At 40.8% G+C, this 72,089-nt stretch overlaps 1 long non-coding RNA gene across 1 annotated transcript; it reads left to right on the top strand.

Annotated features, from left to right (window-relative positions):
* Positions 1-12,874: 12,874 nt before the first annotated feature.
* On the top strand, positions 12,875-56,483 carry LOC114808239. The gene is made up of 3 exons (XR_003756085.2): positions 12,875-12,967; positions 51,566-51,920; positions 56,420-56,483. It is a non-coding gene; the product is annotated as an uncharacterized LOC114808239 (long non-coding RNA).
* The last annotated feature ends 15,606 nt before the right edge of the window (positions 56,484-72,089 follow it).

Raw genomic sequence — 72,089 nt, 5'->3', positions numbered from 1 at the left:
TTGAAGGTTTTTGAGAAGAGAGAGATATGGACTGAACTTTTTTTAGGAAAAGGAGATATGGGCAGCAGAATGAAGTATTGACCTGAGAGGGGAGAGACTGGAGGTGTGTGAGGAGGTTGATGAAGTAGTCAAGACCTGGTATAAGTGCTTGGATCAGTGTGGTAGCAGCTTGAGAGGAAGGGGTGGATTCTAGAGATGTTGTGAAGATAGAAGTGACAGGGTTTGGTGACAGATTGAATATGTGGATTAAAAGAGATAGATGAGTCAAGGATAAAACCGAGGTTATGGGCTTCTGAGTGGGAAAATGCCAGTGTTATCTACAGTGATGGGAAAGTCAAGGGGAGAGAACAGGGTTTGGGTGGGAATATGTGGAGTTATGTTTTGGACTCATTCAATTTGAGATGTTGGTGGGACATAGAAGTGGTTATGTCCTGAAGCTGGAGAAAATGCAAGATTTCAAAGAGGGAGAGAGATTGGGGCTGTAGAGGTAGAGTTGGGAATCATCTGGGTAGAAATGGTAGTTGAAGCTGTGGAAGTCATTGAGTTATCCAAGGCAGTGGATGTAGATGAAGAATAAAAGGGGACCCAGAACTGAGCCTTCAATCAGTCAATTGTAATTATTGAAGGTTTACTGTATGCAGAAAACTGCACTGTTTGGGAGAGTACAATATAACAGAGCTGGGAGACGTTCTCTGCCCACAATGAGCTCACAATCTTCTAGAGGGGGATGCAGACATTAATATGAATAAATAAATTACAAATATGTACATAAGTGCTGTGAGGCTGAGGGAGGGGTGGACACTAAGTGGTAATAAGGTGGTACAAGATCAGCATAGGGATGGGGGAGTGAGGGAGTTGAGTTCAGTGGAGAGGGTGGAGTTGAGGACATGGATTTGTGGGTCAAGAGAAGGTAGGTAGGCATTTCCCAAGTGTCCAGTATAGAGCACCACATCAAGAGAGTGCTCAAAAAAATGCTGCTACCACCCTATTGGTCAGCATTGGGTTTATTGGATTGTCAGTGAACATCTTTCTTTCTGTGTAGGGCTTCCCTTGAGCAGGCTAATATATTATCTGGGTCATAATCGTTCTGGGAAGCAGCGTGGCCTAGTGGATAGAGCACAGGGTCTGGGGGTCAGAAGAACCTGGGTTCTAATCCCTGTTCCACTACTTATCTGCTGTGTGACCTTGGGCGAGTCACTTAATTTCTCTGTGCTTCAGTTACCTCATCTTTAAATTGGGAATTAGACTGTGAGCCCCATGTGGGACAGGGACTGTGTCCAACCTGATTAGCTTGTATCTACCCCAGCACTAAGAACATTGCTTAACACATAGTAAGCACATCACAAATGTCATTATTATTATTATTATTATTATTATTATTATTATTATTAATTGTCAACTACATTTTTCCATCAGGTTGGCTATTGAGACATATTCGCAACCAGGAGAAACATACCACATTAAGCTTTGTACTGTCACTGTTGTATGTCTCTGAGTAAGGTGAAGAACATTTTTCACTATAACAGTCACTTCTTTGCTTTCTCAGTTGCTTTACTCCCTTTTAAATTACTTGAGAAGTATTGAAAATTTTTCAAGGGAATAGATATAATCCAGGAATTCAGAAGGGATTTTGTTGCATGAATGTAGAAGCTATGCTAAAATACATCCTTTGCATCTCTGCCAAGAGAGTAAATGTTCGCTTTTGCTTGAACAACAGGCATTGAGAAAACTGTGCACACTGATAAATCTATTACAAGCTACATTGGTGTAATATAATGTAGGTGTAGTTTATTTATGTAATCAATCAATCAGTCAATACTATAACCGAATGCCTCTTGTGTGCAGAACATTTTACTAAATGCTTGGGAGAGACTCAAAGATGTAAGAGAAATGATCCCTGCTCAGAAGGAGCTTACAGTCTTCAAGGGAGACAATAATTTAGAGATAGGAAGAAATGCTTATAGCAAAACATTTAAGTCAATATATACACCAATGCAACAGTCGGTTGTGCATGTCAAATGTCAAATGCCAAATGTGATATTTGGGAGACTATATCCTGGGGAGGAGAAAAATCAAGTAGGGAAAGCCTCCTGGAGGAGGTGGGATTTCAGATGGGTTTGGAAGATAGGGAGAAATGAGGTCTGATAGATATGAAGGGGGAGAGAGCACCAGACAGGAAGAAGGGTGTGATCTTAGGGGATGGAGGTGACAGACTTGGGAATGAGGCACCGTGAGAAGGTTATCTTGGGAGGAACAGAGAGGGCAAGCTGGAGTGTAGTAGTAGAAGAGAGGCAAGAGGGAGTGAGCTGATGGAGTGAGTGCCTTAAAGCCAATGGTCCGGAATGTACATTTTGACATGGAGAGGGATGATGGTCACCCGCTGAAGGTTTTTCAGGAGTGGAGAGACACATGCAGAATGAAGTTTTAGAAAGTTTATTTGAGCAAAAGAGTGAAGTATTGACCAGAGAGAGGAGAGACTGGAAATGAGGACACTAGTGAAGAGGCCAAACCAGTAGTATAGCCGGGATATGATGAGTGTCTGGACCAAGATAATAGTTATATGGATGGAAAGGAAGGAGAGGATATGGGTGGGCTTTTTCTGGAGGAAAGCCCAACAGGATTTAGCAACAGATTGATTGTGAAATTGAAAGGGAATGGGAAGTCAAGGAGAATTCCAAGATTGGGGGATTTTGGAGCCAGGGAGGATGGTGGTGTTGTCAACTGTGATGGCACAGTTAGGTAGAAGAGTTAGATTTAGGAGGGAAGATGAGTTAAAGGTGCCAGTGAGACTTCCATGTAGAGATCTCTTGGATGTGGATGGGGTGAAAGGTAGGAAAATCCTGAGGATAGGGGTGGTAGCTGAAACCATGGGAGTGAGTTATAAAGTGAGAAATAGGAGGAAAATCAAGAGAGAACTGAATTGGTGAAACCAAGATTACATCGTGGTTCCAAGATGAGAAAGTGTTCTACAAGGTCAAAGGAGGCTTAGTGACCGAGGGGGATAAATAGAGAGGAGACAATTAGATTTCACAAGGGGGAGGTTATCAGTGATATTGGAGGGTGCATTCTCGGTGGAGTGATGGAGGTGGAAACTAGATTGTAATAGATCAGGTTGTGTACACACAGCTTTAATAATTCCCGAGTCAGAGAATTCTGCTTCAAAAGACTCCTTTCTCTTTGGATGTAAGAAGTCAGGGAGCAGACTAACTACAATTCCAACTGTAGCTTTTCAAATCCCAAGATCCTGAGGAATCCATGATCCTTTTGTTCTTTTATTCTTTTGATCTTTTCTATTTTTCACTATCTTTGACATTTGAGAACATTTTTATTACACTATTCTATTGTCATTGCAAGTGAAATGATACCTCAGGCCATTGAACAGATGGAATAAAATGCCTGAAAAATGGAAAGCAAAGCAGCCTCATAGAGTTCATCGGACTGCAATTTTCTTTCCAAAAGGAATGCCTTAGGTTGACCAACATTTTTATAACATACACATTAATAATTTATTTCATCCTGTTTCTTAAATGAGCCCAGTGCATCCCGTGACAAGGTGGTCTGTCACATATACAAGATATACAGCTTGAAGTATTCAAAACAGAATTCATCTTCCCACCCAAGCCCTGTCCTCTTCTTGACTATCCTATTGCTGTAGAAAGCACCACCATCCTTCCTGTTTCACAAGCCTATAACCTTGGCATTATCTCAACTCATCTCTCTCACTCAACCCACATGCTCAATATCACCAAATCCTTTTAGTTCAACCTTCACAACATCACTAGATTTGCCTTTTCCTCTTCATCCAAACCACTACCACGTTAATCCAAGCACTTATCCTATCCCGTCTTGATTACTGAATTAGCCTCCTTGCTGACCTCCATGCCTCCTGTCTCTCTCCACTCCAGTCCATACTTCACTCTGCTGCCAGACCATGTTTTCTACATAGCCATTCAGCCTGTTTTCCCACTCTTCAAGAACATCCAGTGGTTGCCCATCCACCTTTGCATGAAACTGAAACTTCTTACCATTGGTTTTAAAGCACTCGATCACCTTGCCTCTTCCTACCTTACCTTTCCGATTTCCTACCACAACTCAACCCACACACCTAGCTCCTTGAATGCCAACCTGCTCGCCCTACCTTGATCTCATCTATCTCGCCACCAACACCTTGCCCACATTCTACCTTTGGCCTGATGCTCCCTTCCCATTCATATCCAACAGACGATCATTCTCCCCTTCTACAAAGCCTTATTAAAATCACATCTCCAAGAGGTCTTCCCTGACTATGCCCTCGTCACTTCTTCTCCCACTCTCTTCTGCATCACCCTTGCACTTCAATTTTCACAATTTATTCACACCACCCTTATCCCCACAGCACTTATGTACTTATCCATAATTTATGTATATTAGTGTCTGTCTCCCCCTCTAGACTGTAAGGTTGTTGTAGGCAGGGAATGTGTCTACCAACTCTATTGTATTGTACTCTTCCAAACACTTAGTTCAGTGCTCTGTACACAGTAAGCACTAAAGAAATACCATTGATTGACTGATATGCAATGCCTCAATTTTCCAAAAGACAGCTTAGTTGTAGCAACTTCAATGTCAGAGTTGGGAATGTGGTAAGAGAAGTTCTTTAAGGTGTAACTTTACACAAGAACTGGAGAAGCAGCGTGGCCTAGTGGAAAGAACACAGGCTTGGGAGTAGAGAGACCTGGGTTCTAATCCTGGCTCTGCCACCTGTGACCTTGGGCAAGTCACTTCACTATGCCTCAATTACCTCATCTGTAATAAAATGGGGATTAAGATTGTGAGCGCTGTGTGGGACAGGGACTGTGTCCAACCTGATGATCTTTTATCTACCCCAGTGCATAGAACAGTGCCTGGCACATAGTAGAAGCTTAACAAATACCATAAAAAAAAACCAAACTGTGCTGAATCTTGGTTAATTATGGCTGTTATCGCAAGCACCTTCACTGTGAGTCACCCTTTACAATTATAGATCAATCCTTAGCACTTTTGTACAGATTAATATTTAGATCAAAGATATACTTTGTGTCTACATACCTCCCTTCATAGATGTAAGATACTTGAGAGAAGAGATGCTGGTTTTTTGCTTCTCTTTTACTCTTCCAAGCACTTAGTGAAGTGTTCTGCACATAGTAGATGCTCAATAAATACTATCAACTAAACCCACTTTCCAGAGTGAAAATGCTTGTCTAAGGCAGGAGAAGGCATTGGCTCTCTACGCCCTTCAACATGTACCTGGCTGGTGATTTGCAAAAAAAAGCTGGTTGGGAGGGAGGAAATATGTAGGGGGCTTGGTGACAAGAGTTCACTGCAATTCTTCCCCCACAACCTCCCTCCTGGGAATATTACTATTATTATTATCACAATATTAAGCACTTACTATATTCCAAACACTGTAATAAGCAAGGCAGTACATAGAATCAGATCCCTGTCCCATATGAAGCTCAGTCTGAGAGAGGGAGAACAGTTATTTAATCCCCATTTTAGGAGATAAGAAAACTGAGGCACAGCTAAATTAAATGACTTCTCCAAGATGACACAGCAGACAAGTGACAGAGCCAGTATTACAACCCAGGTCTCCTGATCCCCAGGCATGTGCTCTTTCAACTAGACCACGCTGAAAACTTGGGTGTTTCACAGCTGTGGGGAGGGTAAAGAGCAGGCTATAGTTGGGTGGAAAAGAAGGAGATTGAGAGATGGACATTGTCACCTATGTCAGTCTTCTTCCCTCCCCTCTATTCCCATCAGTTGCTGTCATTGGAAAGTGATGATAAGGAAAAAAGGTTGAAGTGGAGATGTAAGATAGGGATTGTTCCTTCAGTGAAAAATAATCACCCAACACAGCTCTGTTCTCGAAAAATGGTCTTATACATTGCTAATAGGGAAATTATAAAATTCAGTTTCATTCTTTCCATTGAAACCCAAATTCTTCAAGATCTTAAAACTTTTTGGTACTTTAAATCCAAAGGTGCAATTACGGAGCTCTGTACTTGTGCAAGTGACTTCAGATGAAGTCTAGTGCTCATTAGCAAAGCTACTACATCCAAGGTTGGGCTATAGGTTCCCAAAAGAATGAAAGAGAAGTAAATGAAGGAGAAATCACTTTGAAGTAATATATGTGAAACAAATTAACTGGGATACGTGGTGCTTGATATAAATGTACCTGATTAAGGTATAAAGAACTAATACAAATAACAGAAGGAAAATTAATGAGAAGATGCATGCTGCCATTTCATGAAGAAATAATTGAGACAGATCAGTCATGAGGACAAATCGTACATCTAAGTTCACTCTATGAAAACAAAGTAAAGTTTTATAGCCCCAGGATATTAATATGCATAAAACCACTTAAGCTTGATAGATTGCAATGAGAGAAATCCCAGTATTTTAATTAGAGCTTCAGTGATTTCAAACATAAAAATAAGTTTAATATGCAAGAACATTTGTTTTTCTCCTTTTCAAAAGCCATAAAGAAAATCTGAATGGGATCATTTCTGAAATTTTAACTAGTGATGTTTCCCAGGGAAGCAGGGCTGACGTGAAAATGATCTGCAGTGGGAGGATGGGGGATATGATTCCTTTTCTAAACTGATAGGTAAGAGACAGAAAGTTGATAGAGCACCTTAAAACCAAGGGTCAGAAGTTTCTGTTTGATGCAGAGAGGAATGAGCAACTGTTGGAGAGTGTTTAGGGAGAGAAGAGATAGGTGAATAATGGCATTTTAGAAAGATGATCCAAGCCACATAGTGAAGAAAGCCACCTGGAGAAGAAAGAAGCTGGAGTCAGGGATGACAAGTGAGGAAACTGATGCATGCTAGGATATGCTGAGCATCTGGTCCAGGGTAGTGGCCATTCTGATGGAGAGGAAGGGGAAACAATGTGGAGGACAAACTCACAGAGTTTAGCAATAACAGCCTTTGGAAGGATTGATGAAGACATTACCTGAGTTCTCATCTCGTTCCTCCCTATCTCAGCACATTATATCATCCTTGATGTGCTCCAAATGAGAGAGGGTAGTAATCTCTTTTTTCTCACAATAATAATACTGATAGTAATAATTGTGTTACTGGTTAAAGGCTTGCAATATTGCCAAGCACCTTACTAACCATTGGGGTACAATATCATGAACCTAAACTGACTTGATAGATAGCAATCCTTCTATTTGGTAGATTTTTCAAAGATTTGCCATTTTTGAGGAGCAGTCAATCAATGGTATTTATTGAGCATTTACGGTCTGCAGAGCACTGTACTAAGCAATACAACAGAGTTGGTAGACATGTTCCCTGCCCACAAGAAGCTTACCATCTAGAGTGGGAGACATACAATATAAATAAATAGTTATCAAAGTGACAGTTCCCTTTCTCAATTCTACTAAGGTTTGATTTTGGTGGTCCTAATGAAGAGGGAGCAGGGTGTGTTGCGGGTGGGTGGGGGGGCGCAAGAGGGGCATGGATCAGGACCCTGTCCTGGTTTTTAACGAAGATATGAAGGGAAGAAGAAGAAAAGACTATTTTCTGCTTTCCCTCCCACCCTTCTGCAGTTTATCTGCTCACCTTCCACCCTTCCCTCCCCTTCTTTTCTCAACCCTGCTCCCTGCAAGGAAAAGAGCAATGGCTTTTTTGTGGCGATCAGCAGAGGAAAACATATTTTCTCCTTTCCATCCCACTTGCTTGCAGTTTATCACCGGCTTTCAAAAGGTACTGAAACTACACCAGATTTGAAAAGGGAGGAAAACACCTCTCTCCTTTCCATCCCAAACTCCAGAGATCACACCTTGGTAGTCAGGAGACCTGGGGAACATAGAGTTTATCATGGCTCAGGCATTCTACTAATTGCATCTAGACTGCCTCCCCTACCCTCTCTGCCCCCTTTTCCTTTGAAATTACAGAGATTCTGCTTATGCTGCAAAAGAGCTTGGACCAAGCAAGACACAGTGGATGCCCACCAGATCCATCCTTCCAAGTTCAGAACCAAAGGGCATTGTGCTGAATGCTCACTGGGACAAGGGACTAAAACGAGTAGATTTGCCCACCACTCATATGCAGCCTGGGGGAACCAAGCAGAGGAGGGGACGGGAGGGCTGGATCATAAACCAATGTTTTAAATGGAAGAATTTAAACTGCAAAAGTTTCCCAGAAACCTTTCGTTTCTTGTGGGAGTCGTAGGTTAGAAAGCAGTACTCCTTTTTGTGTTTCTGTCATCTAGATCACATGAGTCTATTCAATACTTGCAAGGGGCCTCAAATTTGGACCCCCAAGCAAGAATCTCACCTTGTAGGACTATGTCTGGTGGCTATCTTCCACACAGCAGAGAGCTGCTGAACACCATCACCTTCTGCTTCTTTCTGACATTGTCTTTCCTTGCTCTTCTAGTAGCTGGGGCTATCTCTGTGAGCCTGAGATATAAACCTGATTAGACAACTCAATTTACATGTTTCCACTGTGGTCATCCTGAAATATGGTCCCATATCCTCCTCATCTTGATGAACCTCAGTGACCTTAGAGATCTTCTATAGTATTCAATTACATCTGGGGTGGAATATGCCCACTAGGCAGTGTAGGCGTAATTTAGGTCCTACAGCATCTGGCACTTGCAGTGCAGACATGGAACTTTGACCATGCACTTTTCTACTACTTCCCACTCTCATGGTTGCTGAGAGAGAGAGACATAATAATAATGATGGTATTTGTTAAGTGCTTACAATGTGCCAAGTACTCTTCTAAGTGCTGGGATAGATAGAAGGTTATCAGGTTGTCCCACGTGGGCTCACAGTCTTAATCCCCATTTTACAGATGAGGTAAGTGAGGCACAAAGAAGTTAAGTGACTTGCCCAAAGTCACACAGTTGACAAGTGGCGGAACCGGGATTAGAGCTCATGACCTCTGACTCCCAAGCCTGTGCTCTTTCCACTAAGCCACGCTTATACATATATAAATATATATATTTCCCTTGCACTTTTCAAGTGTTTAGTAGAGTGCATGACATTCACAATTGCTACTAGTGGGGTTATAATGAAAATGGGTCTGAAAAATGTTTCACATTTATCACACACTGAAAATGTAAAATGAAACATCTTTTTACATGCACCCCTTTTTCTGAGGAGCTAATAAATGGTGGTTTAATGCTGTCTCTCTCTTTTTTTGGTATTAATTAAGCACTTACTATGTGCCAGGTACTGTTCTAAGCACTGGGGTAGATACAAGGTAATCAGGTTGGACACAGTCCTTCTCCCACATGGGGTTCATAGTCTTAATCCACATTTTACAGCTGAGGTAACAGAGGCCCAGAGAAGTTAGTGACTTGGCCAAGGTCACACAGCAGACAAGTGGTGGAGCTGGGACTAAACCCAGGTCCTTCTGACTCCAAGGTCTGTGCTCTAACCACTAGGAATGTCCTTTGAGGATGAAGAAGAAAAAATAGAAGGAGTGGATACAGACTGAGTTGGGAGAAGTCAGATCAAGAAGCTGCTCATTTCCTTTCACATGTCCAAAATTTAGCATTTTTAGACTCTCACAAAAAAAAAGTCCGTGTTCTCCCTTGTAGTCTATGGCATGCATTTGTAAGACAATTAATGACATTTTGTGCAATCAAGAAGGTCTTCCTCATCAGTTAGTTTTTGAATCTCTTGCAATTGATACATTTCCAATTTTTACTTTATTTCATAGCTGGTAAAGAAGACTTAACAAAGCTGATAAAGAGCATCATTTCAGACCACCACTGTACTAAATCTATTTAGTATAGTATACATAAGTAGATGAGTAGTTCTTACGAAAGTCATAATCTGGGCCTTCAATGTAATTCATACCCTAGGATGAAACTGGGCAGCAGAAAACCAAATGATTTTGAAACTGGAAATAATGTGGCATTTCACCAAATGAAATATCAGAGGTGGCATTTACTTGCAAAACCAGTAAAATGCAAAGGAACAAATTCATTTTATATTGACCTATTTTAGGAAATAGTATTGTCTGCTTGTAAAATCAAATCTTCCTTTGAGTGTTCAAGATTTTTAGAAAATATTTTCTGACCTTTAAGCCCAATCCAATGCCCTGGAAAGAGTTTTCTAAAATGCAGGGTATGTCTTCAATTGGAATGTGAAGCATAACAGTGGTTATTCTACAAGGAGCAAACCCACACCCGTTTCCCAAAGTTCATGTATTCTCATGGCACAAACGTAAGGTTTCCAGAAGTGCAACTACATTGAGCAGGACGGTGTGGATGTAAAAGAGGGGTGGGGCTAGAGACAGTGTGGGGGACAGGAGAAAAGGAGGGGTTAGGATAAGAGAAGGGGAAAACATGAGAGATAAAAAGATGTGAGCTAAAGGGAGAAGGACATAAAGGAAGAGAAGGGAACAAGGGCTAGGGTCAGTGCTCAGTTGTTTGCTCCTCCACTATCCCCTTCACCTCTTCTGCTCAGTGACCTTCTAGACTGTGAGTCCATTGTGGGCAGGGATTGTTTCTATTTGTTGCTGAATTGTACTTTCCAAGCACCTAGTACAGTGCCCTGCACACCATAAGCACTCCATAAATTTGATTGAATGAATGAATGAATGAGATACAGCCTGGGATAGGCCATTTCAACCCAGACCACTGTCACTGCTACGGTCCTGTGTAAAAAGGTTTAGCTCCAAGACTTTTTCTCTGATCAAGATAAAAGGAAAAAAAAGCCTCAAATAAAAACAAAGATAAATGAGCTCAATGTTTTGTAGTATTTTAAACCCAGAGGCAATATGAGCTCCCTCTTCTGATCAAGAATCCAAATGAAGTTGATACTAGTGTCTGTGTTTTCACTTTCTCGCCCTGAGAAGTTTAACATCTCATTTTGTTTTATCCTCCTTTCCCCATCTTTTCCCTTTACTGTCACAAAAAGAAGAAGATGAAAATATCCCAAATCCAAAACCACCCAACTATATCAGCAAACCTTCTCTACACTGTAACATTTCTGTAGGCAGGGAATGTGCCTTAATACAGTGTTCTGCACACAGTAAGTGTTCAATAAATACTATTGATTGATTGAGCACAATTTGTATATATATACAAAGGCAGAGAAAAAATTAACTCTAAGAATAGTAATCACAGTCTATCAATTAGAAATTGTGATGATGACCTCAGGATTTTCAGGCCAGAGTCTCAGATAGGCCTAGCGGTTTGTGGCTACAGAAGTGTTGATCCTGTCTGCCCACCAAGCAGTGGATTGGCAGCAAGAATGATCTTTGCCCCAGGCATACAGCAGTCATTAGAGGAACATCGCACTAGAAAAATCCACATAAAATCATTCACATCTGTTCTGTGCAGACAAAGCCAAAAGGTACTCAGCATCCAGTTAACCCCAAAGGGAGGTGTTGGGCTTGTGCAAAAGGAAGAATTTAGACTCAGCACTTAATGTATAATGAAAGAGGCTCTGTGATCTTAATAACTAGCACCACTCTGATTGCCAGTCCTACTCCCGATTGTTCACTTTGAGAATGGGGAAAGAGAGGGTGGGGAGGGGAGGAAATGAGGGAAACAGAAGGACCTTTCCGACCGCCCACTGCAGTTCCTAATTGGCTATGAGGTCCCGGTGGTGGTTAGTGTCCCATAGAGTTCTCCTCCAATAAGTGGCAAATGGTGCCAGGGCTTTGAGATTTTGGGACTCAGCCCATGGATCTTGGGGCTGGGCCCAGGGATGCTGGTGAGGTGAGGAAAAGATCAGTGGAGAGAGGATGTTTTTGTAGAGGGCTGCCTTGCCCGTGCCACCCAATGGATGTTCAGAGTTGTCCACTGTGTTCTCCACAATATTGCTGAAGAATAATACTACCCTCATGCTTATGGATTTTTTATGGCATTTGTTAAGTGTTTAATATGGGCCAGACACTGTATCAGCACTGGGGCAGATGCAAGATGCAAGAAGCAGCATGACATAGTGGATAAAGCACTGGCCTGGGAGTCAGAAGGTCACAGTTCTAATTCCTGCTCCACTGCTTGTCTGCTGTATAGCCTTGGACAAGTCACTTGACTTAAAAATAATAATTATTAGGGTTAAGTGCTTACAATGTGCTAAGCACTGTACTAAGCTCTGGAGTGGGTACAAGCAAATCAGGCCAGACACAGTACCTGTCCCACATGGGTTTCACAGTCTCAATCCCCATTTTACAGATGAGGTAAATGAGGAACAGAGAAATGAAGTGATTTGCCCAAGGTCACACAACAGACAAGTGGCGGAGCTGGGATTAGAACCCACAACCTTTTGACTCCCAGGCCCATGCTCTATCCACTACACCATGCTGCTTCTCCATGCCTCAGTTACCTCAACTGTAAAATGGGGATTGAGACTGGGGATGTTGTGGTTGATGAGTTGATTTTGGCAAACAAGGAAGGAAGTAAAGGGCAGTAAAGGCCAAACTCTCCCAGCAAGCTAGTGACAGAGCCAGACACGAAACTGTAACCTTGACATTCTTATTGCTTATGGCTAAGATTGCTGAATCAGGTAGCCTTTTAATGTGATGGTTGTTGCACATACAACAACTGCAGCCCAAATTCAAAGTTGGCTCAGAACAACACATTTTAGACCTTGTTCAGAAGAGGTGGAGTTTTTGTTCCGAACAAAAAGGGAAATGAAAAAATGTACAGCAGGAACATCAGCAAAAGTAAGAACAGATTGGTTCTGAAAATTGTTTTTGTCAGGACTATCCTAGACAATCAGAGTTCAGTTTGTCGCAATTCGCGAATCAGCAACATCATCACTACTCTGCTTGTTTTATGTTCCAGAAATTGAGGTCGTTGAGCTGTGGGAGTAGGGCTGAAAGCTAAGACTGGACCATTAACTTTGTCTTTTGTATGTTTTTGCTTCTCATTATACCAGATTCTCATGTGAGTCATTTTCCAGACTATTATCCTGTATCAGTTCATGGAGGAGAGGAAATACAATGGAGAGAAACGTGCACACACACTGAGCAAGGAGGTAAGAGAAAAAAGAAGCCCAGGTGGGTGTCTTCTAACCTGGTGCAGATCTATGGCCAGGAATAAACGTTTTCAGTTACCTGGTCATTGCCAGTGACCAAAAAGCCCTGCTGAAAGCCAGCTGGAGTTGAAGCAAGACATGCTTTATCATTTGCAATAGGCTCTCAGCTCTGACCCATTCAGCACTCATCCTAGGGGCTCTCTGAGACAGGTGCCAAAGAGGTTCTGAGCTAGTCAGAAATTCACCTATCCACCAACCTACCTGGAGAAAAGTGCATTGCTAGATCCGGAGGTGGGGAGTTTCAGAGAGAAACCTCTCCTTTTTCCAGCCCCACCAATTTCCACCATTAGTATCATTATTGTCATGGTAATTTGGGGAGCTTACTGAGTGCTGGAGCAATCAGGGTGAACACAGTCCCTGTTGGTCATGGGGCCTGCAGTCCAAGTAAGAGGGAGAACAGGTATTGAATACCCATTTTACAATCAATCAACTGCATTTATTCATTCATTCAATCGTATTTATTCATTTATTCATTCATTCATCCATCCATTCAATAGTATTTATTGAGTGCTTACTATGTGCAGAGCACTGTACTAAGCACTGGGAATGAACAATTTGGCAACAGATAGAGACAATCCCTGCCCAACAACGGGCTCACAGACTAAACGGGGGAGACAGACAACAAAACCAAACCAGTAGTCATCAAGATAAATAGAATCATAGATATATACACATCATTAACAAAATAGAATAATAAATAATATATACAAATATGCACAAGTGCTGTGGGGAGGAGAAGGGGGAAGAGCAGAGGGAGGAAAAAGGTGGAATGGGGAGGGGAGGAGGAGCAGAGGGAAAGGGGGGGCTCAGTCTGGGAAGGCCTCCGGGAGGAGGTGAGCTCTCAGCACTTACTGTGTCTAGAGAACCATACTAAGATCTTGGGAGAGTACAATATAACAGAGTTGGTAGACACATTTCCTGCTCACAACAAGCTTACAGTTTAGAGGGGGAGGCAGGCATTAATATAAATAAATAAATTAAGGACTTTTTTAATGCTATTTGTTAAGTGCTTATTATGTGCCAGGCACCATAATAAGTGCTGGGGTAGTTATAAGCTAATCAGGTTGGACACAGTCCATGTCCCATACAGGGCTCACAAGTCTTATCCCCATTTTACAGATGAGGTAACTGAGGCATTGAAAAGTTAACTGACTTGACCAAGGTCACATAGCAGAAGAGTGGTGGAGTCAGGATTAGAACTCACATCCTTCTTGCTCCCTGGCCCGTTCCTTATCCACTAGGCCATGATGCTTCCCTAGAAGTACATAAGTGCAGTGGACCTGAGGGAGGGGTGAATAAAGGGTGCAAATCCTAATGCAAAGGCAATGCAAAAGGAAGCAGGAGAAGAAGAAATGAGGGCTTAGTTGAGGGCTTGGAGCAGATGTTTTTAATAAGGCTTTGGAAGTGGGGGGAGTGAATGTCTGTCAGATCTGAAGAGGGAGGGAGTTCCAGGCCAAAGACCGGACACGGGCAAGGGGTCAGTGGTGAGATAGATGAAATCGAGGTTCAGTCAGTAAGTTGGCATTAGAGAAGTGAAATGTGAAGGCAGGGTTGTAGTAGGAAATCAGGGAAGTAAGATAGGAGAGACAAAATGATTGAGTGCTTTAAAGCCTATGGTAAGGAGTTTCTGTTTGATGCAGAGGTGGATGGGCAACCACCGGAGGTTCTTGAAGAGTGGGGATATGTGGACTGAAAAGTTTTGCAAAAAAAAAATGATCTGGACAACAGGGTGAAGTTTGGACTGGAGTGGGGAGAGACAGGAGGCAGGGAGGTCAGCACAGAGGCTGATGCAGTAATCCTACAGTAAACTCATTGTGGGCAGGGAAATTGTCTACTAATTCTGCGATATTATACTTTCCCAAGCACTTAGTAGAGTGCAGTGCACACAGTAAGGGCTCAAAAAATGCAACTGATTGGTTAATAAAGGTGGGATAGGATAAGTGCTTGGATTGACGTGATAGCAGTTTGGATGGAAAGACAAGGGTGGAGTTTAGTGATGTTGTGAAGGTCGAGCTGACAGGAGTTGGTGACATTGAATATGTGGGTTGAATGAGAGAGATAAGTCATGGATAATGCCAAGGTTAGGGGCTTGTGAGACAGGGAGTATGATGGTGCTGTCTACAGTGATAGGAAAGTCGGGGGAGGAAGGTTTGGGTGGGAATATGTGGAGTTCTGTTTTGGACATGTTAAATTTAAGGTGTCGGTAGGACATCCAAGTAGAGATGTCCTGAAGGCAGGAGGAAACATGAGACTACAGAGAAGGAGAGAGATCAGGGCTGGAGATGGAGATTTGGGAATCATCCACATAGAGATGGTAGTTGCATCGATAGGTGCAAATGAGTTCTCCAATGGAGTGGGTTTAGATGGAGAATAGAAGGGAAGGAAACAGGAATACACATCGCAAGGCACTTTCACTGAGCATGATATGTGATGATATTAGTATACTGAAATAGGTACTCTGTGAAGAGCTGAGATTAGATAAGCACAAAAGGGATGAACAGAAGAAACTCCTTAAAGACAATGTGAAGCAAAATTTCATACAATGTGGCATGGCAGCTGGCAGTTGAATGCATAAGAACACAGGTCATCTTGTTGTGCAATAATCAAAAAGGGTGTAATTGTCTTGGAGCAGAAGCTACGGGAGCTCAAGAAGCAGAAGTAAAACCAACATCGAGCACTATGGGCCACAAATTCAATAAAGCAGCAAGGGATCATCTTTACAGGCACAAAACCCAGATAGGTAACAGGCATGCATTGGGCTTGTCCACATCTGCTTGGGAGAATATAATAATATTAAAAGACATAGTCCCTGTTTTCAAGGAACTTACAATCTAAAACACAAAGGCACATAGAAGTTAAGTGAGTTCCCCAGGGTCACACAACAGACAAGTGGCAGAGCCAGGATTAGAACTCAGGTCCTTCTGACTACCAGGCCCGTGCTCTAGTCACTAGTCCATGCTGTCATGTGTAATTGACAGATGATAAAATAGGGACATATTTCAATTTCCTGTCATTTGGGAACTGCTAATGAAATGAGAGGGGTAGAACTGGAATGAATTGGCATAAGTGGAAAAAACGAATTTTGAAAGTTTTAAATTGCTAGAAAAAATTAAATTCAGAGGTTCTCATTTGTGAATTCTACAATTAACTGTAGGTAGAAAAATGAGTTGACAGCTTTTGGCAAACTCTGGCTAAATTGGGATAGGTGGGAATCTGCAGAGGGAACAATATCATTTTTCATCCATCAATTCACTGAGTTGGGATTGTTTGCTGTCAACTTCCCATCCATTCTGACATGAAGGTTGTGCAATAGAAAGACCCAAAAAGAGGACCTAGAACTCCTGATTCTTAGTACTTCTTTCATCTCTTAGTCCACAATGATGCGTAACTAAAGTTCATCAACTATGCAGGGAGATATCTGAGCTACTTCAGATATTTAACATAAATACTTGCTAACCATTATCATGTAAAACAATCCCTCTTTCTTAAGTGGCGAAGCACATTTTGTTGCTGCAATGTGCTCATCTATCCTTTTTTCCCCCAAATTAAAATGCTATTCCTTTTCTAATGAATAATGGAGAAAGTTATAAACAATGAAAGTGAGCCACCTAAAAAAGGGCAAGCCCAGAGAAAAAAATAACATACACGTAAAAGTTTCGAAGTGTTGAAGTTTCAGTGTAATGGGTTTCATTCTTTCACCTGTCAAAAAGCAGTGGGGGCTCAGCTTTGAAAAGGACATGATACTGCACAGAGGCATTCTCTTAGAGAGATTTGTTAAATATTTAACAGCATATGAAACCTGTGGCTGTAGTGGGGATTCAAGCAGTGAGATTAATGTGAGGTGAAGGTACAATATGTTTTAGGATAGATTATTCAATAGTGAAAAATTACATTTGAATTCCTATCAGGAAATTAATCTTACAGCTCTAAATTTACAGTTCAGAAGTCAATAGGTATGGATGTTTTGTTGAACAATATAGTTGTTCTTTGCATTTTTAGTTTCAACCTTATGCTTCTATTTAATTTCATATTCTAAATATAATATATTGATAGGGTATGTGGCCCAATATGAGCTGGCCAAACCACTCCTCAAACCATCACCTCCTCCTTTTTTTTATGGTATTTGTTAAGCACTTACTCTGTGCCAGGCACTGTACTATGCACTGCGGTAGGTACAAGTTCATCAGGTCTCTATTCTTCCTGGGGCTCACAGTCTTAATCCCCATTTTACAGATGAGATCACTGAGGAATAGAGAAGTTAAGTGACTTACCTAAGGTCACACACAGCAGGCAACTGGCAGAGTCAGAATTAAAACCCAGGATCCCTTACTCCCAAACCCATGCTCTTTCCACTAGGCAAGGCTGCTTCTCAGTTTATGGTTATTGTCAACCTTATCTCAAAGTTGGAAGCCCTCCCACAATTAAACTACATTGACTGCATTAATTAATTAATTCATTCAATAATATTTATTGAGCGCTTACTATGTGCAGAGCACTGTACTAAGCGCTTGGAATATACAATTCGGCAACAGATAGAGACAATCCCTAACCACTGACGGGCTTACAGTCTAATCGGGGGAGATAGATGGACAAAACCATGACAACTTAATCGGAATAATTAGAATCAAGGGGATGTACACCTCATTAACAAAATAAATAGGGTAATAAAAATATATACAAATGAGCACAGTGCTGAGGGGAGGGGAAGGGAGGGGGGAGGAGCAGAGGGAAAGGGTGGAAAAGGGGGCTTAGCTGAGGGGAGATGAAGGTGGGGCAGAGAGGGAGCAGAGGGAGCAGAGGGAAAAGGGGAAGTTCAGTCTGGGAAGGCCTCTTGGAGGAGGTGAGCTCTCAACAAAGTTAATACTTTGTATTAACAAAGTGAGAGGAGAGGAAAAATGGGGCGAGAGGAAATGGAAAAAGATATCAGCCGCTCTTTTCCTTGTCTTCTTGTGGGCATCAGGTGTCCAAAGAAGGGGAGGAGAGTGCTTGGATTATCTGAGTGAAGCAACATGCCCCTGGACTGAGTTGAGCTAGCCAGAGGGAATCTGATGAGATGGGGGTAGGTCCAGCCATCCATCCTGGACCTGGATCATTCCTACTTTGGAAGACTCCTAAGAGTTGTGGTATTTGTTGAGCACTTACTCTGTGTCAAGCACTGTACTTAGTGCTGGGTTAGATACAAGATAATCTAGTCAGACCCAGTCCTTATCCCACATAATGCTCACAGTCTAAGAGAGAGAACAGGTGTTGAATATCCATTTTACAGATGAGGAAACTGAGGCACAGAGAGGGTAGGTGACTTGCCCAAGGTCACACAGCAGGCAAGTGGCAGAGCCGTTATTAGAATCAGGGTCCCCTGATTTCCAGGCCCCTCCTCATTCCACTAGGCCATGTTGCTGCCTTCTTGGGAGGATAGTTGGTTTCTTGGATTAATTTTAGGATTCAGTTTGGCATAAGGGAACACCTCAGATTTATGTTTGATCTGATGACTGCCCCCCTCCCCCATATTATCCTTAGATTGCCCTATAATGGACTCAATCTCTCAGTTGGCTTTAGATCTCTTCATCTTTCCATGGGATCCTTGGGAAGAGGGATAACCTCATAGTTGGCAAAACCCAACCTTGCCACCCTGGATCAGGGCCAAAATGCCCTACAGTACAATGAAGCCAGTCCGATTTTATGAAAGTGATCCTCCTATTTGGCAAATTCCCCAAAGATTGATCATTTTAGACATGGCTTTACAAAACTATTCCCTTTCTCAGATCTATTAAGGCTCAATTTTGGTGTTGGTAGCAAAGAGAGGGGCAGAACAGGGAGAGGAGAGAAGATAGTGTCCTGCCCGAACATATCTTGGAAATTAACGGGGAAGCAGGAGAAAATGGTATTTTCTGCTTTCCCTCCCATCTGTTTGCACTTTATTATCTGCTTACTTCTATCCCCTCACTCTGCTCCCTACAAGAGAAAGAGGTCTGTGTTTTCATGGAGACTGGAGAGGAAAATAATATTTTCTGCTTTCCCTCCCACTTGGTTGCAGTTTATTATCAGATTTCAAAAGGTACTGAAACTCTTCCTGGCTAGTAAGGGGAGAAAATCCTAGTATCGTCCAATCAATTAATTGTTTGAGGTATCTATCAAGCACTTACTGAGTGCAGAGCACTGTACTAAGTGCTTGGGAGAATATAATACAATAGAGTTGGTAGACATGATCTCTGCCCACAAGTAGTCTACAATCTAGTGGGGGAGAAATACATTAAAATGATTACAGATAGGGAAGAAGCAAGAATATAATGATACCTACTCAAGTACTGCAGGGGTGGAGGTTGGGTGAATATCAAAATGCTTAAGGGGTACAGACCCAAGTGTATACGTAACACAGAAGGGAGGGAGATTAAGGGGGGGGAAATGTGAGGTTAATCAGTGAAGGCTTCCTCTAGGAGATGTGATTTTAGTAGGGCATTGAAGGTGATGAGTGGGCCGGTGTGTCGGATAGGAAAGGAGAGGAAATTTCAGGCCAGAAGGTAGACAAGAGCAAAGGGTTGACAGCAAGAGAGAGAAGAGTGAGATACAATAAATAGGTTGGAGTTAGTGGAATGAATTGCTCCTCTACCTATTGCTCTTGTTCATATTTATCATTATCTTTGTCTGATATCGTTTTTATGTTTCTCTTGCTTCATCTTTCCTTACATGTCTGTCAGAAACCTCTTCCCCCAATTTATCATTAGATTGTGAGTCCTGTGGGGGCCAGGGACTGTGTCTAATTCTAAGAGGCATATTTTTACCAGCGTTTCCCAGTGCTTTGCACACAGTAGGTGCTTAATAAATGCTATTACTATTATAATGACATATAATCATATCAAAAGGTAGATATACACCCCATAAAAATATAGTGCATCATCCCTACCCACAAAAAAGTCTAAAAAGTATAGAAAAAATGTAAACCTTTCATTAGTTTAACCAAAAATAGGCTCCAAGAGTGAGTCTGATTGTGTGAGCTTTCCAGGGAGTTTGGGGATGATTTGGAAGGGTTATTTGAAGCATCCTTGGCTGGAGTCTTCTCAGAAGTGTCAGCTGTTTTTCTGGACTTTTGGAATCAAAGGGGTCTTTCTCTCTGAATCAACCACCAACTAGGTCATGTAATGAAGTCAGGAGGCACAGCGAAAAATTGCAGGAGAGGAAAAGGAAGAAGAGGTGGTGATTATTAGCTGTGCAGAAATGCAAGTGACAAGATAATGTTGGTATTTGTTAAGCACTTACTATGTGCAGAGCACTGTTTTAAGCGCTGGGGTAGATACAGGGTAATCAAGTTGTCCCATGTGAGGCTCACAGTTAATCCCCATTTTACAGATGAGGTAACTGAGGCACCGAGAAGTTGAGTGACTTGCCCACAGTCACACAGCTGAAAAGGGGCAGAGTTGGAATTCGAACCCATGACCTCTGACTCCGAAGCTCAGGCTCTTTCCACTGAGCCACGCTGCTTCTCTAAGATGACTGACCTGATGCAAAGGCAGAGAGAGAAAGTGCAGACAATAACAAAAACATGTCATTTTTAATCAAATGTTTGTTCAAGGATTCTTCTTTCTGTTGTGACAATTTAATACCATTATTTAACATGTATTGAACCCAAGGGGCAGGCTAAGAAACAGAGGAATTTTGCGAATGCAAGCAGTGTTAGATAAGTTATTACAGATATGTTATTAATAGAAGTGACAGACCATTCATTGTTAATGAACCCTCTACTGGAGCTGCTGAAGATCACCCACCTTCCCAGGGTGTGTCTGATACTTTAAGACAAGCAAACAAGCAGGTGGGTAAAGGGGTGAAACAGCTGTAGAGTGATGCTGAGTATCTGCTTTGTGAAATCCCCTTGGACCCAGGCCAGCTGAGTCTGAAGGAGAACATGGGGAAAAGTCAGAAAATGGAGTGGGGTGGCAGATATGGGGGAGGAAGGAGTGTGAGGAGAGGGACCTAGCATCAACTGGAGAAACAGCGTGGTCTAGTGGAAAGAGCATGGGCCTGGTGATCAGAGAACTGTCTAATACTGGCTCCACCACTTGACTGCTGTGTGACCTTGGATAAGTCACTTCACTGTGCCTCAGTTTCCTCAACTGTAAAATGGGCATTCAATACCTTTTCTCCCTTCCTACACTTAGACTGTGAGCCCCCTGTGGGACAGGGACTGTGTCTGACCTGATTATCCTGTATCTATCAATCAATTGATGGTATTTATTGAACACTAAGCATAGAACACTATACTAAGCACTTGGGAGAGTCCAATACAGTAAGTGTTAGCAGAGACATTCCCTGCCCACAAAGAGCTTACAGTCTAGAGGGTGAGGCAGACATTAATGTGAATAAATAATTTATAATATGTAATTAAAATATATATAATATCTATCCTTATATTTAGAACCGTGCTTGACATAGTCAGTTCATTGTGTACAGGGAATGTGTCTATTATATTGTACTCTCCCAAGCTCTTAGTACAGTGCTCTGCATACAGTAAGTGCTCAATCAATACAATTGAATGAATGCTTAACAAATACCACAGTTAGTATTATTATAAGCTGGGACTTGCTGTGGGGATGACACCTTGGCATCATTACAACAAGCAGTTCTGGTTTGGGGCTCCTATTAGGAAAGACCCTGGGCTGGGCTAAGGTTGGAGTGTTCTGTAGAATTGCACTAAGGCTGGAGGAGGTCCTAAGATCTGCCAGCTGCAGCAGCTATGGCCATCTTCCACTAGCCTCTGGTCCTCGAGCAGTCCTTCCAGGTTACAGCAGCCTCCCTAAATCCTCCCTCGAGCCCCCTCCTCCACTAGCACCAAGCTGGCACTGGAATCCGATCAGCCCAGTCCACTAAGGAGTATATGATGGAAATCAGGATGGTGAGGAATGGAGCCTCTGTCTTGGTCTCACTATAATGTGCCATACAGTACTCTCATTCAACAGTCTTTATTAAATGCCTATTGAGTCCTAATAGGAGCTACCCAAAATATCCCTAGTGGGATTGCTGACTGCTGAGAATGATTTTGGCAAACAGACTGAAAAACAATATTGACTGTCTAAATATTGTAATCATAATGCCTAATATCAGATAATTAGGCATCAATTGGGTTATCTATTTGGCCTATAACTAAGTGATGCCAGGTGCTCAGCAAACAGGGGTACAGCTCCTGCAAAACTTGTAAAACAAGGCCCAGGGAAAGGGAAGGATAGGGGAACCAACTAGGAATTCTCTGGAAACTACAGCTCCATCTTCCCTTTCTCTGTGTTGGGCTGCTTGCCTCCTCTTGTCTCAGAAACAGCACCTCCTGGCCCCTCTCCCTAGGACAGACTGAGTCGAGGTCAGAAGGCAAAGTTTCTAAGGGGGAAGGAGGGAATTATAGGAAATAAGGAGATGGAGTAGATGGAGAGAGGAGGGAAGGAAAAGAGTGAGGGGGGATAAAAAGGGAAGTAGAAAGGAGAGTGAAGGGGAGAAGGAAAGTAAAAAGGAGAAAGGGAGAAAGCAGTAGTTGAGAGATGGTAGATAGAGAAGGAGAGAGTACCTCCCTTTTCCCGGGAACCTAGCAACAGGATAAGTGCATAGCTTCAGGTGTACTATTTGAAAAAGGGGGTGGGGAGGGTAGTTCACAGCTATGACATGAGGAGTACAGGGAGGAAGAGGAGAAGGCAGCCAGTGGCTCACTTGTCCTACATCTGGCTTCTGAAAAAGGTGAGTTGCTCTTTTCCTGGCTGGGGAGAAGAGGGAGCTCATGGCTCCAATTTTGGAGCCGGAGCTGCTGCTACCACTGCTGATTAACCAAAAAGGGCAGAGTTCCCTCCCCAGTCCTTCTGAGGGACCAAGTTCTTAGTTTTCTTCCATTGCTCCAAATGTTGTGGCCACCCAATGCACTCCACGCAGGGAGGCTGCTGGACCCTGATGCAGAGCATGGTAGTGTTTGCCTGTATTTATGGACACTGAGATCATTTTACAGCTGTTATGGATATGACCAATTTTAGATTGGTCAATTAATTTACATACAATTGGCAACCTGGATCTTTCTGTCTCTACAGAAGCACAGCAGTCTGGCAGGATTTCAGAGGGAGACTAGGCAAGAGCATGGAGTATAAAACTTGTGGGATTTGTTAAGCACTTAGTATGTTCCAAGCACTGTCCTAACAGCTGGGGTAGTTATAAGATCATCTGGTCCCACATGGGACTCAGTCTAAGGGGGAGGGAGATCTGGTATTGAATCCCCATTTTATAGATGAGGTAACAGAGAAGTTCAGTGACTTACCCAGCATGGCCTAGTGGATAGAATATGGACCTGGAAGTCAGAAGGACCTGTGTTCTAATCTTGATTCTGCCACTTGTCTGCTGTGTGACTTTGGCAAGTCACTTCACTTCTCTGTGCCTCAGTCACCTCACCTATAAAATGAGGACTAAGACACTGAGCCCCATGTGAGACAGGGACTCTGTCCAACCTGACAGCTTTGTATCTAACCCAGGACTTATCTCTAGACTGTAAGCTCATTGTGGGGAGGGAATGTGTCTGTTTATATTGTTATATTGTACTCTCCCAAGCACTTAGTACAGTGCTCTCCATATAGTAAGTGCTCAAATACAGTTCAATAAATGAATGGTTAGTCCAGTGACTGGCACATTGTAAGTGCTTAACATATACCATTTAAAAAAAAACAAACTTGCCCAAGGACAAACAGCAGGTACATGGAGCCAGGGTTAGAATCCAGGTCCTCTGACTCCCAGGCCCATACTCTTTCCACTAGGCCATGCTGCTTCTCCAATAATATATAGTATAATACTGACAACCTGCCTGGAGTACAAATATATTTGAACACCTGAGTGTCACGAACCTTTCCAATTTCTGTTTTGAGAGATGCATCAGCAATCCAATTTCTGATTGCCCGCTAGACTGTAAATTCATTATGGCTAGGGAACATGTCTGTGTTGAATTGTACTCTCCCAAGTGCTTAGTACAGTGCTTTGCACATAGTAAAAGCTCAGTAAATACTATTGATTGATCGCCTTCTACCAGGCTGGCTTGACATTTGCTGCCCTCTGCCTCCTGTCCTCAACTCTGCCCCACTATCTAAGACTATACTTTGTTTTTAAAAATATTTCTTCTATTCACTCAATTTCCCATTTTGTCATTCATTATTATAACGTGGTGTTATAAAAGCTGGAGATAAGTGACTCAATTTACATTCTCCTAAACAGGATACTACCTCAACAAGACCTTCAGCTGAATTGTGCCTAGTAATTAGTTGAATTTAAGATTTTTCAAAGAGCATTTTACAAACCCTTACAGATGCAAGCACAATTTGAAACATATTATTGGTCATACTGTATGCTTAAATATTTTGGCAAAGAAAATCTGTGTGCATATGTTCTCCAAAAGAAAATCCATATAAGTGGAAGTTAGCGAACAGCAATTTCAGGAAAATTACACATAGCTAGAACAGTTCCATTGGTGCCAACAAAATAATCTGTTGCTTTTCACCCAGGAAGATAAGAAAAATAAGATTAATAAGAAATGTTCCTATTTGTGGTGTGTGTGCATATGTGTGCAATATGGCATGTAATTTCTTGACCTTTTCTTTGGCAACACTAATTGAAACAATTTACACACTATGACTATGACATGTTTTATATTATTTCTAATAAGTAATCTAACCAGCTAAAACTATTTGTTCTCTCAGTGTGGGGAGAAAATAAGGGTTACTGAAATTGCTGTAGGGATTTTTTCTATCTAAAATCTATACAACCTTTGGAATTAGAATTTTGTTTCCTACAAGGCAGAGTGGGCTAGAGGAGAGAGTACTGGTACTGGGTACCCTGGGTTGAAACCAGTTTTTTTTTTTAAATGGTATTTGTCAAACACTATGGGCCAGGCACTGTACTAAATACTGGGATAGATACAAGCAAATCATCACCATGGGCCTCACAGTCTTAATCTCCATTTTACAGATAAGGAGACTGAGGCTCAGAGAAAAGTAATTTGCCCAAGATCACACAGCAGGGAAGTGGCATAGCTGTTATTAGGACCCAGTTCATCTTGAATTTTGATTAACCTCACAAGTTTTGCATCAACCTTTTTCCTCTTTGATCTATTAAATGCTAGTCCCACTCCCTCCAAAGTATGAAACCTCAATCCTTGTCTCTGCCTACACCCTTTCTCTAATCACTATCTTGTCTCATCATTTTTTATTCAATAACTCCAATATGATGACCTTCACTGCTACTGTCACTTCCACCACCAATCAATTGCATTTATTGAGCACTTATTATATGCAGAGCACTGTACTAAATGCTCAGGAGAGTACAGCAGAATTAGCAGACACTTTTCCTGCCCATAATGAGTTTACAGTCCAAAAGGGAAGGCAGACATTAATATGAATAAATAAGTCATTTATAATATACAATTTAAAGATATGGTGTTCCCTTGTTCCCTTCTGAATCTGTCAGTTACTATCTGCTGGGGCTTTAAATCAAATGGGGGTCAGGTCAAGGTGTGCTGTGAAGAGAGTGGATGGTTGTGGCAGCAGTGGTGAAGTTTACAGTGTAGAGGAGGGAGGACAAATTCCTATAAATGTATAAAAACAAAAATCTACTCAAGTATAGTCATAACTAATTCTACCAGTAAAGATATATGTGAATTGAGAGAGTGATTAAAAAATCATTAAGGGTTAGTCTGAGAAGGCATCATGAAGGATTGAGTCCAGCAGATTTTTGAAGGCGAGAAGAGGGGCATGGTTTTGTGAACAGGAATGAGGAATATGATTCAGGTGAGTTCACTGGCATGTGTTCTGCATTGTGGAATTGGAACAAATTCCCCAAATGGCTAACAACTCAGTGATGTTGGAGAGTATGCACAAGTAAGAGCTGGCTTGGGTGGAGAAACCTTCATAGAATATAAAAATCTTTCTGTCTGTCTTTTTCTCCGTAATTGAAGAGCTGCTAAGAAAATTGAATACAGCAGGCATTTATGTATAAGTTTCAGGATGAGTTTCACCACTTGTCATTGATTAAGTGAAAAGAATGGAAAGTAGAATCTATTACACTTTGGGGGAAGAAAAAGTGGCAAACCAGACCCTCACACCTTGTTGCTCAAAAAAGAATGCTGAGTGAAGTTAGCAAATATTTTGGAATTAGTGCATTATGATCATAATTCAATCCTATGAGAACCCTTATAAGATTCTGCTAACGGATTCCAGTTAAAGTGTGAGTGCATTATTTATTACCCATGAGTGCCTATGTAATGTGCTGTCATTGGAGTGGTTCTATTTTGGCAGTGCCAGTAAAGCAGAGCAGTTCTAATCAGAGCAGGTACAACATCAGGTGTTTATTCATTTATTTTATACCTGCCTGCCACATACATTTTTACACACCCAGGCAAATTTTCTAGTCACCCAAGATAAGTGGCCAATTTATCATTTCCATGGCTGGTCTGAGTCATCTATTTGTTACAGATATATAATACTGACCAAAAAGACCATAAAATAAAACCACAAATAAGAAGACTGGTAAATGGGGTAACAGGTATTAACAGAAAGACCAGTCATCTAAGAGTACTAGATTTGTAGATTATGACTTGGTTTCTTGAACCACACCTAAATCACAGATTTGGGGGGTGGGGGGGAGAAAAAAAAACTTTAGCTATATGACTTTGGTAAAAAGATCACCAGCCTAGAAGTTGGGAGATCTGTCTTCCCATGGTAGCTCCACTTGTGAGTTATCTTGTGCTGCTATATCCCGGGTAACACTCAATTGGTTCCGTGCAAAGATCATTAAACAAAAGAGCATGACATGAAGGATAATTTCTTATCAGAAATGATGTAAGGTGCATCACTTAAACTGTAAGCCCCATACGGGACAGGGACTGTGTCCAACCAGATTAATCTGTATCTACCACAATGTCAGACACATGGTGCTTAGCAAATATCACTAAAAAAAAAAAGTGCTTTCCTAAGATCCAGAAAATGGACCAAAACAATATAAATGTACAGTCAGTTCTAGTAGGGCATAAATTTTCATGACATGATTCAGTTATAACATGAGAAGTATTAGGGAATGTTCTACCCAAAATATAAGTTTACACATTGGCCCAAGTAGATTCAAGGTAGGAAGAAATGATTGGATGCCTGCAAAGGACATTGGCTAAGGGTTGAAGTTGCTATGTTTCCCAGCCTTAAATGTATAGTACTTTGTGTTTCTTTGTGTTTAGCAACTTCACATTATATAATAGAGAAAAATAATGAGTGGCAAGGATGTAAAGCATCCTGTTAGTAATGGACATAATGAGAATTTGTAGCAAAGAATGTGAGTCATGGTGATTTCTTCAAACCACCTCCCCGCATTGAATCACCCTAGTGAGTTACCCTAGTGAGGTTTTCTCAAACACACAGTTCAAGAAGACAACTACCGCATAATGGCTGAAATGACTGTTGAAAACACTGATTTGAAAAAATCAAAAAAATGGTTACATGATCAAATAACATGAGCACGTACCAATAATAAAATACTGTGAATTCATTTTTTAAAATTTTAACATGTAAATACTTAAATTTTTAAAGTGTTGTCTTTCATAACCTATTCAGCAGAAAAGCATCTTGGGCTGACTGTGCTCAACAGAACTGTTGTTTAAGCTAAATAGAATGGCCATTAATATTAATTGAATGGCTTCCATCACTCTATTGGAAGGCAGTCAAAATACTTCAAAGGTTGAGGAGAAAAAGGAGTTTTTTAACCCAAATTCAACCTCGAGAAACAGTGGGCCTAGTGGATAGAGCATGGGCCTGGGAGTAAATAAGACCTGAGTTTAAATCCTGCCTCTGCCACCCGTCTTCTGTGTGACCTCGGGTAAGTCGCTTCACTTCTCTGTGCTTTCGATACCCCATCTGTAAAATGGGGATGAAGACTGTGAGCACCCATGTGGAACATGAACTGTGTCCAACCTGATTGACTTGTATCTATTCTAGAGCTTAATACCATGCATGGCACAGAGTAAGTGCTTATCTGCTGGCATTTTCAATGTAATAGCACTGTTTAAAAAAAGAGCTAAAAGAACAGTGCTGTAATAGTGGGGTGGGAGGTGGCTCTATACTTTTTATAAGATTTCTTTGCCCCACTAATCTTGTCTATGAAATAGAGGACATGGTCTCCTCTGTGCATTACCAAATGAATCCTTGCCAATGTTTGGGGTAGTCTGTATGCAATATCTCCATAAATGACTTAGGATGACTGTAGAAACAGGAATTATCTTGGCTCAAATAAAGGATGGAAAATAATTAAATTTAGTAGAGTTAATATAAAATGTTGATGAGGTAGAACCTTGCTGAAGTTGTTTACTTGTTCACGGTACCGAGATTTTTAATTGTGTTGATTGGAAACTATAAAAGTATGATTATCAAAATGAACCTATTTTCATGCTGCCACACGACAGAAATGCCTGATGAAGTCTATTCAGAATAATTGATGCATTTTCTTTGCATACATAACCCTTGAAAGAAGTTGCTCTGGATAGTTTTGAAGTGAGCTTAAAGAAATTGCAGAAGTATGAGAGAAGAGGGATCATCTGGCAGGATTTTTATTCAGTTTCTTAGGGCTCTAAAAGAAATGCAGGGTGAGTGACAAGAAAGTTCCTGGATAGCCTCATTTTCTCTTTGATATACCAACTGATTATATGGACTGTAAACTGGAGTGCAAAAGGTAACTATTTCCCCAAGTCATGTTGTGGGCACTTGATTTTTGGCAAGTGACAATTATTTGTCTGTCTTAACTGGGTACATATGCAGATGCTGAATTTCAAGCAGTTAAATCAATACACAAGATAACTAGATGCCTTTTCCCATTGTTTTTTATTTCAAGAAAAACATCTTAACTGTCCACATCTAGGTCCAATTCAACTATAAAACTGTTGAGGAAGTGGTGGTGAGATGGCTCAATTATCTTGACCATGGACTCTAAAGAGCTGTTGGTGATGGCTAGGGAAGAATAGCTTTTGAAATATCTTCCTTTCAATCGTCTTCTTCTAGCCTGGATGGTCACTTTTCTTAATCCCTCCCTTTGTGGTTAACTGCTAATATCAACTGGGAGGTGGTATTGTAAAGCAGTCTAGTGGAAAGAGCATGAGCCTTGGAGTTAGAGGATTTAGGTTCTAATCCTGGCTCTGCCAATTGCTTGCTGTGTGACCTTGGACAAGTCACTTGACTTCTTTTTGCCTCAGTTTCCTCAACTGTAAAATGGGAGTTCAATACCTCTTCTCCTTGGACTGTGAGCCCCATGTGGGGACAGGGACTGTCTCTGAACTAATTGACCAGTACCTACCTCAGTGTTTAGAACAGTGATTGACACATAGTAATTGCTTAACAAATGCCATTAAAAAAAATGCAGGTTAGTGTATGGATTCATGGGTTCTAGTTTCAATTCTGCCCCTGGCCTCAGGCAAGTCACTCAGTTTCCTCATCTAGAAAATGGAGATGATATCTGCCTCTGCCTTCATCACAGGGATGTTGTGAAGATAAAATGAGATATATGGTGGAGAAAGTGCTCTGGAAAAATGAAATGCTATGTAAATTCAGGATATCATAATAGCAGTTGTGGAACAGTTTCCATTATATCATCATTTAGGAATTCTATTTTAGTATGTTCCTAACACAAAGGTTTAGCTTTTAGCCATGTGTAATGGCAGAACCTAAATGTCCTACTTTTACTGATACATTAAGATCATAACCATTATTTATCTGGGAGACCCGAGACCTTTAGAGTTGCCACAGAGTTCAGCCCTACTGACAGAAATCTGGAGTTGACTACCCCTCCTCTTTCACAAGGTTTCATTATAACTAACAGTGGCAAGAATTGGGAGAAGGAGGTCACTGGGGGTGTGACAGGTAGAGACAAACCCTCTTTCAATAAGTTGCTTTTAAAGAGCCTGATTTGTCACTGAGATGAACTTTTTTTGTTTACACTGTCCATTTTTGAGGGTTTAAAGAGTCCTTGTCGGAAAACCTCATCTCAATTTATTTTTAATCTATGCTGTCCAGCAGTAAAGCCTGGATGATTTAATGATTTGCAAAATGTTGGGCCTGATTACCAGGTATAAGCCTTTTATCATAATTTATTTGCAAGACAAATATGTGTGATTATGTGCTTTAGGGTAACACCCTGAAGACACTGCACATCATTTACTGTGAAGGCTTTAATGACAAAATTAGTCTGTTTTCTTTGGGGTGTCTGTTTCTCAAATTGTAGACAATGGATGTTTGTGTGAGGATTGGGGAGAGGAAGAACATCTTTTAAATTCAGGTTCATAGCACAGAAAGATCAGCATATGATCTACAGTGCATAATGTGGGGCATGTGAAATTCTAAGGAGAATAATTTCACTTGCAATGGAAGGGGAGTGTAAAGTATCATACGTCATGTCTCCTTAGGCTTGTATTTTAACAGGTTCTCCTCACTTACGGGCAGTAGTTCCCAAACACAGCCAAAGTGGCAACATAGAGCTGTTCAATATTGTCAAAGTGGCCACCAATAAAATCAGTGGTATTTATTGAGCACTTACTATGTGCAGAGCACTGCACTAATCACTTGGGAGTACAATACAACAGAATTAGTAGATATGTTCCCTGCCTATAATGAGCTTACAGTCTACAAGACAAGGAAATAAAATAAAAACCCCACTAAATTCTAAATGTTCTAGTTTCAGCCATTTTATTCAGTTTCCTTTTGCTTGGATATTTTCTACTTAAAACAATTTATCAGGTGCTCATCAAAACATTTTAACGTAATGATTTTAATATACTGTAAAGCTGGACGGGTCCTACAGGGCTGGCTTCACTTATTTGGCCGATCTGAGACAACAAGAAATTTGCCTCGCTCCCCCAATCACTTTTCTGTTTGATGTCATTACATTATCCTCTAGACTAGTGCATCATAATATATGGTATCCTATGAAGGTCTAGTCAAACCCCTGAAACTAGAGCATTTCTTTGCCTGGGAGTGGGGAGAAATCTCTGACCAGCCTTTTTATTCCTTTATTGCATCCTCCTTGCCAAGGAACCACTTTCTACTCAAACTGAACACTTTCAGATTTTTGACCGTGCTCACCACCACAAATACACAGTATCTTTGCATAATTCTAAATTGCTCCCCTTTTTCATTTAGGCTAAACAACTCTGATTTCTTCTGCCATATTCATTATGACTTTTTTCATTGAGAACAAATAAAACCCAAAAATTAAAACTGAAAAATAAAGAATAGTTCAAATTCCATGTCAAACACCTTGCTGTTTCTGAGCAGATAATATGATTAGAGCAACCCATTTTGTGTTTTATTTATGAAGTCTTCAACAGGCTGTAATCATCTTGGCTTGCTTCACTTATTGATCTTCTGACAGCTTTCTCTTTGATATGTCTTCTATTGTCACCATAAGGACTTTCTATTGTCACCATATGATGACTAAATCACTTGAACAGGCCAGACCAATTTTGCATTAGCTCCTATTCAAAGTCAGCTCTGGGAAGGGAGATAGAGGACTGAGAGTTGGAAGAAACAAAAGAAAAATCAAGGAATAAGAATTTTAAGGCAAAAAAGAGATTTTATCAAGTGAATAACTAGAGCAAAATATCACCCATATGTTTGATAAATCTATTTCATTTCTAAGATAGTTTCTGTGTTTTTCTAAATATACGTAGCCCAACTTTATTTGAACTCCGGAATCGAGAGGAAGCAGAAACCAATGTAGGTGCCCTGCGATGATGCTGGGCCAGAACTATACCACCCTCAGGAATGTGATCCCTTTCCCCTTTGTATTAAAATTTTATGATTAATATGCATGCAATTATTTAATTTGTTTTGGGAAGGGAAATATCTGTATCAAACTGCTCTGAAAAAACTCATCTTGGTGTTCTTTTTAAGACAATCTTATGTATACTGTACATCCTTTTCTTATGATTGTTTTTAGTTTGGAGACTTTAGCATTTGAATAATAATTTCTACTAAGGCACATATAAGTAAAAGGCAAGTCCTTAAATTCCAATAAATAACTATTTTTTCATAAATATATCTAATGTGATCTGCAGTATGTGAGAAAATACCATAAAAATGTACAGCCCCCATTTGACAAGAAGCTGGCTTGTTACAGTAATTTATGTCATTTTGGGTATCCATAACTGTATTAGGTTGCTAATTATGTTTCAAATTTACTAGAAGTTTGAAGCTTGTTTAAACAGTGGCTCCCTTATAAATATACAACTGCATAAACTACCAATCCACAAGGACGAAAATGACATGCTTGCCTTAAGCATGGATAAACATGAGAAACTTCAACTTGCTTGACCAATTCAAGAAAGAACTGTATTAACTTTTGGAATTTTTTGTCATCTGTATGTAGGAGACTTTTGCTACATAGTTCAAGTGAACCTGTCATTAGAAGCACTGTGGCCTGGTGGAAAGAGCATGGGCTTGGGAGTCAGAGGACCTGAGGTCTAATTGAGGCTCTGCCTGCTGTGGGACTTTGGGCAAGCCATTTAGATTTTCTGTGCCTCAGTTGCCTCAGAAGTAAAATGAAGATTAAGACTGCGAGTCCAATGTGGGACATGGATTGTGTTCAACCTGATTATTACCCCAGCATTTAGTATAGTGACTGGCACATTGTAAAGGCTTGAATACTATTTTTTTTAAAAAAACCCACCATATGTATATGCAGCATTTGCATATACCCTAACTCTTTAGTAGCAGGAATGCCACACTTGAGAATGGCTTATAAAACAAGAAAAAATAAAGGAGGGTCTGATGTTAAGATCTGAGAGATTTTCTCTTTTTTTTTTTTTGTATTTGCTGTGTGTTAAATGCTGTTCTAAGCCCTGGGGTAGATGAAAGTTAATCAGCTGGGACACAGTCAAATACGAGGGAGAACAGCATGGCTTAGTGGAAAGACCGTGGGTTTTGGAGTCAGAGGATGTGGGTTCTAATCCTGACTCTGCCACTTAGCTGTGTGACTTTGGGCAAGTCACTTAACTTCTCTGTGCCTCCGTGACCTCATCTGTAAAATGGGGATTAAGACTGTGATCCCCATGTGGGACAACCTCATTACCTTGTATCTCCCACAGTGCTTAGAACAGTGCTTGGCACATAGTAAGCACTTAAATACCATCATTATTATTATTAGCAGTTATTGAATCCCCATTTTACAGTTGAGGAAACTGAGGCACAGAGAAGTTAAATGCCTTGCCCAAGGTCACCCAGCAGGGAAGTGGCAGAGCCAGGATTAGAACCTAGGTCCTCTGCCTCCCAGGCCCGTGCTTTATCCACTAGACCATGCTGATTCCCTCCTCTGTTCTACAACCAGAGTTTGCACCCACTATTCCTGAAAGTACCATAGATTGTAAGTTCCTGGAGGGTAAGGATCTTGGCTTTACTTATAGGCTCCCGAACCCCTAGTACAGAGCTCTCCACACAGTAGATATTCAATAAATATTGGTGATGTTGATGATGCTTGACATATCTCAGTGTATGCTGTTTTGCCACAGGGAAGCCATGTAAGACTAAGTGGATGGCTCAGTCCCACCGGAAAATCAACTCAAGCACATGTCCCACTGATGGTAGGATATGACATTTCTCACCGTAAAGAATGATAAAAATGTGTGAGCCTCAATCCTGAAACTTTAGGACCAAGAACCTGGCAAAAGAGTTGATATAGTTTAATGGTATGTGCACCTCCTCAGGCCTGCCAGCTGATTAAGTGTGTTTCTGCTGGAGTATGGAATCCAAGCATAAAGGTGGACAAGAGTGCAGTACACCGTGAACTGCATATGAAGGGGGGATTTTTATGTGCAAGATCCATTTATGGCCAAAATAACCACAGCATAATGCTGATGCCGGGCCAGTGCCACGATCCAACAGATGAACATGATAATAGCTTCTGAAATCTGCTGCCCACATTAGCGATTTTTAGAAGATTCCTACTGGAACTGTCCACCTCAAAATACCTTACTTGGTTCTTTGGTCATAAATCTTCACCACTGAGAGCATAGCTCCGGCAGACAGAATTGGACTAGAACCCAGGTTTTCTGATTCTGTGAGCACTGCTCTTTGCACTGATCCAACGGCACTGTTCACCCTAAATAAAGTCCTATGGAAATAGACAACCAAATACTGATCTCTCTCTTGTTTGGAGAATAAGTAGTATCCCAGTTCATTGCTTCCAATAGGTGCTCAGTAAATGCTGTTACTCATATTATTAACTTTTGGTAAGGTCCTCGGAATCTGAACAGCTGTATTTAGCAATGCCCATTTACTCCAACAGGACAAGAGCCTAGAAAATGTCCTAGATCGTGGAAGATGTGACACCTTTTGTTCAAGCTCACCCTCATGAATGGAGCCCCATTATCAGTGATGTTGTCTTTGAATATGAAGGATAGCTATTTATACTCAGGCACCTAAGGTAAATGGATGCCAATTTTCATTTTCTTCATGGATGCTAATGAATGAGAGAGGCTTTCAGAGAGGACTGGAATTAGGGTTTGGGATGGCCCACATTACCCAAGACAGGGATGTTGAGGGCTTCTATGTTTTCCAAATACTTGGGCAAATATTATTGAAAAAACATTATAATCCATTTTATAGCTACCTTCATCATTCAAATTTGCATAGTGACATTTTTTTCCCATAAAATGTTTGCTCATCGATTCAAAAAACTATTCTGCCAAAATTAATGTTTGGAGGATGAATTTTCATCAATAAATATCATAAATAAAGAATAGAATAAATTACACAATTTCAGAGGTGGAAAAGTATTAACCTGTAACAAGCAGAAAAGAATTCTGAAGAAACAGCCTGTGCATAATGATGAAATGTTCCTTATTCAATCTCTAACAAAAACTGAATGCTGGTGAATACAATTCATATTGAGAATGGTGATGATAATGTTTTTGTTAAGTGCTATGTACCAAGCACTGTTCCAAGCACTGAGGTAAATACATGATCATCAGGTTCCAAATGGGGTCCACAATATAAGTAGAACAGCTATTGAATCCCCATTTTGCAGGTGAAGGAACTGAGGCACAGAGAAGTTAAGGGACTTGCCTAAGGTCACACATCAGGCAAGTGGCAGGGCTGGGATTAGAACCCAGTTCCTCTGACTCCCTAGCCAGTGCTCTCCCCACTAGGCCACCCTGCTCGTCTATTCAGTTTGTTCTAATGGAGTAAATCTTTGAAATAAAACAGGAATTTTTTTTAATGGTATTTAAGGGCTTACTATGTGCCCGGCATGGTAATAAGCACTGGGGTAGATAGAAGGGTTGACCCAGTCCATGTCCCACATGGAGTTCACAGACTTAGTCCTCATTTTAGAGATGAGGTAACTGAGGCACAGGGAAGTTAAATGACTTGCCCAAAGTCACACAACAGACAGGTTGTGGATCAGGAGTTAGACCCCAGGTCCTCTGACTGCCAGACCCATGCTCTTTCCAATGGGCCATGCTGTTACCCACTTATTTCAAAAGACAACCTCAACTGTTCCTGGCTAGTGCCATCACACTAATCCAACTGTATGGACAGAGATCTTTTTGTTTAGCAAATTTCCCAAAGTTGATTATTTTAGAGGCAGCTTTACAAAGAGACTATTCCCTTTCTCAACTCTACAAAGCCTCGATTTTTGGTGCTGCTAGCAGCAAAAAGCAGGGTCGGGGAAGAAAGCAGGGTTTGATTCCCTCCACCTCAGGGGTGCCTCTCCAGAGAACACTCATTTATTAGTAGTAATCATGGAAACAAGGTGTACACATTTTTCCCCAATTTTCCCAGAGCTGGAAGTCTAGATTTCAGACTGCTTGCTGCCCTCACCCAACCCTGTACCCAGTGAAGATGAAACCTGCAGTGGTAGACACCCAGACTGACGTTTGCCAGGTGAGCCTTGGGAAACCTCCCTGGAGACCACCCACTACCCCTTATTTTTCTGGAACTGGAAGCCTGTGTCCTGAGCAAGGATGAGTCAGACTCACCCTGCTGCCATGAGAAACAGGTTGCAGTGGGGGACGAGTACGATATAGGTAAGACTGGGAATAAGAATCTGGTATGTGTGTTTGAGGGAGAGAGCTTGCCTGGTGATCTGGGGGGACACTATGAGAGTGGACATGAGAAAAGAGAGTGGAATAAGCATGAAATAAACATACCCATCACCTCTCCCTTCTTCCACCACACCTTCTCCATTGTTCAACTGAAGAGTGTTGTGTGTTACATGCAGATTTTCCCACCAATGCCATCTTGTCTAGGTTGGGTGAGTACACATCAGGCAGATTTCAGATCCTTTCACAGGGACCCAGTCAGAGAAAGGGGCAAAAGTGGAATTTTTTTTCTTAATGGTATTTGTTAAATACTATGTGCCAGGCACTGTACTAAGCACTGGGTTAGAGACAAGATAATTTCAGGTTGGACAAAGTCCCTGTCCTATATGGGGCTCACAGTCTTAAACCTCATTTTACAGATGAGGTAACTGAGGCACAGAAAAGTTGTGACTTGCCTAAGGTCATACAGCAGACAAGTGATGAAGCCAGGATTGAAAACCCAGGTCCTCTGACTCCCAGGCCTATGCTCTTTCCACTAGGCCAGGCTGCTTCTCATGTGGACTGCAAATCATTGTTTTAATTGGAGGAATCTGAACAGCAAAAGTTTCCCAGAAGCATTTCATTGGCAAACTGTAAATCTAACCTGTGCCTTTCTGCCTCTTCTTTCCTCCCCTACTTAGCCTAAACAATGCAGATCTTCAATTTCTTCCTATTGTAATTTGAGGTCCTCTTTTTTGATTAGTTGCTTCTTTTCCTTTTCTCTGGCAATTGACAGTGTCCTCTTAGCACCTTCCCAAATATGGCACATTTCCTAGTTATTTTAAACTTCTTGGGGGTATGAATTGTGCCTTTTCCATGTACGGTACTCTTCCAAGCCAGTGGTCTGTGCCAAGTAGGCCCTCAATCAATACTATTGATTGATTGAGAGGATGTGTGATAAATTCTGAATCCTATTTCACTTACTAAGGAAAGGTTTCTCGGAAGTTAGAGAAGCAGCGTGGCTCAATGGAAAGAGCACGGGCTTTGGAATCAGAGGTCATGGGTTCGAATCCCAGCTAGGCCACTTAGCTGTGTGACTGTGGGCGAGTCACTTCACTTCTCTGCGCCTCAGTTCCCTCATCTGTAAAATGGGGATGAAGACTGTGAGCCCCACGTGGGACAACCTGATTACCCTGTGTCTACCCCAGCGCTTAGAACGGTGCTCGGCACATAGTAAGCGCTTAACAAATACCGACATCATCATCATCAAGTGGTGAGCTGCAATGTGAAAACTTAGAAAGTAAGAGAGACAGCTTGGTTGACTTGAGGAAGAAGACCCTTCTAGACATAAGGAATACGTAGGAGAAGTTGCCAGGTTAGAGACTGGAGATGCAAAGGAGTGTTTAGCTTAATCTTCGAGCAATCGATGTCTGTCTCTCACAATTAGAAATACTTATTGTTTTTGCCCATTTGTGGACAAACAAAAAATAGTATTGTTTATATTAGGCCATAAAGAAAACAATTATAACTTCGATCTGATCCAGACAGTTTATTTTTGTCCCATTACTATTTCTCTCTTCACTGTGGATGTGGAGGAGGTTATAAATTCCTGGAAGGGCAGGGAATGTTTCTATCTGTTTATGAAATGTGAAATGTCAAGATCAAATTTAGAGTGTAACAAACGTAAGCAACTATTTCAGTTTGAGAAAGCAAGAAAAAGGAAAGAGAGGAGAAAGCCCCTGAGATTTTTGCTTAGCTGAAGCATAAACCCCTAAGTTAACTCTCTAATTAAAGTGTTTCAAGCAATTAAATCAGACTGAAATATGATTCAAATTGTTATTCTGAGTGAATCACAATAACTCTTGAAACATGTTTTCCCCCCTTTCCTCCATAAACAAGTTCAGAGGGTCTAGTTAATCTACAGTTAGCAAACAGATGGCATTTGTGAGATGCATAATAGCAATCAAAAAATAACATGTATATTGTTGTCATAAATATGCAAGAGTAACACTTAATCTTGAATTTTCTGCTGTCAGTGCTTTACTAGATATAAATTAATCTGTTATTATTCCAGAATGGTCCCAGAATGTCTGGATGTGGAATACTAAATAGAAGCTTCCATTGCTTGAGTGAAGTTTCAATTCCCTAGGTACTCTTCTCTGTTTAGAATGTTCTGGGTCAGGATTTAAATCTCAAATCCTGGTAGTGCCTCTTGAGCTCACCTTCCTTTATTGAAATCCATTGTAAAGTATCTGTCTATAGTCAGTGAATTTTCATAAAGAATAAATGTAGGGAGTTTACTGTCTGACTGAAAATTCAGTCAAACATAAAGCTCTGATTAGACCCTTAGCAAAGGTACAAAAGGAAGAAAAATAACCAACTTGTTTCTGCTCTTAGTTTGCTCCAAAAGCCTGTGAGGATGTTGTAACTCAAATTCAGGCAATTTTCAATTTCACCCAGTTTTCCTATAACACAGGGGTTGCATTCTTTTCTTCCTTCTCTGCTTGATTATAAGCTCCTGGAGGGAAGGCATCCTGCCTATTAATTCTACTGTGCTCTCCCGACTGTTTAATATATTCAGTGTTTTGCACACCAGTGCAATGAATCCATTTTTATCAGTCAATTGTATTTATTGAGCACTATGTGCAAAGCACTGTACTGAGCGCTAGGGAGAGTACAATATAACAAGATAACAGATACATTCCCTGCCCATGAGCTTACAGTTTAGAGGGACTGTATCTTTGCTCTGGAAGGTTGGCTACTGTGAAACATCTATATTATGGCAGGATTTTTCATCACAATCTCATTATTGCAGATTTTTGGAATATTCATTGCCAGAACCCTGATAGCTGACAATGAGGCTGTGAAATCAGGCCACCACTTGGGAAGATAAAAAGCAGATCCCAGCTGTGAAAGCTAATACATTTCACCATTTGAACTCTATATCACTTTACTGCTACTGTCTTGCAGTCCCTGTAGTGAAGAGTAAATCTGTGTGTTGGAGATAGAGATTTACTGCACTGTCTCACACTCACACACACGTATACCTACACAAAAACCCTTACATGTGTTTACATAACCCCTAATGGTGATGTATTCCAGGGCAGCTAAATACCTTGCCAGACCACATAAACTGAGACTTCAGCATCAAGTTGGCTGGTACAGAATGCAGAGTCCAAGAAATTCTTAATCCAGTACAATAGGTGGGATTTTACAACTGCACAATCTTCTGTGGAGCCTCAACTGTGCAGACCTAAGGAGTATCCTTGAGCCATTTTAGGTACTTTCATTAAGAGGAGCTGTTCACCCTGCAAAATGAGGCAAGTTGCTTTTGGGTGCCACAGTGCTAAACCATTTTGAGTGTGTCTCATGTAGGGAGAGAGGCTCTGGTAAACTCACACATCATTTTATTTATAGGGATTAAAGAATCATCACAAGAGTGTTTCACTCTTCTGCCTTCTGTGGTCAAAAGCAATGCCTTCTGAACCATCTAGGGCTCTGTGGAGGACTGTCGACATTGAGAAGCAGTGTGGCCTAGAGATTAGAGCATGGGGCCTGGGAGTCAGAAGGACCTGGGTTCTAATCCCAGCTCTGCCACTTGTTTGCTGTGCGACACTGGGCAAGTTACCTCACTGGGCCTCAGTTCCCTTATCTGTAAAATGGGGATTAAAACTATGAGCCCTATGTGGGACAGACACTGTGTCCCACCCGATTATTTTATACTTACTCCAAAGCTTAGAACAGTGTCTTGCAAATATTAAGCACTTAATAATTATGGTATTGTTAGAAAGAATGCTCTTTAGGGAAATGTGAAGATCAAATCCTAAACGAATGGGATCATCTCTTCCAGACTACCTTCCCTCTCCTCGTTACTTACTTACACACCTCTACTACCCCCGCCCTTGCAAAATTTCATCGAGCAACCTTCCCCTGGGAATAAGAATTGTTCCCCTGGTTGACTAGTTCCTCTAGACTGTAAACTCCTTGTGTGCAGGGATCATTTCTACCAACTCTGCCATATTGTACTCTCCCAAGTGCTTAGTACAGCACACTGCACACAGTAAGCACTCAATAAAGACCATTGATGATGATGGACAGTGTTCAGTAAATACTATTGATTGACTGAAAAGTCTTTGAGATCGTGTTCAGAATCTGAGATATGTGATGACTAAACTTTAGAGGTACATATGTAGGAAGAAATGCAAATAATTATGAATTGCTTTGCAGATACAAAGTAATTTGGAGAACCATCTGGGTGCGGAAAGCTTAGTCAGTCAATCAAATTTATTGAGTGCTTACTGTGTGCAGAGCACTGTATTTAGTGCTTGGACGAGTACAATATAACAATAAACAGACCTTCCCTGCCCACGACAAGCTTACAAGTCTAAGGAAGTCAGGAGTCTGCCATCCTTCAAGAATTTCTTTGAATGGAAGATGGAAGCCCATCTCAGGGGAGAGGGCACACAGACCTATCTCCTGCTTCTCTCTCCAGTGCTCCTCTTAGCTGGAAGGGGAGGAGGGAGCAGGCCTGTGAGAAGTCAGGGAGAGAAGAGGGGAAACAGGTGCAGAGGAAAGTGGTTACAGGGGGAGTCAGCAAAAAGAGGGAAAGTAGGGTTAGGAGAAAGAGATTAGGAAAAGAGTCAGGGGAAAGAATCTTCTAGGGCAGAAGTAACATCAAGGTATGGGTCATTTGGGAGATTCCCATATCGTTATATCATACTCTCCCAAACTCTTAGTACAGTGCTCTGCACAAAGTAAGAGCTCAACAAATATGATTGAGAAGGAAAGGTGAGGATCATTTGAGTTGGGAGAATGAGTGACAGGAGCAGGGAGACCTCTCACGGAGCTGATTGAGGATGTTGATTGATTTTTGAGAATGGAGACAAAATTGCTAACGTTCATCATTCATTGACAGTTAGACTTGAAGTGTTACATTATCTCACTTGTCCCTTTCCCACTTCTTATGAGACTTCTGACATTTCTAGCCTGTTGCCCCAACAGGATATTGTGTGTGTGTGAGTACTTCTCTGCATGTTTGCTCTGTAAGTAGGGATGTGTAAGCTGCAATATTATTAGATGGAAGGTTCAATTAAATTTAATACCTATGATGAATCACTTTTCTGCTTAGATGAAACTTTTATTTGCTTTATGTAGCTCATAGTTTTCTGACCTTTAGCAAAATTTGGTGATCCAAATTAAAATATGAGAGAATCCGCTCTGTTCTAGATGTTCTAAGTTTGAAATGAACAAAATCCTGTAATAGGTGTCAAAAGTTAAAATGAGCTTCCAGAAATGCCTGGTACCTATTAGTTTATATCCCCTAAGAGGAAATGTTAAGTGATTATAAGTAAGCCTACTTGAGTAAGAACTAGTTCCCCAAAATAATGAGCAATAATGAATTTTAATTTCATTTGATATTTTAACATTTATAATTCTTGGTAACATTGTTTTTATGATGTCTTTTGTGCCATTTATTGTACTTTAGACATTGCAGTCAATCTTATTAATATAGGTGTGCTGCCAGTTCTGAATGAATACAATACTTGAAATATGAATAGATGTCATGCATTAATTGCCAACCTGGCCCAAGATCCATAAACCCCACCTAATGTTATATCCGATCACTGCAGAAAATGAAATTCCTGCCCCACCCCTCCCCGAAGAAAATGAAATCTGACTTCTCTGTTCTTTCTGAAAGCAGCAGAGAATTTTGGTGCAGTAGAAAAATTTGCTATATCTAGCTAAACTCTCTGCCTTTCTACCCCTCCCCAATTCTGTGCAGCTTTTGGATGAAGCAGAGAAACCTCCTTAACTAAGGAGACATTTGCTAAAACGCATCTGCTCAAAGCCCAGCTCCTGCTTCAATCTTCACTAAAACCCAGTAGAAATTTACAGTAGCTAATAGTGACATGGGATCATAAATTTTGACCGAGGTTCTTTTATTCCTGTATGTTCTGATGTTCAGAATTAGCAGGAATTTCAAGCAGTGAGTGCCAGAAATCTGAGAGTGCAACAGAGAATCAAACTGTTCAGTCACATCGAGGGGTGTTTACCAATTAATGTAGTTGACTGCTTTTTTCATAAACAGCTCTCCAACATTCAAGCAATGCCCTCCACACCACAGATTCACTAGGCGGGACACTACAGGAGAATGGATGACAACATAATACCCAAGCATCTGCTCAATAGTGAACTGAAAGGGAGGGAAGAATAAACATTTAAAAGACCCAAGTGAAGCGTAGTCTTGAACAACATGATAGAACAGCAGATTGTTTGGAGAAGAATGATAGAAAGAGGGGTCATTCTCCTTGAGTAGAAGCTTTGAAACTATCAGTATACCAAGAGGCAGTGGTGAAAGCAGAGATGGACCCTATAAGGGACACGTATCAGCAAAGCTGTATTTGTAGACAAACCCCCCTCCCTCTCCCCACCCCCACTGCCCAATACAGAAGGAAGTATAAATCAAATATCAGTCTTTTCAACCATGCTCGCGAGCACTGATGAGGTTTTTACTTTCAAGAATGTCTTCTTCACAAACAAGGGATAGTTACATAAGCGTGCACACACCCATACAAAATTACTCACAGACCAGATCGCCACATAATTTCAATCCTGCTTAGAGGCCAAAAAGGATTGGAAAAAATAAGGGATAAAGACTGAAATCAATTAATTCCAAAAGAAGGTCAAAGAAGAGGCACTGGGGAAAGCATCACCAGTGTGAATCAAATATCCCCTGGGTTCATCAGTTCTTTCGTGACTTGACTACCTGAGCGCTGACTTCTCTCCACTCTCTCCTGCCTCTCCATGCCCCACCTTCCCAGTTAAGAGCATTCCTCTCTTTGCTTAAACGCTCACATTTTTAACATTGATCCTAACTGGATCCCAACTGGTGAACCTACTTCAAATCCTCTGGGCAGTCAAGTGAATACACTCAGCTGTGTGTTTTTCTTTCTCAGCCTGTTTCATTATAGACCACGTAACCAGTCAATACAGACTGTAAGCTGCATTATGGGCAGCGAACATGTCTGCTAATTCTGTTGTATTGCACCCTCTCAAGGGTTTAGTACAGTGTTCTGCACATAGCACTCAAATACCATTGGATACAGAGTTGGAGGATAGGGGACAGGTGGCTTGGGGAAAATATCACAGTGTGCTTGATTATGTAGCCTCAGGTAGACACAGGCTAAATTGGACAAAGTTTTCATAATACAGTGCATCTAATCAGTGAGTGTTCATCCTAGTTGAGAAGGTCAGTTGTATTTTGTAATAATGAATAAGACACAATTGTATAGAAGGCATCTAGGTTTATAAATTTGCAGTTCTGACTTAAAACAATTTTAAGCGCATTAAGCACAATTTTTAAAAGTTTAATTTAATCTTCCACACTTTGGATTCATCTAGTATTACAAAAAGGAAGACAGATTTTTATAATACACACATGCAATTTTACATTTCTGTTGTTGACATTATTTCCTATTTAAAAAGCAATGTTTTATACAAATATAATTTGTTTTAGATTAAATGTTAAAGCTGAGGGAGTCCAGGAAAAAAAGATACGTGTTCAGCCTGCTTTTGCGTGGGTAATAGAGGTTGACACAAAGGAGAGCAGGTCAAGGAAAAATGTTTATTCAGGAAAATGTATTTTAAGAACACTGATAATCCATTTTTTGGCTGTTCTGGATTAAAATCATTCCAGATCTGAGGTTTGGGCTGGAACCAAATCAGCTTCAGGCATGAAGTGAACATTCCTGGCACTATCTCTCTTTCACCTTTAGCAACTAGACCAATCTGCTGCCTAGAAGAATGCCAGCGTTTGGCTATTTTTCCATCATCCACTAATAGAAATAAAACATTCCATACTATCAAAGTAGCATTTGGTGTTTCATAAATGATAGTGTGAAGACAGTGTTAATTAAGACTTCTTAAAATAACCTACTTTTAACTCTTGATACTGATTATGGAAAGCCACTGCAAAATCCTCAGATAATCAAAACACTAGCCCTTTGTTTAAGGCTTCAATACCAAACCCTTTACAAAAAAAAGGGCTAAGAAGTGGAAAAATAGCTAGTTTAAATTCCTCTTGTCTTCACTTCCTTGAACTTTTTTTCTGATGGAAAGGCTATTGAGCAGTGAAGTGGCCAAAGATGAGTGGTATCAGTCGATCGTATTTATTGACCACTTACTGTGTGCAAACCACTGTACTATGCACTTGGGAGAGTACAATATAACAGACACATTCCCTGCCTACAATGACTTACAGTCTAGAGCATGCAGATAGAGATATGAGAGGGGAGGATAATCATACCAATGCAATCAACAACTGGATGTACCTGATTTTTCTTCATCAGTGCACAATGGATTGGTTCAGTAGCATTATCAACAGCATTTATGGAGTCTTCACTGTGAGCAGAGCACTATACTAGGCAACAAGGCACTTGGGAAATATATAACTAAAGTGAAAGACACAGTCTCTGCCCTCAAAGAGCTTATGATTTAATGCAGGCGGGAAGACGGCATGCACTGCAAAATGAACACCAGATACAAGAAATGCAAGTGTAGGTGCATAGAAACAAATGAAAAAAAACAAACTAAGCAATTAAATGACCAAAAATAATGATCCCTGCCTTTGAGGACTTAAACTGATGGAGAAAGAGTAGGCAGTATATATTGGCAGAATATGGCAAATGATGGCTTATGAAATAGCACTCCTTATGAGAGTTATTAGCTCTTCACACAATAATTTATGAGCATGAAAGGATCTCTGGAGTAAATTTGGTAATTTTCCTTGCATGTTATAAATTCTGTCAATTTTGCTTTTCAATCATCTCACATCGTAAATGGAAATTTGCTGCCACCATATTGGTTTGATATATAGGTTTGGATCCATTTACACCTAGTTAAATTACATAGTATTTGGGGATTTTTTTGTAATAAAAATAATTGTGGCATTTGTTACGCACTGACTATGTACCAAGTACTGTACTAAGTGCTGGGGTAGATACAAGATAATCAGGTTGGGCATAGTAGCTGTCCTGTAAGAGGTTCACTGTTTAAGAAAGAGGGACTAGGAATATTTTTTTTCCTCCATTTTACAGATGAGGTAACTTAACTTCTCTGTGTTTCAGTGACTTGCCCAAGACCACACAGCAAGCAAGTGGCTGAGTCGGGATTAGATCCCAAGTCTTTTGACTTCTAGACCCGTGGTCTTTTTGTTTAGGCCATGCTGCTTCTTTCTAATAATTATCTTGAATGATAAACACTAGAAGATTGTTTCAGTTGTATTTAATGAGTGCTTACTGTGTGCAGACCACTATACTAAGCGCTTGGGCAGGTACAATACAACAATAAACAGATACATTCCCACCCCACAGTGAATTTACAGTCTAAAGTTGGGGAGACAGACATTAATATAAATAAATCACAGATATGTACATAAGTGCTCTAGGGCTGGGGGAGTGGGTATGAACAAAGGGAGCAAGTCAGGGTGACAGAAGGGAGTGGGAGAAGAGGAAAAGGGGCTTAGTCAGGGAAGGCCTCTTGGAGGAGATATGTCTTCAATAAGGCTTTGAAGGCAGGGAAAGTAATTGTCAAATTTGAGGAGGGAGGGCGTTCCAGGCCAGAGGCAGGATGTGGGCCAGGGGTTGGCAGTGAGATAGATGAGATCAAGGCACAGTGAGAAGGTTAGCATTAGAGGACCAAAGAGTATAAGTTGGGTTGTAGTAGGAGAGTAGGGAGGTGAGGTAGGAGGGGGGAACATGCACAACTGAGTGTTCATTTCTTCCCTCAGGTTTTTTTTTTCACCTTACTTTTTTTTTCTGATGTGTGAGTGCTTGTTCTGTACATTGACATGCTAGTGTGCGACCAATTTGGTGATCATGTATACAGATTTATGTGCTTTATAATTTCTAGCACACAAATGATATATGGGATAATTTAAATTATGATAATTATGGTGCTTAAAAACTAAATTTATGTCCCAATCCAAATTCTCTACATTTCACAATGAATGATTAAAATTAGTGAGGGAGACATCATATGACAGATAAGGTTTGGTCCAGCCACAAAGGCTTCATCATCATCATCAGTGGTGTTTATTGAGCACTTGTGTGCAAAGACTGAGAACCTGTGAGAAGTAAATTGATAATAATGCTATTGGATGATAATCCATGCAGCAGAACTTGCACTTACTTGTACTAAAATACATTAAAATGTACCAACAGATACTGACAAATTATATTCTTAAACAGCAATCATTTTGAATCTATCCATCACAACAAATTGACTTGAATTTTGTGACGATACCATGCTCAAAATATCCAATTACATTTCTTCAATTAACTTTTAGTAGCTGATGTTTACAAGTAAGTCACTCAAATTAGGTGAAGGTTAAATCTTCATTGAGTAATCAAAGGTACTTAAGTGGTAAAATATACAGCTGGAGCTCCTTGTATTAATAGGTTTTCACATTGATCATCACTGCCCCAGGCTAATACCGACCACATCCTGGTAGTGCTAACAGTACATTTCCCCTGCCTGACACCAAATTTTATACTGCATATTTCATTATTAGACACATGTTCCCTTATCAATTATTTTTATAACTACCCATTTTAAGTGACAAAGTAATCTCTTACCATATGGCTTGGCTCTCATATATTTTGGGGGAAAAAGTAGTCTCTAGTTTAAATAGAAATAGGACTGTGTCTTCATAAGACATGCATATCAAGTTCATTGTTATACATTTGACAGAAGATATTTATTCCATTCCATATTGTTTCTCTGACCTGCCTCCAAACACGGGAAAAACCAAACTCTCAGTATAGTGCATGCATTTGTCTTATGGGCTCTCCTCAGTTTGGGATAAGGTTTTTAGCAATAAACGCCTTAATAGAAGTCAAGATGGGAAGCCTGTTAATTCATATCCAGGAATGTAAAAATCAGAGTCTTTCCTAGTTGGGAAAGGGAATAGGAAGGAGCTTGGAGTCACAGATGGAACAGAACAGATAGAGCCAAGAGCATAGTTGGGCCTAAAGTACAGTACTTCTTCTGTAGAGGGTCCAAATTTCACTTCCTGTTTTTCATTTTTTCTCAGGCAAAAAATACTGACCCATTCACTGGCACCAAACTCCTTTTTAGACTTTCTTAGGACCCTAAATTTTAAGCTTTAGATGCTGGAAAGAATACCAGATTTAACACAGAGTTTGAATGTGGGAAAGATTCTAGAAAACCTGGGACAAAACTCCTAAGTACCCTTCCTCTTTTCCAAAAGTATTTTTAGGTACCTATTGGGTCATGGGAATGGACTAGGCTCTGTTATTAAACAGATAGTCCCCACCCTAAAGAATGTGGCAAAAATGAATCAGCCAGGCAGGTAAAATAGTAATAATAATGTTGGTATTTGTTAAGCGCTTACTATGTGCAGAGCACTGTTCTAAGCGCTGGGGTAGACACAGGGGAATCAGGTCGTCCCACATGGGGCTCACAGTCTTAATCCCCATTTTACAGATGAGGTAACTGAGACACAGAGAAGTTAAGTGACTTGCCCACAGTCACATAGTTGAGAAGTGGCAGAGCTGGGATTCGAACTCATGACCTCTGACTCCAAAGCCCGTGCTCTTTCCACTGAGCCACGCTGCTTCTCCATAAAAGAACAGAGGCAGGTGAAAAAACAGTGAACAGACACTCTACTATTTCCCATATCTATAATTTATTTTAATGTCTATCTCCCCCTATAGACTAAGCTCCCTGTGGTCAGGGACTGTGTCTACCAACTCTATTGTATTGTAGTTTTCCATGCACTTAGTACAGTGCTCTGCACACAGTAAGTGCTCAATAAATACCATTGATCGATATTATATGTGGACCATTTAAAAGGGAAGCATGGCTTGATAAGAGAAAAATGGGAGGGTAAGGTATATTTGTTTGATCAACAGACAAATTCAGAACCATTTCTGAAGGCAGAATAGAGACCTGTGCATTGGTGTCCCTTAACCCAATTTTAAGGGAAAATTCACATAAAAATATTTTCTCTATAGATTAGGATTTTATGTTCTAACTTTAAATTTATAAGTAAATTATAATTTACTTGGAGAAAAAAATTTGAAACTCGTTCACAAGTTCAATCTTTGTCTATCAGCCCTGCCACGTCCCTACCCCCACCATAAATATAAGAATTCTATTTTCCAAACCACATCATTATCAGTTGGAAGGTGAAAGCCAGAAAAGTCAGTTTTTTGTCTACCAAGGTCAGTCTCACATAACATGTTTTGAGCTTCAACACTATTATTTGACACTTGCCTTTGAGGCTGACAAAATCAATGTATTCTGAGTTTTATCCAGATGTTTGAAAAGTTGTCATGATTATTATTCAAAATAAATTGAAATGCTACTTGAGGGTTGTTGCAAACATCTGAGAGCCTAACCATTTGCCAAGACTGGAAGCATTCACTCTTCCAAATATGAGATAAAGATCCAGTCAGTCTTTTAATAAAGATTTCTTGTTTTTAATCACACAAGAAACCTCAAAAAATTTACATGCTGGTTCATTTGTTCAAAATGTTCTTCTAATACTGATATTAAAGAATCTACAAGCTGATGAAAAAATGTTGAATTTGAATTTGGTTTTCAAGTTTATTGAAACAGTTTCATCTTCATCTTTGAAGCTGAACTGGTACTTGTAACGAATGCATATGACTTAATTAAACTCTGCCCCTTTAGCTAAGTTTGGGAACATGTAATTTTAGAGAAAAATCTGTGCATACAATATTTATTCAATCTACTTCAGCAGTAGTAAAATTAAGGAGACTTGATAATTGCAAGTTGGATTTTAGTATCTCAATCAAAAGATGCTATACTTCACATGCAGATAACCTCACACCCATGGTGGGGGAAGGGGGTGGGGGAGACGGGGTGAGAGAGAACGAAAGGACTGCCTTTCATTTTTTAATATAACACTATTGATGGTGTACACTTATCTATGTGTGCTAAAACTACCAATGTGTGACAGTTATGAGTGTTGCATTATTTGCACAAAGAGCTTCCCCATTCAAGCTCTCCTGATGTTTATAAGCCTGCCTCATATTTACTGAGCATCTATATGCAACTAAGCAACTAAGATCTAGGGAGAGTACAAAAAAAAAATTCAGGCTTCTTACCTTCAAGGAACTTACAGTCTAATGCCTTTACATTACAAGACATTATATTACATTACAAGACATTACAATCTACTGTCTCCCCCTTCTAGACTGTGTTCCCGTTGTTGGGTAGGGATTGTCTCTATCTGTTGCCGAATTGTGCTTTCCAAGCGCTTAGTACAGTGCTCTGCACACAGTAAGTGCTCAATAAATAGGATTGAATGAATGAATGAATGAATGAATAATGCAGGAGAGACAGGCAATCAATCAGTTGAGCATTTACTCCTTGCAAAGCATGGTACTAAGCACTTTGAAGGATGAAAAAGAAATAGTAGACATGATCCCTGCCTTCAAAGAGCTTACAGTCTTACAAATAATGGGAGCAGGAGGAATAACAACTTGTACAATTGCTGAAAGCAGGAAAATGGGAGTTAGAAAGATGAATGAATAAGTGTAACACAATTTTATATATTAGAAGGATGCATATACATCGGAAGCAGCATGGCCTAATGTACAGAGCTCGGGACAAGGAGGCAGAAGAAACTGGGTTCTGATCCCAGCTCCACCAATTGTCTGCTGTGTGATCTTGGGCAAGTCACAACTTCTTGGTGCCTCATTACCTCATCTGTAAAATGGGGATTGAGATTGTGAGCCCCATGTGGGACATGGACTGTGTTCAACCTGATTAGCTTGTACCTACCCTAGTACTTAGTACAGTGCCTGGAACCTAGTAAGTGCTTAATAAATACTATAAAAAGTATAGTCAGTCAGTCAATCGTATTTATTGAGTGCTTACTGTGTGCAGAGGACTGTACTAAGCTCTTGAGAGCATACAATACAACAAACAGACATTCCCTGCCCACAACAAGCTTACAGTCTAGAGAGGGAGACAGACATTAAGGACAAGGATAGGAACAATGGTTTCCTTTTATCTATTAAAAATACATTTTCAAAACTTGCATAAATCTGATGGCAGTGTGGTCTGTGAGAAGCAGCTTGGTCCAGTGGAAAGAGCACAGGTCTGGGAGTCAGAGGACCTGTGTTCAAATCTCAGCTCCACCACGTGCCTGCTTTGTGACCTTCAGCAAATCACTTCAGTTCTCTGTGCCTCAGTTTCCTCAGCTGTAAATGGAGATACAATACCTGTTCTCTCTCCTTCTTAGATTGTGATCCCTGAGTGGCCCCTGATTAACCTATATCTACCCCACTGCTTAGAATAGAGCTTGACACATAGTAAGTGCTTAACAAATGCCATTATTATTACTTTACCAAATTAATTCCCAGCCTCCCAAATCATATAAAAACATTTTCAGCTCTAGCGCTTATATATTTACTGATCCATGTGAATCTTGTCTATGTGCTTTTTAAATTGTATATTCAATTATTTATTTTGATTACCCTCTTTGTAAATACTTTCATGTCTGTCTCTTCCATTAGATTGTAAGCTCCTTGTTAGGGAAAGGGTCATTTGCTTTTTTTGTACTTCCTAAGAATTAGTACAGTGCATTGCAAAGCCAGTAAAGGCTCATTAAATTCTATTACTGTTATCACTACTGTTACTCCTGCTGCTGCTGCTGCTACTAAGTTCACTGAAGATACAGTCCACCCTGGTGTCACTTATATTTCTAAACAGTGGAATCCAATGTCATCAAATACCACATAATTTATAGGAAGTTATTCTTAAATGAACAGAAATGAGTACTGATATATTAGTGGATCCCCATTATCCATTAGTTGGATAATATCTTTTTGCCTCCCTCTATCCATCCTGGATGCCTGTTTTCTTCCCCATCTCCTTTGCTCTTCCTGCCTTATCTTCTTCCATTTTCTCTCTTGAGAGATGTGTCTTAGAAAAACTATCATCACTCTGTCGCAATGAATCACATACAAACTCCCTGATAAATTGTTGTCCCTTTTTCCTTCCAAACCACAGACTACACATCAATACCCTCTCCCCATAGCATCCTTGATTTCACTGTCCTCTTGTCTATTTAACCCATTTTCCAGAGACAGAACTAATTTGAGCAGAAAGCAAGCTGCCTCCTTCCAACTATATCTGCAGATACATAGGTATTGGTTCCAGAAAGCAGTTGCGATAGTTCAACGAACCGTATGCTCACTTGGGAATTTGATGGCATACAGTATTTCCAATCCACTAGCTATGCTCCCAGTTAAAGAACAGCAGCAACCCTTCTTAATATCAACAATATGAGTTAATTATCACCCAAATCCAGAAGGAGTCAGAGAAAGGTTAGTTGTTTATTCTGTAATGAACTATGAAATTAATCTCCTTCCCTAAGCCACTGGGTAAGGGATCAAGTGATAAATCCAAATTTTCACTGATGTTCTTTATTTTATTCACAGGTTATAGGTGGAACTCAGGGGAGCACAAAGAATGCATTTCTCATAGAAGCTGAAATGCAATGGACAATATTGTGCAAAAGCCCTAAGGCTGTTAAAGTTAATACGAAATCATGCTGCACCTGGAGGATAGAAAAGTGCTCTGAGGGACTACTCTCAAAATCCCCTGAAGCAGATTAGGAATACCTGCAGCGGTACCCTGGCTACTTTTTCTCCATCCTCTCTGAACTCCGTGGGGTTAGGATTCAGTGTGCCTCAGTACAGGTCAAAAGGTTAACCCATTGGAGCAGAATGAAAGTTTAAACTCAGCAAAAAAACCCCAAAAACCCACCTGAATATTTGGCTTGGAGAACACACGGTAAGTCTAAAGATGATTTTAGCACTTATGTTTCCTGAAGCAATGATCAAAAGTAGACATTTGTGAGAAATTCAAAAGAGATTATCTATTGTCTGGTGTTTACTTTTATAACTGTCAAGGTTGGCATCCGCTTATGAACATGTAATTGAAATTCTTATACCCTCAATTCCCAAAGAGTGAACATGAGACTATGAATTTTGGGGACATCTGTTTAGGAAATCTGAGTCTACTGCACAAACACAATCTCTCTTACCTTCCTACCCTGTTAAATCAGGGACCCTCAGGGAACATAGTGCTTGGGCTAATCACAATTTTTCAACTGACCACTGAGAACTTGAATTAGCTGTTTGGCAAACTCTTCTGTTATCCCCCAACGAAGTTTGTTTTGTGTTTTTTTGCTTTTTGCTTTTTGTTTTAACATGGTTAAGCAAAGAACCAGGAAAGATGCACCCTAAGTCCCCAGCAGCCAAATGTCTTTAAAAAGCATTTTAATGTCTGGTATTCATTGGCTCCCTCCTCCTTAGGCTCCCCTCCAGGGCAGTTTGCAACTGGGCAATGAGAGGAATCAATTAGTGGTATTTATCAGGCACTTACTGAGTAGCTCTTACAATACATCAGAGTTGGTAGGCATGTTCCCTGCCCACAAGGTGTCCCCTGCCCACCCCCATAACTCCCTGCTCCTCTAGGGATTTAGGGCCCAATTATTTTCCTCCATCTTCAGCACCCCACAACCCCATTTCTTTCTCCTTCAGGGGCTGTAGTAACTTAAGTGAGGCAGGGCTGAGGTGGTACTTGGGATAGTCAATCTGGGCAGATGAAAGATTACTTAGAGAAGGCCTCCTGGAGAAGATGTAATATGAGAAGGGTTTTGAAGTTTTTCTCTTTTTTTAATAGTATTTATTAAGCACTTACTGTATGCCAGGCATAATCAAAATATTATAATAATATAATAAAAAAGAATAATTATGGTATTTATTAAGCACTTACTATGTGCCAGTCACTGTACTAAGCTCTGGGTTGGATACAAGCAATTCAGGTTGGACACAGTCCCTGTCCCATGTGGGGCTCACAGTCTTAATCCTCATTTTACAGGTGAAATAACAGAGGCACAGAGAGGTGAAATGATTTGCCCAAGGTCACACAACAGACACTTTACTAGCAATCTCTGAAGCTGTTGTCTTGGTGATCCCTGGAATCCAGAACAGTGATGGGTTGTTCCCCAGTCACTTTCCCCCAGTTCTTTCCCACTGATGTTCTCTACCTTTTTGTCACTTGGACCTTCCTGATTTCCTGACATTTTGGGTACTGAAAAGCAAGTGAGAGTTTGCTTTTAAAATATAACTCCTGTCAGTTTTTGAAAGCCCTCAATGAGGCTTAGGATCCACCTGCTAGAGAGTGAGGGCCATGGGATGGGATGGGGAGACAGAGAACTTTTTCCTGTTCCTCCAGATACCTCTTTCCTCTCTGCTCCACCAGTCCCTAGGCCTGGGTTTTAATACTGGCTTCATCACTTATCAGCTGTGTGACTTTGGGCAAGTCACTTAACTTCTCTGTGCCTCAGTCACCTTATCTGTAAAATGGGGATTAAGACTGTGAGCCCCACATGGGACAATCTGATTACCTTGTAACAACCCCAGCGCCTAGAACATTGCTTGGCACATAGTAAGTGCTTAACAAATACGATTATTATTATTATGTTTAATGATCTTGCATGAAAAGAACAGCAGAGGAAGTGAAATGTAATCCTCCCAACATGTAGGACTTGTAACAATGCCATAGCAAAGGTGGAAATTGCTTTAACAATCGTTTCTTTTATGTAGAGCCAACCAATAATGGTTTTGCAACAGAGTACTACAAAAGCAATCTGATATTATGGACAGAGATCCTCCTGTTTGGCGAATTCCCAAAAGAATGATCACTTTTGAGGCAGCTTATCAAAGTGACCATTCCCTTTCTCAAGTGCACTAAGGCTTGGTTTCAGCATTGCTAGCAAAGAGGAGGTGGGACAAGGGGAGGAGACAGGGCAGGACTCCCTCCACAGCCAGGTCAGAGGCAAGTAACCATGGGTTCAGGCCAGCAACCCCCCGAGTTTACTGGGAGATTGACTTCTCCTCTCTAGAGGAACCTCCATTTCCCCCACCCCGAGGTTCCCAAAACTGCAGTCTCCCCAACCCTACCCCTGTGGGGCCAAGGACAGAACCCAGGCTCTGGTCTGGGACAAGCAGTGGCAAACCTGACTCAGCTCAGATGTCTCTGGGTCCTGCCAACATTATACCCTGAGTCCTGACTAAGCTACACCCTTCCCCTTCTCCCCTCCCACAGTCTGCTTTGGCTAAGGAGGCTATAGTGCGTGCTGAGTGCCCAATCTACTCACCCTTCCAGATTCAGACAGGTCCTGAAAGAGCGTGCCTCAGCTCAGACATCAATGATTACATTTAATATACTTCACACAGCTTCTGCTTCTTGCTATGGAAAGAGCACCAGACTGGTAGTCAGGAAGCTTGCAAAACAGAATGCCTTCTACCTCAAGAAGCAACGTACAGTACCATGATCTCCATTACACTCCTGACAAAGTTAAAACCCGGGGACAATTGCATCGCTAGTTTGGGGAGATGCAACTGGCAGGGTTGCCCACCAATCAGTTCACAGTGAAGACATTACAGGCAGATCTACCAACTGATCAGGTCCTGCCTTCGGGAGCAATAAAAGCTTCCTGGAGGCTTTTAATTTATCACAGGATTCAAAGATTGCCATGCCACAGACCTATCATGTACCCCTCAGCTAAAATATATTACAATTCTATCTTCCTAGTGATGCTGGGGGAAGAAAGACTCTTTGATGCTCAGATAATTAATCTATATGTGCCCCTCATTTATTCAATTTGAACCTCAGATTCTTCAATTGGAATATAAGGTCAATCTTAAATAGTAGACAATCAAATGGTACTTGTGTAAGGGTGTAATTTTAATGAATCTTCTAAATACACTTTTGGTGGAGAAGGCATCTATTCTACATTATGATTGGAGAATGAACAAAGTCCTAATGATAATAATTATGGTACTCGTTAAGTGTTTACTATGTGCCAAACACTGCACTAATGCTGGTGGAGATACAAGATAATCAGGTTGGGTACAGTACCTGTCCCACATGGGGCTCAAAGTCCAAGTAGGAGTGAGTAGGATTTAATCCCCATTTTACAGATGAGGAAACTGTGTCACAGAGAAGTTAAATGACTTGCCTAAGGTCAGATAGTAGACAGGTGGCAGAGCTGGGATTAAACCTCAGGTCCTCTGACTCCCAGATCCATGCTCTTTCCACTAGGCCACACTGCTCCTAAATAAAAATTCATCAACAATTTAAAATTCCCTTAATATTGTAGAGCAACAAGTCACATCTGAGATAAAATGAATTTCTGTAGGTGGTAGGTTTTCTCCAAAAAAAAAGAGTAATATCCCAGCATGTTTATGAAATCAGGAAAAATAGGATTTTGTTGCAAAGATTTTAACTGAACAATCTCCTAGGGGAAAATAGACAGTAATTGGGAGAGAATTGTGTAAGGTCTGCAGCAGTAATGCATTATGGTAATTAGATTTTGTTCAAGTATTTTTCAACTGTGGGAACTGTCATTGCATGTCAGGCATATTGCAGCTAGTTAATTTGAAATACATAATTTATAGAAATCAGTCCATTGTTAACTAGGGAGTTTGCCTCTACTTCTATTCCTGGCACTAGTTCCTTTATTGTTTGAAAAATAATGAAATCAGACAATATAGAATTATAACAGTGAATGAGCAGGCATATCACATGAAGTATTTTGGCTTTACTCATAGTTAAGTCAAAATTAGATCTTTGACTCTCCCTGTTTTCAGCTGCTTATTGACCTTACCAAAGAGAATGCATTTATTTGGATGAAACTTCTCAAATCCCAGATATCACCTCAGCACTTCTGCACCAACTATGCATTTGTGTACTCACAATCAGCCATTTCACTTATGTCTATATTTTACATTTGCCATTACTTAAGCACTAATTCATATGCATATCCACTTTTCCATCTTCCTTTTATCTGTTCATTATTTTAATGTCTATCTGCCTCCCCTACTGGATTGTTCAGGTGAGGAATGATGTCTGCAAACTCTTGTGTATGCCACCAAATATTCAATACAGCGCTCTGAACACAAAAAAGTGCTCAATAAATACCATTGCTTGATTAATACCCAGAAGCAGGGGATTTAGGGAGACTTCTTTCATTTCATTTTTTGTAGTTAAGATAGTTCAATCTATACACACCCACATTAAATGGCATGTAGAAAAAAGACTGTCATTAAAACTGAATTTAAGGAAGGGAGGGTAGAACATGAGGTGGTGATTCAGAAGTGCTAAGCTATCTTTGTTCCAGTTGGGTGTCTGTCCAGTTTTGTCCTGGACAATTTTCAGCTGATCTGTTTCATCAGTTTATTTTCCTCTCTTCCTCCCCTCCCCCTGCCCTACTGATTTAGACATTTCTGGAAACAGCAGCATGGCCACTTGCTCACCTGCTTCTCTTGGAACTCATTTTCCAGCTTTTTAAGAGGTAAGTTACTTTGTTCAGGACCCTACAGTTTTTAAACAATCTCCCTGCTGTGCTGGTAATACCTTCTATCCTGTCTTACAGCAGTCATATGTTAACCCAGCTGTTAACCAAGCCACAGGTGGCCATCAGATTGGTACAATCCTTTCTAGCTCCCACCTCCCACCTTCCAGGGTCTGTGGCTTGATCTAGGTAGGAAGTGGCTTTTGGACCAGAGGAATGAAATCTCCCCTTCCCTGAAATTGGAACTTAGCTCTGGTGGGGTTGAGGGAAGAAGAGTAGGTCTCTTTCAGTGGGAGCTGGGCAGGTGATAAGAAGACTGTGTTCTGTCCTGAAAAGACCTAAGACCTGATTCACTGCATGTGATAAGTTATTTTTCTCTTTCTAAGCTATGTCTGCTATAAAAAGAGAGGTTAATGTGAGTTAACTTGGTTATAGGTAATATTTGTGAATAATTTCATTTTAAACTCAGGTTTTTTAGGCCTTAGTCCATATGGCCAGCTGTTCAGGGCTGATTTCCAGGTGGGTGGTCTGTTTATCAGCCTTGAAAGCCTTCAGAATCTGTAGATAGTTACCTTATGAATCTGTCCCTCAATATTCTGTGTTGGTTTGCTCTATGTTCCAAATTAAATCCCCTTTGGTTATCCTGCTGGTTTGTAAGTTCAACTCAGTCATGCCCACTGAAGCATATACAGTTTATCAGCGGAATTCTGGGTGGAATGAATAGGTCCATATCTTCCTTCAATCCTTATAGGATGGCAGGAATTGACCCCACATTCTTCTGATTCTAATACCTGTCATACTCTCTATTGGGAAAATCATTGGCATCATACTTCCTGTGCAACTAAGCCTTCAACCACCCCATTCCTCTTCCTTTGTTCCCATAGGCACTCTGCATTCTCCACCCACCCTCTTGCCCCCCTACCCAATTCCTGCTGGGCTGGCCACAACCAGTTTCAATGTTTTTTTAATGGACTAAAAAAAAAAAAGCTTAGGGGCTGCTACACTTTTCTTTATCCACATCTTGGAGTACCCCCATCCCAGGACTGCCAAAGCAGGGGGAACAGGGCTGACCAGGACAGGACTGAAACAGGTTGCAGGAGGGGAGCTGTGATCTCTTCTCAGGGCCCTTTCTTGCACAGCTACCTGTCCTTTCCCTTCTGTCCTAATCTATGCCTTCCACCTTGGCTTTGGATGGGATCAAGACTATGAGATTGCAAGCCATGAAAGGAAAGAGGGCCATGGTTGCATCAGCTAAGTTAAAAAATTGAACAGTTTAAAAAAAGGAAGAAGATGGGTCCTGGGGGAATGACACAGCCTAACAAGATAAGAGGTAGAAGGCAGGGATGGAGGACTGCAGCAATCTGGGGAGGGGATTTTGGCATGGGAAGAAGGACAGAAAATTCACACAGATGGTGCTAAGAGCACAAATAGTGTGGGGAGGGAGAAGGGAGGCTTTCTTACCAACAGAGAAATCAACAAACTCAGAAAGCTGAGTGAAAATCACTTCCACAGGATGTGATTTCTACCAGGCTGTCATGACACCTTAGCAATATGCTCTCCCTATCAACTTCCTCCAGCTTCGCACTGAGGCCAGTAGAGAGTTTTTAAAATGATAGCAGTTCCACCATGAACTATACACACAAAAAAAATCCATACATCTTACTAAAATTCAGCATATCAATCAATAGTACTTACTGAGCACTTTGTGCAAAACACTCTACTAAGCACTTAGGAGAGTACAATAGTACTAGACACAATTCTTGACCTCAAGAATCTTACAACCTAGCAGGGTGCTTGCAATCTATGCTACAATTTAACATAGCCTTAGATACAGAAACTTGTGTGAACGAGAACAAAGTAATGGAACAATTTGTTCCTGGAGGAGGATTCCCCTCTCAAGATTGCACCTGGAGAGTTTCCAGTACTCTACCAGTCTCGTCTGTGGGAGGGTTAGTCCAACAGAGGCATACCCATTCCGTTCCTAGCTTGGGCAGTGGCTAGCGAATGGAAGGCAATTGGCTACAAGTCAAAACTCACTTGTGCTGGACAGCAGGGGCGTGGGAGAGACTCGAGGGTGGAGACTCAAATTTACTGTGTGGAAGAAGGCAGTGGTAAACCACTTCTGTACTTTTACCAAGAAAACTCTATGGATACACTACTGGAACAAATCAAGATGGAAGTGGGGTATTCTGGGAGAGATGTGTCCATGCAGTCGCTATGGGTTGGCAATGACTCGGCAGCATAAGACAAGAGGAACGTTATGGAGGTAGAAACAAAGGGAAAAAGGGAAAGAAAGTTGTGTATGGTGATCACACATCCTGTGCAAATATGTTTATAGGTGTATAGGGAGTGGAAAGGAGAAGAGAAGAGTAAGGAGTCTTTCACTGGTTGAAGATTACAATTTTCATGGTGATCTCTATCTCTAACTGGAGCTAATAATAATGTTGGTATTAGTTAAGCGCTTACTATGTACCAAGCAGTGTTCTAAGCACTCAGGGTAATCAGGTTGTCCCACATGAGGCTCACAGTCTTAATCCCCATTTTACAGATGAGGTAACTGAGGCACCGAGAAGTTATAAATGAGTTGCCCAAAGTCACACAGCTGACAGGTGCCAGAGTCAGGATTAGAACCCATGACCTCTGACTCCTAAACCCGTGCTCTTTCCACTGAGCCACGCTGCTTCTCTAGAAAAATCTAACAGGTCCTTTAACAATGTCTTCACAAATAGATTGTCCTTTCGTATGCATTAATCCTCCATTCCAAATGTCCAGTCCTGTTTTCAATCTGGAGCCCAGAAGCTATTTAAAGTCTTTGTTCAAAGGGAGAAACTTCATCCCCAGTTGCCCTGGACCCAATCAACTTATTTGGTAGGAATACTGTAACAAGGAGACAAAGTCCCAAAGAAAGGGAAGGGACAAAGGTAAGGAAAGAGAAGATAATAGAATGTAAGGAACCCAGCTAGAGGCCTGGAGGTGATGAGAACTGTAGGAAAAGACTGGTAATGATGAATTTGTATCACTCACTGGCATTTTGCTTTCCTCTTCGACTCCATCTAGGTAAGAGACTACTGCCAAGTACTTGGAATTTAGTATTTGGTTTAGTCGGAGTGTTCTGAGATGCTTCTTTTTCTGGGTGCTCTTTGAAGTCAAATTCTCCTTGTTTGAAAAGGCCAAGTTAGCGGGTATTGTCCAGCATAAAGAACCTGCTGCTGAAGGTGGGAGAGAATACTGAACTTTAATAGGCCAAGAGGGAAAGCACTACCTTCCTTTGTTTGGTTATGGGGAATCGATAGCCTGAAGAGAAGCATGAAATACAGCAAAAGCGGTCTCTCTAAAACGCAGGAGGTGAAGTCCTGTGCTTAGTAGGTCTGAGAGCCCAAAGGAGACTGTTTCCAGTCATTGCCACCTTTTTCAATTGGGAAGTGGAAGCCATAATCAATTGAGGTGCAGAGAAGTGTACTAACTTGTGCAAGGTCATTTAGAGAATTAATGGAAACCAGGAGCCCTATCACCAAAGCCTTTTTCTTCTTTGCTCTCCTTATGAGCTTGCTGAATATCAATTTCTATATGCAATTTGCATAACAACAATATATGCTTTAATCTATCATTATACTCCTCACTATTAAGGGAGACACTCAAAACGTAGATTCATCTGATCAAGAAGCTCAGTAGATGTTCAGAATAAGAAAGGAGGGTCTGGTTTGCTACCCACTCAATCACTTTCCCTCTGAGGTTATATTCTAAGTATCTTGCTCCCTTCCTAGCGTCTGTACTAAATTCAAACTTAGGGAAGCACATTAACTGTTTCATTCTCCCAAAAGCTATTTAAGGGGAAAAACAGCACTCCCTAAGCACTAGTCTTCCTCCCAGAAAGGGAGTTGGGTTCTAGGTAGAACTTGATTTAGCATAATATAAGCCTTTGGACTTCCTAACAAAAACCCTGAAATGCCTTTTTTATGTGTGGCAAAAGAGAAAGGCAGCAAAGATGCTTAGAAAGCTATTAATGTTTGCCCTCAAAATCTGATAACAAGAACTACTGGGAAGGATTTAGCAATCAAAATCTGCTAGCAAAAATAAACTGGAGAAATTATTTTTCAAGGTGACAATTTAACATGAAATTAAAACTGAGGATTTCATTGAAATGGTTGAAAATAGCTGAAAAATGTTTCAAGAAGATTTTTGTTCCAGATGCTTATTCAAAATAGTCTTAGAATCCTGTTTATATGTCTCTTTCCCTTTTTAATGTGTTAGGTGAGAAATCATTTCTCCTCCCATCTGGAAAAAAACACTTCAAACAAGTGGACGTGCACAAGGAGAGCCTCCCTTTTTTACACACAAAAACCTTTCATGAATATTGTATAATCCTCTGGAGGGAAGGGAAGGGGAAACTTTTCCTTTACAGACTTGGGGGGAAACAAAGAGTACTTGCAATTTATTCTCTGCTGTTTTTACATAGATATGCATTTATAAAATCATAATAAACGTTCCATCTCTTTATGGTTCTCACTTTTTAAAATTGGCTTAGTTCCTTTGAATTCTATTTTTTTTCCTGAATAAAATGATTAAAATAAATCTATTCTCCTTAGAGATCCACTTTTAATGATGACCACAGGTTATGCCTTCTAAATATAAAATTGATTCATTTATGTGATACTCAAATGAGATTCATGCATTGTCAAGCTTGAGGTATGATTAGCAAATGAGGAATTAGATGTTCATATGCTCTACGGTCACAATAGAAAAATGCTACACTAAGGACCAGTTTCAAAGAGTGTTCAGTTTTGGTAATTATATTTTGCTCATATCTGAACTGCATGTAAAAATCATGAATGAAAACATTTTCTTTTGGGGGGAACTACTTAACTTCTGTAAGTGGAGAGCTAAAAATGCCACTGACTTTACATCTGAAAAATGGCATGTGCACAAAATAATTTTTGAAGCTTTTTGATATGTTGTGTTTTTTAAAGCTGCCACTCTATGCTTTTCTAAAAATGATTTCCTCCCCTTGTAGTCTGTTATAGTGTGTTTTGGGGTAATATTTTGCACCAATCACCAAGTGCACAGGACTGCCATAGCAGTTTCCAGAAATATCCAAGGTAGCATTTATATCGGTACCCAGGAGTAATTCTTTATGTACCTACAGTAACTAAGAGAGAAAGAAGCAAATAGCTGGGAGGTTTGGTGGGGGGAGACAGGGAATGGTGCATGCACAAACATACACAAACCTGGGTGACCATGTAATCTTGAGTAAAGTGGGACAGAGGATAGGATATCCTGGGGAAGACTTAAGTGATATAATTCCTATGTCCTGAAATTGAGGGAGAAGAAACAGGGAAATGGGCAGAGGGAGAGAAATACACTGGCAGAGAGAGAGGCAGGGAGAGGGGGAGAAACAGAGACTAGCTAGAGACATGGAGAGTAGCAGAGAGGGAGGAAAAGAAACAGTGTGAAAGAACAAGAAAGTCCATAAAAATAGTGGAGGGGGAGGGGGAGGGATAAGAAAAAGCGAGTAGTGAGGAGAAATCTACAGAGGACTTTTTAATAACCTCTAGAACTCGGTGGTCATGTGGGGGCTGGTTCTGGAATGAAACCTAACTAGTTAAATAAAATAAAATAAATAAATGGTGGTATTTGTTAAGCGCTTACTATGTGCAAAGCACTGTTCTAAGCGCTGGGGGATACAAGGTAATCAGGTTGTCCCACGTGGGGCTCACAGTTTTAATCCCCATTTTACAGATGAGGTAACTGAGGCACAGAGAAGTTAAGTCCAAAGTCACACAGCTGGCAAGTGGTGGAGCCGGGATTCGAACCCATGAACTCTGACTCCCAAGCCCATGCTCTATCCACTACACCATGCTTGACTCTATTTATTGCCATTGTTCTTGTCTGTCCGTCTCCCCCGATTAGACTGTAAGCCCGTCAAACGGCAGGGACTGTCTCTATCTGTTGCCAACTTGTTCATCCCAAGCGCTTAGTACAGTGCTCTGCACATAGTAAGCGCTCAATAAATACTATTAAAAAAAAAAGCATGGAGAAGGACTCTCCTACAGACATCACAGTATGCAATCAACCAATGGTATTGACTGAGTGCTTACTGTGTGCAGAGTGCTATGCTAAACACTTGGGAGAGTAGAGCAGGTAGACACAGTCCCTACCCAGTATTATATACAGCCTGGTCTAGCTCAGTAGTAAGGAGAAATGAGCTTATTATTGAAGTAGCTCTATTTTTTCCAAGTCTATAGAAAATGTAGAAAAAGTAATGTTGCTAGTTTTCAGAGTTCTATCTAATAAAATGCATTATATGGACAATTTGGATACAGTGAATTATCACCCCATCTCCCGCTTACCATTCCTCTCCAAACTCCTTGAGCGGGTTGTCTGCACCCACTGTCTCAAATTCCTCTCCTCCAATTCTCTCTTTGACCCTCTCCAATCTGGCTTCTGACCCTTTCTCTCCATAGAAATGGCCTCTCAAAGGTCAACAGTGATCTCCTTCTTGCCAAATCCAATGGCCTCTACTCCATCCTAATCCTCAACCTCTCAGCTGCCTTCAACACTGTGGGCCACCTCCTCTCCTGGAAATATTATCCAACCTCGGCTTCACTGACTGTCCTTTCCTGGTTCTCCTCTTATTTCTCTGGCCATTCATTCTCAGTCTCCTTCGCGGGCTCCTCCTCTGTCTTCTACCCCCTAACTGTGGGGAGCTGTTCTGGATCCCCTTCACATCCACATCCATTCACACCCACTCTCTTGGAGAACTCAATAACCCCCATGGCTTCAACTACCACCTTTAAGTGGATGTTACCCAAATCTACATCTCCAGCCCTGATCTATCTCCCTCTTTGGATATCCTCCCATCACCTCAAACTTAAGCCCAAACAGAGCCCCTCATCTTCCCACCCAAACTGTCCTCCCCCTGACTTTTCCATCACTGTAGACAGCACCACCATCCTTCCTGTCTTATAAACCCATAACCATGATGTTATCCTTGACCCCTCTCTCTCATTCAACCCAGTATTCAATCCATCACTAAATCCTGTCAGTCTCCTTCACAATATCGCTAAAATCTGCCCTTTCTTCTCTATCCAAACTGCTACCATGCTAATACAGTCACTCATTCTATCCCACCTGGATTACTGCATCAGCCTCCTTGCTGACCTCCCAGCATCCTCTCTCTCCCCACTCCAGCCCATACGTCACTCTACTGCCGCGATAATTTTTCTACGGAAGCGTTCAGGACATGTCACCTCACTCCTCAGAAAACTCCAGTGGTTGCCCAACGACCTCTGCATCAAATAAAACTCCTTACCATTGCTTTTAAAGCACTCAATCACGTTGCCCCCTCCTACTTCACCTCACTACTCTTCTACTACAACTCAGCCTGTACACTTTGCTGTTCTAATGCTAGTCTTCACACTGTGCCTCAATCTCACCTATTTTGCCACCAACCTGCCCAAGTCCTGTTTCTGGTCTGGATTGCTCTCCCTCCTCAAATCCGCCTGACAATTACTCTCCCCCTGTTTGAGGCCTTACTGAAAGCACATCTCTTCCAGGAGGCCTTTTCTAACTAACTCCCACCCCACCTTCCTCTTCTTCCACTCCCTTCTGCATTGCCCCGAGTTGCTTCCTTTGTTCTCTCCCTGCCCGCCCCCAGCCCCACAACACTTATGTATATGTCTATAATTTATTTATATTAATATGTGCCTCCCTCTGGACTGTAAACTCATTGTGGGCAGAGAATGTGCCTATTGTTGTGTTGTACTCTCCCAAGCACTTACTATAGTGCTCAGCACACAAAAGCACTCAATAGGATTGAATGAATAGGCTTTAATAACATGTATGTTCTTCTAGACCAGAAGTGGGCAAACTACATATCTTGTCCTTCAGATGAGCTGCTGATTGTGAAGTGTGCCAGTGGGAGCAAGTGTGGATGAAAAGTCCAAAGTGGAACTGAAGGTCCTGACCATATCTTTTACATTGTGGACAGGGAATGTGTCTGTTTATTGTTATCTTGTACTCTCCCAAGAGCTTACTATAATGCTATGTGCACAGTAAGCACTCGATAAATATTACTGAATGAATAAGCATACAAAGATTTGCCCTCACACCGGTGTGTTTGTGTTTGCAGCCTTATTCTCACATCCCACTCAAAGCTTCTGCAAGGAAAGTGCCACTCCTTTCTTATGTGCCAAAGTCCTCTGTCTTCCACATATCAACTTTCAACTATGTTTCTTCTCTCAGGCTGCACTTCATATATTCATAAGTACCTCATCCCTTTCCCTTGCTTTCTGTTGCCCCTTTTTAGCTCTTCATCCACTAGCTGTTTAGGTACATTCTTAAATTTTCCACCCAGGAGAACTTCATTGCAGTAAACATCAAGGCTGGTAAACTGACTTTATTCCAGGTCCATTATTTGTGGTCCTGTTTTTCCACCTGTTGTTGAGTCTGGCATGTTAGTGATGCTTATAAAACCTCTCAAGGAGCTTGATGTGGCATTTGTGGTGAATCCAGATTTAACGGCCCTATAGAAGGTTAAACCAGAACTGAAGCTCTATAGACCTTAATTTTGGTCTGTTTCCTGTGCTACATTGCCACTATACTCAATTTCAGTCATATTATTTGAGTGCTTACTATGTGCAGAGCACTGTACTAAGTACTTGGAATGTACAATTTGGATTTGATAGACTCCCACAGGATAGGCTGGCATATATTTGATTTTCTCTTTCTTTGTCTATTGTTTAATTTGTGGGGCAGTGTAGTTTTTTTGATTGAATTGGTTTCATGTTGCCAATGAATATTGTGGGGTTTTTATGGTCATTTATTAAGTGCTTACTATGTGCCAGGCACTGTACTGAGTGTTGGGAGAGATGTGAGTTAATCAGGTTGGACACAGTCCCTGTCCCACATTGGGCTCATAGTCTTAATCCCCCTTTGACAGATGAAATATCTGAGGCACAGAGAAGTGAGGTGACTTGGCTAAGGTCACACAGCAAACACGTGGCAGAGCCAAGATTAGAAGCCAGGTCCTTCTGACGTGGAGGCCCAAGCTTTATCCATTAGGCCTCACTGGTTTGGTCATGTGTATCATTTGTAGGGTTTTCCTGGAACAGGCTAATCCATTAATCAATTGATCAATGCTTACTGTGTGCAGAACACTGTACTAAGCACTTAAGAGAGTACAGTACAAAAGGGTTAGTAGACAATCCCTGCCAACATGGAGCTCACAGTCTGACCCTTTTTTTTTTTAACACTTCTTAGTGCAGTTTACAAATTATCTATAGGCCTTTGGGGATTTTACCTCTAGGCATAATCATCCACATAAAGCAGTGTCTAGATAATGTTTTTTATGACTTCTGATTGTTTATAGTTGATCAATCATATTTATTGAGCTCTTCCTATGAGCAGAGTACTGTACTAAGCACTTGGGAGAGGACTATATGACACATTCCCTGCCCACAGTGAGCTTACAGTCTAGAGGGGAGACAAATATTAATATAAATAAATACATTCACAGATATGTACACAAGTGCAGTGGGGTTGGGAAGAGGGAATGAATAATGGGGGGAAGGTCAGGAAGATGCAGAAGAGAGTGGAAGAAAAGGAAAAGAGGGCTCAGGGAAGGCCTCTTGGAGGAGATTTATAGTATTTAGTTCTCCTCATCCCCCCCATTTCCCACATAGGGACGACATCTGGCCACTCAGAGCTTTTAATCTGACCCTGAGATCCTTTGCAAGAGCGAAAGAGGGGCAAAGGAGATATATGGCCCTAAACAGCTTGTCAGCAGGACAGACCAGCGTGAGGCCTTTAAGTATGGGTCCCTTGACTATCCCACCACACTGGAGCTCAAGTCCCCTGCCATCTGCTGGAACAGAATGCAAGTGTAAAAGGGGTTCAGTGTCTCTTGCTTTTATGACAATTTACAGCCCAACATACATTTCAATAGCCCCTAAGGCCAGAATGTGTGCCCACTCCAGCAGACCCACAAACAGTCTACTCATAATAACAATGAGTGGTATTTAGGTGCTTACTATATGCCAAACACTATTCTAAGCACTGGGGTAGATAGAAGGTAATCAGGTTGGACACAGCCTCTGTCCCACATAGGACTCACAGTCTTAATCCCCATTTTACATATGAGGTAAATGAGGCACAGGGAAGTGACTTGGCCAAGGTCACACAGCAGACATGTGGCAGAGCAGGGATTAGAACTCCCGCCTTCTGACTCCCAGGCTCTTTCCACTAGACTTCCCTCAAATAGTAGTCTCTGAACATGTTTAATTTTTTTCAATAATTGCATAAAAGTTATTTTTTATTGTGTAATACTGTTATTTACATGATTCTTGGTAGTGAATGGAAAAAAAAAAGTGATAAGGACCTTTAGAAGATCATTTTAGCAAGATTTTTGCTTTTCCCAACTAAAATCTATTGATTTGTGGTTCATATTAAAATTGAACTAACAACATAAATTAGATTAGAGTCACTTATAATAGATTTGTATTTACATTTAGATCCCTGGTTTGGAGGTCACATAATGAAATTCAAATTCTAGAGGTTAAATTACATAAAGGTAATTTTATCAAGCCTTCCATTAATGAGACATTACTCATCCTGAAGGAGGACAATCAAAAAATTAATACATATTTATTTAGTTCAAGCTTTTAGACATAAGAATCAAATAATTCAATTAACATTTAACCACATGTGTAAGAAAATGTGACTTGATAGCTAACTATAATAAATAATTATCGGCAACATCAGTCATTATTAAAAGCTTATCAAATCACAGAAGTGGTTATTTGAAGGTTAATTAAGTTGCAAGAGTTATTGTTGATATCATTCAAAGATAGTTTGTTAAATAGAAGTTGATCAAGAAAGGGATGCAATTAAGGTACTTTACAATAATTATATTCAATTTAAATTTTCCCCTCCCCTTCACTCTGGGATAGTCTCCACCTACCCATTGACTTGACTGAAAAGTTTCCCACAAAGTCAGAACAGCTGTGAGAAAATAGACTTTAATTGTGATGCTAGTGCTAGGCCTCTGGTCTTTAAAACAGCTGAAACAAACTGTGAACTTTTTTTATTCATGTTTCTTAGTGAGACATCGAGGTTTGGGGTGAATGCCCATTTTTAATAATGGTATTTAAATGCTTACTATATGCCAGGCACTGTACTAAACCCTGGGGCTGATACAAATTAATCAGGTTGGATACAGTCCCTGTCCCACAGCTGGCTCACAATTTTAATCCCCATTTTATGGATGAGGGAACTGAGGCACAGCGAAGTGAGGTGATTTGCCCAAGGTCACAGAGCAGACAAGTGGCAGAGCCAGTATTAGAACCTAGGTCCTTTCCCCAGACCCGTGCTCTATTCATTAGGCCACGCTGCCTCTCACAGTGGGAATCAATGGTTTGGACAGGTTGAGATGTATGTCTAAATATGTTGTTAAATGCAAAGTCTGTTAAGCTTTTAGTGGGCTGGGAATGGGTCACTCCTTTGCTGTGTATCCACCAAGTACTTAGTACAGTGAATTGCCTCAAGTGGGTGCTTAATAAATACTACTATTATTATTATTCCTAATTCTTGGGGTCATGAAAAATGTGCTGTTGTTTTACTAAAAGTAATGTGATCTGGTCTATTCAATTCCTCAACTTATCCTGTTTGTTTAACCTATGCATCATCTTCAGTATTAAATGCTTTGCTTGATGAATATATTTTATGGCCCATTATATCGTCACATAAATGGATTACCTCTCTCCTGCAAAACATATAACTTCTAATTACTTTAATGAGCCTAATCCTTACCTGAAGGCAAATGTTCATGTTATTCCAGAGTTTTAATTTAGTCCCTAAAGATCAATTCATTTCAGCTTTTGGAATTCAGCAGTCATTCTGTCAGTCATTGTCCTCGTAGGAAGAACACTGTGGTGGTGCTGTGAATATTTACAAAAGAAATAAGACACACTGCTACCCTCAGATTTGTCTAGGGGAGTGAGGCAAATAGATACAGAAATGCATACGTGCAAGCGATCAACATATTTAAACTTGATCAGATGATGTGACTGGAGTGACTGGAATCACTAGAAAGTGACAGGAAGAGCCAGGCTCATCATTTAACTTGCTGTTATATGATATTGTCAATCTGTCAGCAAATTGTATTTATTGAGCAGTTCCATATGCATAGCACTGTACTAAGCGCTTGGGAGAGTACAGTATAATGATATAACAGATACGTCCCCTGCCTACAGTGAGCTTACAGTCTAGAGAGGGAAATATTGTTATATTTTACTCTCCTAAGTGCTTAATACAGTGCTCTGCACCCACAGTAAGCACTCAAATACAATCAATAACTGCAAAATATTTGCATTGGACTTTGTTGCTGCCTTAAACTGTGACCGCTACGAGGAAATTGTCATCTAAGACTAAGCTCACTGTGGGCCGGGAGGGTGTCCATTTGTTGTTGTATTGTACTCTCCCAAGAACACAGTAGAGTGCTCAATAGATATGATTGAATGAATTTTAAGAGAATACACTAACCCATTGATTTACCCAACACATACTAGGGCTATGGCATATTTTAGTGCCAAATTACTGCATCAGAGTAATGACAGCCATTATAGTGGCTTTGCTGATGGCAGAGACAATAGAACCCTGAGGGAGGGATCCTGGAATGGGACTGATCTTGGGTTGCCAGCCCTTGTGTGATCTGATCAATCCATAAGCAGATACATGAATTTCAATGTAGAATCCTAGGTCTGGAAGGGATTTAAAGAGCACTTCAGATCCAATCCCCTTGCCTGAGGCAGGTGAGGGACTGATAATCAAGGACAGATGATTCTTTTCTTGGAGATCTTTAGGTTTTGGAGTTTCCATCCCTTTCTCAGAAATCTATCCCAGTATTCTGTCCTCTCTTAGGGAATGCTTCCTTCAGTCCAAGATAAACCACTTCTGCTTCAGTGTAAGCACTCGGGTGGCAAATAAACAAAATGTGGTCTTGGAGATCTGCGACTTGTCTGGCGTGTGCTGCAGATTCTTAATGGTCCCCCATTGTAATATAGCCCAGTTGGCAGGTAGGTAGTGTATTCAAGAGGACTCAAAAGGGAGAATAATGACAGGGAGGCTTGAAGCATCCTTCTTCCAAATTACAAAGGCATTGGAGCTATTCTATTTAACAAACAGGGTATTCCTATTGAAAATCAATCTATTCAAACATTTAAAAGCCCTACCTGTCAGAAAATATTTAACAAGCTGTGGATGCCCTCAAGTGCTGTGATTTATTCTCCTGCTAAAATTGTCTCTTTCATGAACAAATAACAAAGTTGCCATATACCTCCCTCCTTTGCATGTTACAGTATATAACTCTTGTTATTTAAATTGGTCTTCTGTCCCTTTATTTCAGTAAGCTACTTCATAAGCTCTTTCCAGTCATTATTACAGTGAATTCAATCAATAAAAAGAAAAGGGGGTATTGCTAATCAGACCGCCTCAGGAAATCTATCCATTTATAATTAGTTGCAATTCAGATTTATAATTTACCTGTTCTTTAAACTGCCTGGGACTGTTTTGACATCCTTTCTCAAAGCACTTAATTGTATGTCCAGAATTCATTATAAAAAGAACAATTTGCATTTCATAATGAGCATGTGTCATTTCTTAAAAAGAGTCCTATCTAGTTTAATATTGACCTGTCAAGGTTTGCCGTCGATTTAAATAGCTGCCCTATAAAGTTTCCTTTTCTAGGAGCTAACAAGAATCTTGGACAAAAATGGCATGACATATATACACAATTGGGGTTCCAGAACTAAGAAATTAGAATTAGGAATAAACGTAGTTCATTCTTAGCATATTACTCAAATCCTATTGTTTGAGTTAAATTTAGACAGTGCGTGAAGTCTGGCGTAGCCTACTTTTCTTGTACTGTCCTGAGTGGTTAGTTCAGTGCTCTGCCCATTGTAAGTGCTCAAATATTGACTCATTAATGCCACTTTTAACATTTATTTCTGAAGTATTCAAAAGGAGGTCACATATATGGTCAGGTAGTGTTCATTTTGCATAATTGTGAGCATGAAATCTTGATTCATTGCTGACAAGCATCGAAAACACTTCCTTAGAAATATTTTAGTTGTTTGGAAGCCTAAATCAATGTAGGTTAAAACCAAGAGCCTTGCTCTCCTGGAGATTATCAGGGGACTTCTGAAGGGTTGGGGCAGATTGGAGTTGAGGTATGGTTCATTAGCACAACGTTCTTTTCTTTTTAACTATATCTCATCCCATGCACTTTTTCCACCTATCTGTCCATTTGATCCTACTACTTAGCTCCTTTCTCCACTCTCCTTTCCCCTCTAGATCCAATTGCATCTAGATCAAAGAAAAAAAAGCAACCAATTCCACAAATCATGTAAACTTAAAATAAATTACAACATGATTTGCCTTCCATGTCCTCTCATCACACTTATGCTGATTATAGCTACAGTAATGAGAAGCAGTGTGGTTTAGTGAAAAGAACGCCGGCTTGGGAGTCAGAGGACGTGGATTCTAATCCCGGCTCCACCACTTGTATGCTGTGTCACCTTGGGCAAGCCACTTAACTTCTCTGTCCCTCAGTTACCTCATCTGTAAAATGGGGTTTAAAACTGTAAGCCCACGTGGGACACCCTGATTATCTAGTATCTATCCCATCCAGCATTTAGAACAGTGCTTGGCACATAGTAAGCACTTAACAAATACTATAATTATTTTTTATTATTATTAATGAGCTAAAAGGACTGTCCTTTTAAATGAAATTTTGAAAATTACTTAGTTCAGCACCTGATAATGATGGATCCTGGAAGAACTCCAGAAACTCCCAAAATATAGCTGGGAGTGCCTCAGAAGTGGAGTGGCTATCCAGTTAATATTTAATCACAGTATTATTAAGCATTTCCTATTTGTTAAAACATTGGGCTTAATGCTGGGGAGCATAGAATGATCTTGAAATCGGACACAATCCCTGTCCCACACAGGAATCACAGTCTAAGAGGTGGGAAGAGTAGACATCTCATCCATATTTTACAAATAAGGAAACTGAGGGTTAGGGTAATTAATCGCCCTAGGTCACTAGTAGGTTTGGGATGCAAACCCGTGTTTCCTGACTCCCAGCCCCATGCTATTTTCATTAGCTAATCTTCTACTACATTCTGGCTCATATTCTCTATTCCTCTTAAACTCACAAGCACTATCAATGAATCAATTGTATTTACTGAGCACTTATTGGGTGTGGAGTACTGTACTAAGCATTGGGGAGAGTACAATATGACTATTGGTAAACATGTTCCCTGCTCAATTGGAGCTTAGTCTGGAGGGGGAAACATTAACATCAAATGAATTTTGGATAGGTACATTATTGCTGGGGGTCCAGTAAAGAGTACAAATCCAAGTGCAAGGGTGCTTTGGGGTTTGGGGGGGGGGCGGTGGGGAAGGGGTGGTATTTAAGCACTTTCTATGTGCCAGGCACTGTATTAAGTGCTGGGGTAGATAAAAGCTTATCAAATTGGATACGATCCATGTCCCATAGTTTTATAGATGAGGTAACAGGCATAGGGTGATACAGAGGGAAG

The sequence above is a fragment of the Ornithorhynchus anatinus genome, chromosome X5 (assembly GCF_004115215.2).
Source record: "Ornithorhynchus anatinus isolate Pmale09 chromosome X5, mOrnAna1.pri.v4, whole genome shotgun sequence".
In the NCBI taxonomy this organism is placed as follows: domain Eukaryota; kingdom Metazoa; phylum Chordata; class Mammalia; order Monotremata; family Ornithorhynchidae; genus Ornithorhynchus; species Ornithorhynchus anatinus.
The sequence above is the reverse complement of the archived record's forward strand: the minus strand, read 5'-3'. Positions and strand labels throughout refer to the sequence as shown.